The sequence below is a fragment of the Nuphar pumila genome, chromosome 1 (genome assembly GCF_984573655.1).
Source record: "Nuphar pumila chromosome 1, dmNupPumi1.hap1.1, whole genome shotgun sequence".
NCBI lineage: Eukaryota > Viridiplantae > Streptophyta > Magnoliopsida > Nymphaeales > Nymphaeaceae > Nuphar > Nuphar pumila.
Window position 1 is genome coordinate 937,142 of NC_143249.1, and position 72,089 is coordinate 1,009,230.

The 72,089-nt window shown below is 38.3% G+C and overlaps 3 protein-coding genes, 1 non-coding gene and 1 pseudogene across 8 annotated transcripts in view; 3 read left to right on the forward strand and 2 right to left on the reverse strand.

Annotated features, from left to right (window-relative positions):
* The window catches only part of LOC149847627 (protein ESSENTIAL FOR POTEXVIRUS ACCUMULATION 1-like), a 19,356-nt gene extending 13,677 nt beyond the window's left edge, over positions 1 to 5,679 (reverse strand). Inside the window, exons 1-8 of one of the 2 annotated variants that reach the window (XM_090008903.1) lie at positions 5,556 to 5,679; positions 3,700 to 3,788; positions 2,599 to 3,492; positions 2,417 to 2,534; positions 2,138 to 2,329; positions 1,172 to 1,987; positions 405 to 1,054; positions 1 to 308 (exon numbers count right to left, since the gene is read on the reverse strand). The exon at positions 1 to 308 is cut by the window's left edge and continues 1,740 nt beyond it. In XM_090008903.1, coding sequence (XP_089865029.1) covers positions 1 to 308; positions 405 to 1,054; positions 1,172 to 1,987; positions 2,138 to 2,329; positions 2,417 to 2,534; positions 2,599 to 3,492; positions 3,700 to 3,788; positions 5,556 to 5,631 — 3,143 coding nt within the window. In that variant the 5' untranslated portion in view covers positions 5,632 to 5,679. Of the gene's footprint in view, positions 1,055 to 1,171; positions 1,988 to 2,137; positions 2,330 to 2,416; positions 2,535 to 2,598; positions 3,493 to 3,699; positions 3,789 to 5,555 lie in introns of both variants that reach the window. The other variant, XM_090008894.1, reaches the window with a different exon arrangement.
* Positions 5,680 to 16,146: 10,467 nt separating this feature from the next.
* On the forward strand, positions 16,147 to 32,204 carry LOC149847628 (uncharacterized). Of its 4 annotated transcripts, XR_016432388.1 has the most exons (10): positions 16,147 to 16,329; positions 16,483 to 16,807; positions 16,908 to 16,989; positions 17,081 to 17,133; positions 17,224 to 17,278; positions 17,952 to 18,040; positions 18,204 to 18,240; positions 18,327 to 18,374; positions 18,588 to 18,671; positions 31,305 to 32,204. XR_016432388.1 is itself a non-coding variant. In XM_090008924.1 (9 exons), the coding sequence occupies exons 2-7, from the start codon at positions 16,560 to 16,562 to the stop codon at positions 18,238 to 18,240; spliced, it is 564 nt and encodes a 187-aa protein (XP_089865050.1). In that variant the 5' UTR covers positions 16,147 to 16,329; positions 16,483 to 16,559; the 3' UTR covers positions 18,327 to 18,374; positions 31,305 to 32,204. The 4 variants fall into 4 exon arrangements, 1 of the variants encoding a protein (XP_089865050.1); XM_090008924.1 differs by lacking the exon at positions 18,588 to 18,671; XR_016432386.1 differs by lacking the exon at positions 31,305 to 32,204 and having other exon boundaries at positions 17,224 to 18,240; positions 18,327 to 21,029.
* Positions 27,447 to 30,883, reverse strand: LOC149847629 (protein IQ-DOMAIN 3-like; annotated as a pseudogene).
* Positions 32,205 to 46,283: 14,079 nt separating the features above from the next.
* On the forward strand, positions 46,284 to 47,351 carry LOC149847630 (transcription repressor OFP7-like). The gene has a single exon (XM_090008941.1). The coding sequence runs from the start codon at positions 46,284 to 46,286 to the stop codon at positions 47,280 to 47,282; it is 999 nt and encodes a 332-aa protein (XP_089865067.1). The 3' UTR covers positions 47,283 to 47,351.
* A 24,000-nt stretch (positions 47,352 to 71,351) lies between these two features.
* Positions 71,352 to 71,425, forward strand: TRNAE-UUC (transfer RNA glutamic acid (anticodon UUC)). The gene has a single exon. It is a non-coding gene; the product is annotated as a tRNA-Glu (tRNA).
* The last annotated feature ends 664 nt before the right edge of the window (positions 71,426 to 72,089 follow it).

Below are 72,089 nucleotides of genomic sequence, written 5' to 3' on the forward strand. Positions count from 1 at the left end.
GGTGAAACATCGGAATTAACAACAGAGTTAACCTGCGAAGATATTTGTGATGGAAAACCTGAAAACCTGGCAATACATTCATCAAATGAAGTACTGAAGTTCTCAGTGACACGAGTTTCTTCTGAAGTGGGTATGCTCTGAACAATAGTTTGTTGAATCTGAACAGGAAATGGCTCCTGAAGTTGCTGAAGCATCCGATTATCTATAGAGGCATGTCCTGGTGAAACAGCCACAAAATGTTGGCCATATGACAATTCACCAATCTGCGGATGACCTTGATGCTCTGACAGGACCTGAAGAAGTTGCTGCTGCTGCAGCAAAAACTTTTGATGCTGATCTTGCTTCTGTTGTTGAGAAAGTAATATAAGCTTATCCAAAAGCGATAAATGGTTAGGTAACGCTACCTGATGATTTATCTGAAGTTGGGAGAGCAAATATTGTGGATGCAATGTACTTAACATCTGTGGATCCTGAGAAATCCCAGAAGAAAGAAGCTTTTCCTGTGAGGCCATACTGGAAGGATGATCTACAAGTTGGGTGGCCACATGTGAAAAAGATGGCAAATGCTGAGGAGGCACCTTCTGCTGCTGAAAAACATAACTGGGTTGTGAACTGAAATTCTGCATATGATGCACGTCCACCTTGTCTTGAACAACATCCAGTCCACTTGGAAGATTATTAGCACCTGATCTAGTATCAGGGTAATTTAACCATGAGGCAGCCCCACTATTGACAGCAGAAGCTGAGGTTTTTTCAGCAGTCCCTTGTAGGACAGACAATATGTCCACAAACTGAGAGTTATTAGGCATCTGAACAGATCCGTCTGATACCCGAGGAAGCAGGTTTGAGTGTGACGTAGAAGAATTTGCTAAAATCTCTGTCTTCAGCATCACAGGAATTGTATCTCTTACAGACCAGTAAGGGGATCTACCTGGAAGAGGCCCATGACCATCTGATGCCATTCTCTGAGCCAATAGATAGTTCACATCAATTCCACCTTCAGCTCCAATGGCCTGCAGAACTCCAGTGTTACTTCCAAGGTACCCTTGAGAGCCTACAAGAAAAAAGAAAGCACAGCATTAAAACATTTTCATTCCATGAATATCGTAAGACACTCTTGTACAAAAACCTCTGTGGCTTTAATAGATATATGTTATCCACAGGAACAAACCTTCTGGTGGGGTGAATGTTTCTCTTGAATTTTTCATGTTTCCAGACATTAACGACTCCAAAAATCTATTCTCCGATTCAGTTATCAACTCATATTTGCCACTTTGCTCATTTTTCTTCCTGATTGTGGCATCAACAATCTCACTTTGTTTCTGTACACCAAATCCCGGAGGTGGCCCTGCCTTTGTTCGTAGGTGTGGCATGATGTCTCCAAGTGATGAGAATGGGGCATCGGCTGGAGAATTGGCCAAACGAACTTCTAGATCCAAATCAAAGTATCCTGCTTCAAACCATCCTATCAAATCACTCCCTGAAAATGGACCTTGAATCTCACCTTGAGGATCTTTATAATAAAGGGACAGATCCTCTGGAGGAATCTGCAGATATGGTTTTTGAACAGATGTCCTCTCTCTGAAAAGAAAAGCTTCTTCCCTACCAAGCATCATACCTGTTTCCCTTCTATCAAAAAGGTCAGATGATTGCCTTCTAAGATTGACATTTCGGCTAATATCTGGTTGAGGACCCTCCTTGGATTGAGTGTTCCACTCATGATTGTAATATGATAACGGGACAGATGGATCATTTCCCCATTCAGAATCTTGATCCTTCCTTCGCTGCAGCCAATCCATCTCGGATGTTTTTGGCCGACCCTCAGCCGTCCAATCTCTCCATTCATTAAAAGGTCCACGTGAGTGATCTCCAGTTGAATGAGTCATCCATGGCATGCCTGTATTCACAAAAATATTTTCCTGCATGCTAGTATCTCTGTGGCTTACTTCATCTGGCTTCTTATGAGCAGCAGCTTCAGACCTGGTAACTGCAAGACTAAAGAAGCTTTATATGAAAAAGGAAAAGGAAACGTAAAAAATATGTACTTTTACTTGAAAGCACATAAAAAACAGTTTAAAATTTTGAAAAAAGCAATTATCTAGAACAACATCCAAAATGCATTCCATAACTACAACACCTTCCACACTAAATTTATTGTCCTGAAAAGAATGACGGTTCTGAGTTGAATCAGCTTTGCGGTCACCCCCATATGAGTGCATGTTCTTTTCCATAATGTGGCTCTCAGAGTAATTCATACGGTTTCCCTTCAAGTTGCCAGTAGTTTCCTCTCTATAATCTTCAAGGGCTGCAGGAAGATCCTCCCTGCTTCCTGCCAAAACACAAATTATAAACAACTTCAACAATCAACTAAATGGCACCTCTGACATGTTCAAAGTATCATAAAAAAGTGAAGTACCAATTCTGGTTCTCCTAGACTGTGCATCTATAGGGTGCCTCCCAACAGAACCATCCTTCGAGACTGGAGGTACGCCACTACTTGTTATGCCTCCTTTGTCTATTCCATTCAAAATTGACTGCCAAATGAAGGGATTAAATAAACACCAGCTAGAATATGATAAACTTTGTGAAATAAACTACCTCTTCTTCAGGAGTAGGAACAGAAAAAGCAAGAGGCTCCAGAGGTTCAGCATGTGTGAGACCAGAAACTTCAGACCCATCTGGTTTTTTATATGTTTTCACATCCATAATCCTGTATATATCAAGCAATCTAGTTCTTGTGTACTTCAGAGTCGAAGCATCCCCATGGACAGCCTCATACTTCTCTGCAACAATGCCAGGTAAAGAGGTATTACTTGCACCCTGGTAAACCCTTCCTCGACCAGCACCAAAACTAAAAGGAACATTGTCTCCCCGGTCCCTACCAGATCCAAGCATTGGAACCTGCTTGGTTGGAGTGAGTGTAGGATGATGAGAAGGTTCGCCCCTCCCTCGGTTTTGTGAAGCACGCCATGAACATGAATACTGATCCAAATCCTTTTCAGCTTCCTTTCCATTACCACTTATGATGGGCATTCCTTTATCGCGAGAACCCTCAACATCTCTGCCATTATCTGACCACTTGTCACGCCAACTGTCTGATTCCTTATCATCTGGCCCCCAACGTGTGTTCCATTTGCTCTCACGATGTTGCTCGTACATAGTGTCCCTGCTACCTGAATCACCCCAACGCTCTGATGGAAGCCTTCTCATTTCTCCAATGTTTCTATTGGCTGAATTCTCAGCCCATCTTTCAAGCTTGCGAGGGTCACCATGCTCTTTTTCACCATTTTTCCTACGATCCTTGCGAATAGTGGAGTTATCTCTTTGTTCATCTCGCCAGCGATCACGGCGTCCAGATTCCATGTCGTTCAGAGGTGTCCGCCAGACACCCCTTTTCTTTTCAACATCACGAGGCTCTTCACCATTCCCTGGTGTTCTTTTTGGAACATCCATGCGGCCGGTGCAGTTAGGATAAATGCTCGTATTAGAGTCCTATTAAACGCCAATGCATCAATACAAAAGGAAGTGCAGAGAATCAAGAAAATGAACCAGTATCTAGGTCAGGATAGTTGGTCAGACCCCTGGTTGAGTATTAAGCATGTCACCACTAGGAGACTGACGATCTTTTAACTATGATAAGCATATGATAAAGTACCATCACCACATGATAACTGCAGATTAAACCAAATTTTCACTCACCCCTGATGCTATGCCCAACTTGTTCTCCCCAGGCTTGGAAAGAAGCCATTGTGGTGAAAGAGGAACCGAATTCTCAGACCCTGGACTATCTGCAAAGTTACCATATAAAACCTGAATAAGTTCATGTATACTAGAATAGCTTTGCACACATACCTTAAAATTAAGCCAGTAGTAGACAGGATGAGAAACTTGATGTCTTGCAATGTTTTCACAAACAAACCAAATTAGCAAAAGTTTAGCTTTTTAGTTTTCACAGGCAAGTAACTTAGAACTAGATCATCCAATATTTTGTGTGTGTGTGCGTGTGTGTGTGCGTGTGTGTGTGTGTGTGAGAGAGAGAGAGAGAGCACGTCTGTATGCGTTGTTGCAACATGTCCCCTCTAGTCCTTTCAGTATAAATTTTTAATACTTACCTGAGAAAACCCTTTCTTGTATGTCAAATAAAACCTAGAAAACAAGATTCCGTCGTGTGTTCATTGTCAAAACATTTATAACTTTTCAATTGCCAAGAAGAAATTGGAAGTGTCCAAAATGAATCAGAATCGAAGAGCACAATTTAAACATTATAAGCAAAGAGGTAAACATGACTAAAAGGACAGTCAACATCCATGATGATTGGTCAGAATAACCAAAAACGCCATCTAAAAGTGATATAAAGTATATAAGCACAAGGAACTTTCTCTCCAAAACACACACACACACACACAAGGAAATCAAGAGTTTAACGTCAATGCAATCTTTCTTTTAATACTGCCTAGTTGCAAAATTTTCCATCCTTAGGGTGGAGGAAAAAAAAGCCAAATCAAGGAAATTTTGAAAAAAAGAAAAAGAAAAATCCAAATGCACAGTTAACACAATTATGTCATGCATACATTAGCTGCTTACAACTAAGTAAACATTATCATAATTTTCACAGTTTCACACATGTAATTCACACTCAACAACTTGGGTGAGAAGATGCTGGGTTTTGACGATCCCAGGTTGCTGAGTGCAGATAAATGGGCCTTAGCCTAGCTCTATCAACGGGAATGCTATTATAGTGCATGAAAAAACTCAATGAAGCAGTAGGTCACATCAGGTCTAGCAAGCCTTGAATACAATTACGTATGCACCCACTTCGTTCCTTCATAAAAAACACACGATTCAAGGTAGAAAGGGCAATGGAAATGAACAGCACATCAACAACATTCAGTACAAAAAACTACAGATAAAATAAATCGTCATCCCAAAAGGAAGATCCCGCAAACAAACAAAGATCAAGACAATGGTTGGATTTTGACCAGGGATCGAAGCTGTGTATTGGTTGTGATGTGAACAAAGAGGTGCTTTGGGCTTCAAATAAGCCCGAAAAAGAAAACACACACACACACAAAAATCTTGAATATGTCGAGGAGAGGGAAGGAGTGTTTGGAGGAACCTACCGGAGCATCCCTCCCTCGTCCAAAAAACTCAAATACTTAACAATTTCCTTTTTTGATTTCGGAAACTGGTAAATCCATCGAAGAAAAAATAAGAAAAAAAGTAAAGAAGGAAGAAAAAATAACGAATCCAAACAGCAGTAAAGATGGAAAATTTGTCCCGAGAAGAAGAGGAGAGGATGTAGAAGAAGAAGTACCCAAAATGTTGCAAATAACGGCGAGAACCACTCAACATGCTTCCGAGCGAGAAAGAGCCCTCTACTCCTGTTCAAGCATCAGGAGAACTAGGGAATCCGCTCCAAAGAAGCCGAGGGAATAAAATAAAAAGAAGAAGGAAAAAAATTGGGAGCGATAGAAGTAGGAGAAGGGAATAGGCAGCGCGAAACGTAACCCACACCGATGAGATGAGAGAAGGAAGATCGAGAGAGAAGAGGCCACCTTTGGGCATAGGTTGCGGAGGCTGGAGGGAGAGTGGCTGGAGACTTTCGGCGGCATTGCTACTGTCGGCGGCCATGCTTGATAGAGAGGGAGAGGGGGAAGAAAACACAAGGGGGCTCTCTCTCTCTCAGTCACAGGGGGGGGTTGCTTGCTGCGGCCAATGAGGGGAAGTGCAGCAGCAGTCGGGGGAAGTTACGCATCATAAACAGTTTCCCAACTTCAGTGGGTATTTACCAGTTCTGCCCTCCATTCACCCTTTTTAACCGTTTCGCTGAATGTCACCATGATACGGGTACGTCGCACGTTGTTTGGGTTGGGGGACTCGCACCCTCTCGCTGTTTCACCCCCCAACACACACCAACCGCTTTGAGGCATGTGCTTCTTTTTCTTTCCCCCTTTGTGTGTGTGTGTGTGTGTTTGAAGGCTTTCCACACAGGGGCATCACTAGCCTAGACTTGACTCTTTGAGAGCGGTCTTAGAGATACGAAAGCTGGGCTCGGACTTTAGTGCCTTTGATTGGATGACATCTGCTTTTCCAGAGTTTTGTCTGCCCAATCAAGTATTGTATTAGCCGTTGAATTCGTATAGGCAATCAATGTTAAATATTTAACTGCGATAAAGATAAATAAAACTTCTAAATCTAACCTGTGATAAACAATGTTAAATAGTTAATATGCATTATTAAACACTGTCAACGGTTTAGGCATTCAACCATCAGGGGTAGCCCAATCGAGTTCGAGTTCGAGTTCGGGTTGAACTTCAGATTATGTCGGGCCCTGAAGATGGAAGCCCAAACTCTACCAGTACAATTTTAAAAATGTATTTACGACCATATATTCTCACATAAAAGGAGTACTCGTGTCAGCTAGGTCCAGTCAGATATCCAGGCAACATGAGTGCATATCAGATCGTGCTCCGACTGTAATCTGCCATGTTCATCCATGCCATTAGCGGCTTCCCAAATACGATACAACAACAACAACTACGCCTTCATCCCAAAGCAATTGGGGTCGATGATATGAACCAACAAAGAAAATCATTCTGAGTCTTTCACATGAATCCTTCTCCTCCAATCATTTCTATCCAATGCCATGTCCTCGGTGAGGTTCAAAGTATTCATATCCTTTCCTATCATCTTCATCCAAGTCTTCCTAGGCCTACCCCGACCTCTTTAAACTAATATATTTTCTCATTTCTCCATCCTTCTAACTGGAGCATCAATAGGCCTTCATCGAATATGCCCAAACCATCGTAAACGATTCTCTCTCATCTTATTTTCAATGGGTGCACCGCCTACCTTCTTACGTATCTCCTTGTTCTGAATCTTATCTTTTATTGTATTTCCACACATCCATCTAAGCATACGCATCTCAGCTACACTCATTTTTTGAATATGATGCCTCTTAGCAACCCAACATTCCGTACCATATAGTAAAGCGGGCCTAATAGTCGTCCTATAAAACTTTTCCTTCAAACGCAATGGAATTCTACGATCGCACAACACTCCAGTTGCACTTTTTCATTTCATCCACCCAACCTTTATCCTATGATTTACATCTTCATCAATTTCTCCATACTTTTGAATGATAGATCCCAAATATTTGAAACAATCATCCACTGGTATTTCTTGCTCACCAATCTTCACTACACTCCCATCACTACTTCGTTGCTTACTAAACCGACATTCCATATATTTTGTCTTACTCTTACTCAACTTAAAACATCTTGCTTCCAATGTTTGTCTCCATAATTCTAACTTAGCATTAACCCCAGCTCTAGACTCATCAATCAAAACAATATCATCAGCAAATAACATACACCACAGCACATTTTCTTGAATTGATCTCGTAAGCTCATCCATCACTATAACAAATAGGAAAGGGCTTAAAGCAGATCCTTGATGTAACCCAACCGTTATAGGAAAATTGATTGTCACCCCTCTACAAGTGCGGACATTGGTTACTCCTTCATACATATCCTTAATTATACTAATGTACTTGAGCGAAACACTTTTCTTCATTATTGTCCATCAGAGAACGTCCCTAGGTACTCTATCGTATGTCTTCTCCAAATCAATAAAAACTATATGCAAATCTTTGTTCTTCTCTTTATTTCTCTCAACAAGTTGTCTAAGAAGATGTATAGCTTCCATAGTTGATCTTCCAGGCATAAAACCAAATTGATTCTCCGATATCATAATAACCTTCCTCAACCTATACTCAATCACCCTCTCCCAAAGTTTCATAGTATGACTCATGAGTTTTATACCATGATAGTTTGTGCAATCTTGTATATCACCATTATTCTTATATAGAGGCATCAAAGTATTCTTCCTCCACTCATTAGGCATCTTATTTGTCCATCAAATCTTGTTAAAAAGATTTGTCAACCATTATAAACCTTTCTCTCCCAAGCATTTCCAAGCCTCGATAGGTATACCATCTGGGCTTCCCAAATATGATATATATATATATATAAAAACTATTTGCCAGTCGTTCATCTAGGGCATCAATTTCTCTGAAAGAAAAACATGGGACCCATCCACAAGGTGCAGAGTCCATCCATGGTATTTGGTGATGAATGGCATCAAAGCAAGTTATGACAGATTACCATAAGAGAACATGACACACACTCGAGCAAAATTACAACACAAACATAGATTGGGTTCAAATCCACCCAAATATATGTGGGTCAGCATTTTCATTTCACATCCAGATATTTGGGTTAACCCGAGTATCTCTGAGACATGCCTGACCAATTGACAACTAGCCCTATTTGATCCCCACCTTCTCTTATACTGCTTATGATTGATTTTTAAACAAGTCCAACCTTGCGCATGAACTTGTTTTTGTGGGTAGGGTTAATATTTGACGTTACCACCTTTTTTTCTTTTTTGTTAAATTGGTCAAAAGCTTTTTTTAATAAAATTTGTGTTCAACATGGTAATTAGTTTTTTCGAGGACTTAAAAATTCAACGACCCACAATGAGCTAAAATTTTACAATTTTAAAAAATTATACTTTTAAATCAAAAAACTCTCATTCTTAACAAACAAACCATGTTGAACACATCTATGCCGTAAGATTGAGTCAATAAAGCTTGAACCTATGATTTTCAGCTCAATAGCTTGATGCCTTCAATAGCACAAAAACTCATCAATTGAAGGAGGAAGAAAACACCTTTGTGATCCCTTAAATTAAACAAAAAATGACCTACAAAAATTATGCATTTTCTAAAAAAACTTATAATTTACCAAAATTTGTCAATGTTCAAAATCGCAAATGTTGGAGTTAAAATGATCATTTTAACTTTCGCATGTGTGAAACGCCTGAGGATATATAGACATCCTTTGTGATAGAGGTTTTTCTCATAAAATATATGCAGACTTTCTCATCATCATTTATATTTCATGTAAAACTTACTGAGGTATTCCTCACAATATATATATATATATATGCAAATTTTGTCATCCTCATAAAATATATGTTAACGTCTTCATTCTCGCCTATATTTTATGGAAAATTCTTTATCCTCACAAGTATTGATTATTTTTGCTTATATTTTATATGAACTTTCTCATCCTCCAATTTTTTCGTCAAAGCTCAATAGTAAAGTTTGTCAGAGAGGAAGTCTACATATCCTCAAGAGATTTGCACATAGGAAGGTTAAAATGCCTAACATTTATGATTATGGATATCAGATTTTGATAAATAGTAGGGTTGTTTGGAATACACTTCAAATTCTATAAATTAAAGCCCATGTGACATTTATCATGACATAGACTGTATAGATCAACTTTGGCCCATCCGTTGTCTAGTTGGACCCCTCTCCTTTCATATAACCAGCTCAATTTCATGAAATGTTGAAACACCTTGGTAGATTCTCGTGGCATGAAATACTTGATTCCCTAGTCAACTAAGTTTTTGTTTCAAACTTCTCCCCCACATATCTTGTGCACGATAATTTGGAGGTTCACTCTAATTGTTACCCTATGACCTACTTGGTACAACTGTGTCTAGAGTATATTTTGCTTCGGTTGAGTCTTGATGTAAGTGTCGAGTCACTTGTAACTTTATCCAGGCCACCTTTCCAATTTGGGTCAAGTCGATCAATACCCTCAAGGGTTAGCCCATAGATCTGAACTGTAATGAGCCTGCAGGCAAAATATTAAATGGATGCAAATGCGTTGGGCTTTCTTTGTCCACCCTCATTGTGATTACTTTCAAGTGATTGCAATTTCTCTCCTTCTCTTCTCTTTCACTCTCTTGCACTCTCTATACTTAAAGCTTTTGCAACATCAAGCGAGCGACCAAAAAGGCTTGTGATTGTAAGGAAGGATCGTCACACCGCACTGGCCTATTGAAGAAATAGGCCCACGACAAGTGGTACTATAGCCCATTATCGAGTTGAGGAAGAGACTCTAAAGTCGATGTTGAGAGACGCACCAATAGGCCGTGATTTGTGAGTAAGACATCGTGATGCCCAATACAACTTGCGTAGTACTAAAGGTAAGGCAGTCGCTGAGACCGAGGAGATGGGTTCACCTCGGGGCCAAGAGCAAATGGCTGAGACTATCAATAAACTGGTGGTTGATATGACTTTGCACGAGGAAGCAATTTCATGCACATTTAAGTCACCCGGAGAATTGGATGACAAGGTGGCGAGCTTGCGAGAGCAGGTGAACTTGCTAATGGGTCAGGTTACTTCACTGACTATGACAGTGACTTTCCTCTAGACTGAAGTAGGGGAGCTTTAGTTGAAGAACTGCACATTGCAGCGGACAGTGACCCTGAATGACGAAAATGGCGATGGGTCATCAAAGATAGATGTGTCGAGGCCAACGAAGTTCAATGGTTCCAAGGATAGCAAGGTCATAGAAAACTTTTTGTTCTAAATGAAAGACTACCTGGATATTCAGAACGTATTGGCTGAGGACCTCAGCGTGAAGACTGTAGCAACTTTGATCGACAAAGATGTTATACCCTGGTGGAGAAGGAAACGTAGCGACATGGAAAGAAGGCATTGTGTAATAGATACTTTTAAAGCCTTCAAACTAAGCTACAAAACTACTTTATGCTGAAAAATGTATAATGCCAAGCATATCGGATGGTATCAGAATTGAAGCACACTGGAGCCTTGATAGATTATATCAAGACGTTCTAGAAGCTCATGTTGGACGTACCCAATATGCTAGATGAAGACAGACTCAATTGATTTATTGTGGGATTACAGTTGTGGGCGCAGTCTGAAGTGAAAATGAGCAACTCTAAGACTTTGAAAGATGTGTATGTGATGATCGAGCGCCTAGTCTCTAGTTGATACTCAATGTAAAACCTTCACTCCACCCACAAATGCCAGAAAAAAAGACGTACCATAGAGGGAAGAAAAAGGATCGGTGCGACAAAAGGGTGAGGCGTCGACCCAACACCATTTCGATAAGAATCAGAACTATAAGAAATACATCAATAATGACAACAAAGGCTAGGTTATGACTTGTTGGTTTTATGACGATAGGCATATCATAAGGTAATGTCCTAAGCACCTCGTGAAGGACGATGGGCAGGCCAACGCAGCACATACAGAGAATAGCGACACCGAGGTCATGCAACCAAGGATGGGAGTTATGCGGTCGATTAACACAGTACGAAGTCGCGCAATTCAAAACATAATAGTTAGCAAAGACCTCATGTATCTAGAAGTCATTGTAAATGCAAAGTCTACTACAACAATGATAGACTTCGGGATCACGCATAACTTTGTCTCGTAGAAAGAGGCAAAGTGGTTGGGTTTGAAGCTTGGGCCAATGCAGAGGACCATCAAGACGGTGAACTCTGAGGCCATGCCCATCCTTGGTGAAGCAAGGGATGTGGCTATCCAAATTGGGAGTTGGGCCGACAAAGCCAACTTTTTAGTGGTGAACCTGGACGATTTTTGAATGATTTTGGGCATGAAGTTCCTTAACAGCCAGAATGTGATGATGTTGTCGAAGTTTAACTCATTGACGATCATGGGGCAAAACTCTTTACACGCGATGTAGTGTCTTATTGTTGAAGGCAAGTCTTCAATGCAATTTGCCATGTAATTGAAGAAGAGTGTCAAGTGATGAGAGCAGACATTCCTAGTTGTTGTACGCACCAAAAAAGGAAAGGTAGAAGCAGCAGTGTCGTCGACCCTTGCTCTATTATTGACAGAGTTTTGAGGAGTGATGGCCTCGAAACTGCCGAAGCGTCTGCCATCGAGATGCGAGGTCAACCACAAGATGGAGTTGACCTTGGGAGCAAAGCCCCCTGCCATGGTCCCTTATCACATGGGGCTATCTGAATTGAAAAAACTGTGCAGGCAGCTGGATGAGATGTTAGAAGCAGGCATCGTTCATCATTCGAAAGCACCCTTTGGTATCTACGTGCTCTTTCAGGTGAAACATGTTACGGTGAAAAACAAGTATCAGTTGCCACTAATAGCGAACTTGTTCGATCAACTAGGCAATGCCCATGTCTTTTCGAAGTGAAATTTATGATCGAGTTACTGGCAAGTGAGGATTGCTGACGGTGATAAGCCAAAGATAACTTGTGTCACTCGCTATGGTGCCTACGAATTCTTGATGATGCCATTCGGTTTGACTAATGCTCCAGCCACATTCATGACATTGATGAATAAGATCTTCTACCCCTACTTAGACAAGTTCATGATAGTTTATCTTGATGACATCGTGATTTACAACAACAACATGGAAAAACATATCAGGCACTTGCAAACAGTGTTTCAGGGGTTGAAGGAAAATGACCTATGTGTCAAGCGAGAGAAGTGTCTATTCGGCCAGGAGAAGATAAACTTTTTTGGCCACATTGTGGGGTGTGGTTTGCTGCGCATGGATAGACAGAAGATAAGAGCCATCCAAGAATGGAGTCCGCCAACCAAAGTCTCAAAGTTGCGGTCATTCATTGACTTGGCAAACTACTATCGACAATTCATCAAAGGCTACTCTCTCATTGCTGCGCTTCTCATAAATTTGCCTAAGAAGAATCGGGTATGACTCTGGACATGAGCCTGTCAAGATGCCTTTGATGACTTGAAAAAGGCTTTGGTGAAGGAATCAGTGTTGCGATTGTCGGACCACACAAGACCCTTTGAAGTCTATACAAATGCTTCAGACTTCGCCATCAGCGGAGTTATCATGCATGAGGGACATCTGATTCCTTACGAGAGTCAAAAGTTAAAGGATGCGGAGATGCGCTACACTATATACGAGAGTGAGATGATGGCCATCGTGCATTGCCACAGAATATGGCAACACTACCTTATGGGTGCCCAGTTCGTCGTCAAGACAGACAATATCGCCATGAGATATTTTCAGACGCATAAGAAGTTGACACCCAAGTAAGCTCGATGGCAAGTGTTCCTAGATGAGTTCGACTTCGCTTTAGAGTATAAGGTGGGGAAGACCAATGTTGTTGTTGACGCCCCAAGTCACAAGGCAGAATTGGCGGCTGTATGGGCAGAGCCTTCCAAAGTTTACTTGGAGGGTGTGTTGCTAGACCATATTCGCGAATGAATACAGCAGGACACAACGATGCAACACCTTGTTGCTCTGGCGCAAGCGGGAATGACTCGATAGTTCTGGCTACGGGATGATCTCCTCATGACAAAAATAAAACACATCTTCATTTCACGGTAGAAAAACCTTTGCCACAAATTGCTTAACGAGTGCCATAATACATTATAGGTCGATCATTCAGGTCAAGAGAGGACCTTAGCACTCCTTGAGCGCGGCTACTATTGGCCGCATATGAGAGATGATATGAAGGGGTATGTGCGAACGTGGCTCGTCTGCCAACAAGACAAGGGGACCAACTAGAAGACTGTCAGCCTCCTTGAGCATCTATCTATTTCAGAATGTCCTTGAAAAAATATTTATATAGACTTCATTGTTAGTCTGCCAAAGGTAGATAGTTTCAGCTCCATCCTGGTGGTGGTGGATCATTTCTCTAAGTATGCTACCTTCATCACAACTTTCAAGGAGTGCCCTGCAAAGCTATTCGTCAAGCATGTTGTGAAGCACTGTGGTGTACCAAGAAACATTATGAGTGATCGCGATGCTTGCTTCATGGGAAAATTCTGGAGTAAAGTGTTTTGACTACTTGGCTTCGATCTCCTATTTTCAAAAAGTTTCCACCCATAGACGGATGGGTAGATGGAGCACATCAGTAGACTATTGAAGCAGTACCTCAGACACTTTGTTAGTGCTAATCAGAAAGACTAGGTAAAGCTCTTGGACGTGGCTCAATTCGGCTATAATATTTAAAAGAGTGAGTCTTCAGGCCACAACCTGCTCGAGATAGCTACCGGACAACAACCGCTGACCCCACATACTCTAGCTGCACAGGAGAAGGGAAGGCCATCATTCACCTATCAGTTTATTTGAGACTGGCACAAACAGACTTAGCTGACGAAGACGTTTCTACATAAGGCGGCTAAGATAATGAAGAAGTGGGCAAACACGCATTGTCAGCCTGTTGAGTTTCGTGTGGGGGACCAGGTGTTGGTAAAACTTTACCCATATCACACATGCATCTTCTGTGGGCGACACCGCGAACTGATGAGAAAGTATGAGAGACCATTCACCATCACCAATAAAGTGGGCAAACTAGTGTACAAGCTGGACCTATCATCGAACTTCAAGGTGCACCTGGTGTTTCACATGTGCAACTTGAAACCATTCTATACAAACGAGAGAGATCCAAAACGTAGCATGCCACAATGCGCTTCTATCCTACAGAGGGCCCTGACAACACAACAGGCTGACAAGCGTATCTGCAAGATCCTTCGCCACAAGGTCAACTACTTGGGCAAAGCGAAGAAATGTTTTTTTTAGTGGGAGGAGACAACGAAATCAGCGTAGGAGCCATCATTCCGGATGAAGAGACACTATCCAGATGAAGTCAGGGTCTACCATGAAATAAATGACGCCAAGTGCAGCACATGATTTGAACGAGAGAGCTTATTCTTATGTGACCTACTTTGTGCATCTGTATCTAGAGTCTGTTTTGCTTTGGTTGAGTCTTGATGCAAGTGTCGAGTCACTTATAACTTTCTCCGGGCCACCATTGCACTTTGGTTTAGGTTAATCAATACCCTCAAGGGTTAACCCATAGATCTAAACTGTAATGAGTTTGCAGGCAAAATAGTAAATGAATGCAAATGCGTTGAGCTTTCTTTGTTCACCCTCGTTGTGATTACTTTCAAATGATTGCAATTTCTCTCCCTCTCTTCTCTTTTCGCTCTCTTGCACTCTTTATACTCAAAGCTTCTGCAATGTCAAGCGAGCAACCCAAAAGGCTTACGGCTTTAAGAAAGGACCGCCTATTGAAGAAATAGGCCCGTGACATTGACTGTGCTTGGTTTATATGCATTTATCTTTGAATGGGTGTTCGGCGCCGTCCATGAAGCTTTGTGTCCAACTACAACCTAGGAATCTTCAGTTTAGCCAAACAGGTGAGTATTTTTCCTCCAAACATTGACCATTATGCCACAACCAATGAACAAGTGTTGAGTCATTTCTTCCGCAACTCCAATCAATCCTCTTGATGAATATTATGGTTTTGGTTCATGACCAACTCTTGCACCTTTGCTTATACTTTCATATCAACATCACATCTGAAAATCAAGGGCCACTACAAGAAAATAGGTTACTATCGACCAAGAAATATAGCGGTGATAAATTATTATTGTCACTAATAATTTAATCCCAATAACATAAAATGTCATAGTGAAAATATCTAATATCATCGATGTGGAAGATGGTCGAAAAGAGATATTATTAACGATTTGAAATTATGACGATAATTAATCATTGCCCAAAATCTTTTATAATTACAACAATAATTAATCCTCACCAATTTCTAGATGATGATAATTATTATCAATTTTAATCAATAACCCTATAATTATCGTCGACATAAAATTGTCTAGCTGACAATATTTATTATCGATTTTAAACTAACATAGCCGATGATACTTTATTGTTGGTATTAGAAATATAGTCGATGATTGTTATAAGTGATTATGTTCATTTTGTTTTAATTTTGAAACTAATATAGCTGATGATAAATTAGCATCGCTAAAAGAAAAAATAGCCGATTATTTTTATCGTCTATTATATCTCTTTTTTATTTTGAAACTAACATAGCTGACAATAAATTATTAAGTATAAGAAAAAAGCCAACAATTTTTATCGTTAGCTATGTTAGTTTCAAAATAAAAAAAAATTGGATATAGCTGACGATAAAAATCGTTGGCTAAATTACTTATACCGACCATAATTAATCGCCTATATAGTTTCAAAATTTTAAAAATTAGATATAGCCGATTCCTGTAACGACGATAATTTATCATCGGCTATATTAGTTTTAAAATTAAAAAATAAATAAAAACTTACCCCTCATTGTCTAATTTTTGTTTTTTTATTTTGAAATTGTCGGTTATATCCATTTTTTTATTTTCAAACAACGTATCGTCGACTGTTTAGTTTCAACGGGGCGGAGAAATTTTTTTCCTCCCTCTTTTTTCCTTTTCATTCCCCGTCTCCGTCTCTTTTTCCTTTTTTTTTCCCTCTCTTGCCTTGAACCCTTTCCTTTACACCATCGCCCGACCCCTTCGTCTGTGTTGTCTTTCATTGGAGTGTCCGAGGTGCGGGAGTCATCTTTTTCCCGTGAAGACAGCCCGTGGCGAGAAGATCGAGCACCACCTCCATCCATCTTCTTCCATTGGAGTCTCAGGTACAGATACAACACCTAGCTTTGATTTCTCTGTGATCTCTCTCGTTCTCTCTTTCTGTATGCTTCGGATTAGTGTTTTGTTCAATAGGCTCTCTGCTCCTATGGCTTTTCTTAGAACATTTGCCTAATCTATCAAATTTTGAGAGATTTAAGGATTTGATGATGGAGAGATTAGGTTTTAGCTGTTCTTGAGGTCAACCTCAGCAATAGCTCTTGTTCGGGAGATTTTTATGGTGGTAGGGGGTTGTGTGAAGGACGGATATGAACGCCGATGCACCACCACCCTCTCTTCTCGTCTCTGCCTGCTAAGAAGGAGAGCACTCTCTCGCTCCTACCATTCTCGGCAAGTTGATTCAGCTCCATCTCCCATACCCACTTCACCAGCTGCCCATCCACAGGCCGAGTCTGGCCTCTACGGCTTCGAAGAACTGAAAATGCCCAAAGGATTTTGTGATTTCGTGAAGAATGCGATCCGAAGGTGTGAAAAACAGACTACCCATTTCGATTTTTTGGTTCCTTTTCGTTTTAATCGCGTCAAAGATCAGCTGAATGACAAAAAACAAACGGTTCTTTTACAGATCAAAAGAGCTTATTTCGTATATTTCTGGGCTTCCTCCTTCCGAGGAGGTCATCAAATCCATGGATGAGATCTATGATACGGTATTTTCTTAGAAAAACGACGATGGTGTTCGTTTATTTGTGCTGTTGATTCATAAAAATGAAGGTGGTGCTTTTGTTTTGTGCTCCCTAGGTTTGCTCTGTCGTGGACTCTGCAGAGCTGTGCATAAATACACACCCTGACGGGTGAATTCCGATGTGTATTGATTTCATTCCCCATGTTGGTCTTTTTTTTTTATGTATGGATGGATTGATATTTTCTGTGTGGTGTTGCAGGGAATTTGTTGAGGAGGCAAACAAAGCATCCATCGAGGTGCATGCATTTTTACATGTAAGGCATGTTTTTCCCCTGCCAGTTTTGCTTTCTCCATTAGTTCTTATCCGTGCAATTTTTTGCTTGGAGTCTAGTAGTTGTTGTTCACATGAGGTTTCTTATTCCATTGTTTTCTTTGTTTCTTCATTGTGGGAATATCTGCAAGTTATTTTTTGAACCAAACTCCTGATTTCATGTTTGTAATGCCAGTGATTGTAGCAGCTGGTTCTAGTGTTATGAGCAAAAATAAAAATAAAAATAAAAATAGAGAAGCTTACTTGGCAGCACAGCTGGGACTATGTTTAGATACTTAGAAAATGAATAGCTTATCACAGATACTCTAGTCTGGAGATAGCGTCAGTTGCTTCTATGTACAGCTACTGTGGCTTGTGCTCTGTTTCAATAGTGTTCATTGCTTCCTACATAGAACTATTGTGGCTTATGCTATGCGTTTTGATTCCTATCAGAGTTTCAAGTATCTTTTTTTGGTTAAACAATTTACTCAAGTGGTCCAGCTGAAATGACCAGCATAATTGTGCTTAAGCATTCATTCATTTGACAGAAATATGGCATTTTGAATGGTTTGGGTAGAGAATTTGCAGGTTGAAGTGCTACCTTCTGCTGTTGGATATTTATTCCCATCCTTTCAACTGTCTAATCAAATCCCATTTTGGATATTACCTTGGGGCAGATTTCTCGCAGGTGGACTCATCATATAACTACATTGTTGTTCATTGGGTTTGGGCTTTGGTCTTTATGGGAAGGATTCACTGAGGAAGGGTATACTTTCTCTTTCATCATGCTTCATCCCTAGAAATTATTACTGATGTCAAAACAAAATTCATTGGCTTATATCTTGTGTCTTTTTTTTACTTTTTCCAATCTCACTAGCTGTTTTATCTTATTTGACTAACAATTTAGTCTTATTTTTCTTATCCTACAGAGAGTCTGAAGAGCTAGCCGAGGTGGAGGCAAAATAGGTGAGTAAATCTCCCATTTCTTATGCAAGATAATGAAAACTATCTATCTTTTGTCTTTTCTAATTTTCATGGCTACTGTTTTACAGGATGCAGATGTAAAGGCCAACAAAGGCAAGGGCAAGTCTGGTTCTAAGGTTAGTTTGTCTTCAATCTGGTAATCTGTATGTCAGCTTTGAATCATCTTTTAACTTCAGAAAATGATTGTATTGCCTCTTTTGACTGGGGGACATATCTTCCTTGTTATAGGGAGGAATAATTGTCCTTTATTTATTTACGTCCTTTTTAGGATTGAGTATTTATATGTTTTTGTGGTAATTTAACCTAGTCTTTTTTTTTTTACTATCTAGATTCAAGTTTTTGACAGACACGATGATTTAAAGAAGCAAGAGAGACCGCTTCTTGTTCGTCTATTTTCACCCATTTTCTTGAAGGTAATCTACTAAGGTTATTCCATGGGATCTAAGTAATTATGAGTGCACACAATTCATAGTTATTAGGTCTAACTTAATTTACTTTTTCACGGGCATTCTCTGTTACATTCTTTGGTGAGTGGGGTGACAAGAGTCAGGTAAGCAGATGAGACTGGACTCATATTTTTTTTATGACTTAGGTAAGCAGATGGAGATTAAAACCAAAAGTGATGGAACACTAGAAAGGTACAAATATAAGCTAGTAACATAGTCAAGAATATGAAATAGATTATGAGAAAACGTTTACCCCAGTATCTAAGATGACCGCAATTTGAATTCTCATCGTCATAACATCTATTAGAAAATAACATATCTTTTAAATGAATGTTAAAAATATCTTTTTAAATGGAACCCTTAACGAAGAAGTCTATATGGAACCTCCAACCGGGTTAGGTTTGGCACATAAAAAAGTTCTTCATTTATGAAAGACTTTGTATGGTCTAAAATAAGCTTCTAAGGCTTGATATGATTGTTTTACTAATGTGATGGTTCAACTAGGATTTAGATATTATTATACTGATACTGCCTTGTTTGTTAAGTCCTCTAATACATGTATAGTTGTCTTACTCTATGTGGACGATATGATTATTATAAAAGGTGATAAACATGGAGTAAGTCATATCGAGGATGTTCTCAAAAGGAACTTTGATATGATAAATCTTGATTTTCTTCGATATTTTCTTGAGATAGATGTTTATTCACCTCAAGGGAATTTTTTGTCTCAGACTAAGTATGCAACCGAGATAGTTGAAAGGTCAGGTCTACTGATGAAAAGAGAGTTAACACGTCAGAGGTTGCAAAAGTGAAGAAAGATGATGGAGAACCTCTGAAAGATCCAATTCTATATCTCCAAATGATTGTTGCCCTATAACTTCTGAATTAGTGTAATTGCGACAATCACTAGAATACTTGGGAGTTTACATAACTAAACCTTTAAGATTATGTTGTGACAATAAGAGTATCGTCTATATTTCAAGCAATCATACATTTCATGAGCGACCTAAGCATATTGAAATGGATTGTCATTATGTTAATGAAGAATTCATGAAGAATACAATCACTCTACTATATGTACCATCTAAGTATCAACTGGCGGATTTTTTCACTAAGACACTGTTTTTCCCCATATTCCACTTTCTCCTTGGCAAACTCTCGGTTGTGATTTTGTGAGTTTGAGGGGAAGTGTTTCATATATATATATATATGTTTTACCTTTTAGGGGTATTTTGGTATTTTGATCCATGTAATAGGGACATCCCATTAGGGGTTATACTATCTTTATTTTATTTTATTTTTCTTTTATCTTTTGTTGTTTGGCTTTTGTTATATTGTCAAGGGCATTAATGTTCTTGACAATATAGCTGTTGGGAGCTCCAAGAGATATATTTTAGGAGCTATGTCACAGGGATTCGGCCAGACAGGTGCCGCACCCGCGTCGACGCCACGTGATGCAAGTGCGGTCAACCCGACCCTGGGTGCGTTGATCGCACCCAGGGTCATTTTGGTCCAATTTTTTGTTTTTTTGTTTTTTTTTTTTAATTTTTGCCCAGTGAAATGGGCTACGGAATTAAAAAAAAAATTCTACTGACAGCTGACCGCGCAGCGGGACCCGCCCCTTGCTGGATTTTGATTTTGATTTTGATTTTGGCCTTGATAGCTTCGGTCTCTTTAGAGTTGCTTATTCCCTGACGAGGACTTCCAGATTCTTCACCTCTCCCCACCCCTTGCTGGATCCCTGCAGGTAGTGATGAGAGAATGAAAGGACGGAACAACCGATGCCTGCTTGCTGCTGCTCTTGTTTTATAAAGTTGGCACTTGTGTCCACAACATCTGACGAGCTTTGTTGGCATCCCATGCTATTCTTGCCCCAAACAATGAATTCGCAGCGTTGGTTAACTTGGAAATGATGATCCATCTTCCTCAAAAATTAAAACCAAAATTCAAGAGCCTTTTGAAGTCTTTATCCTTCAACCATCCAGATCTTTCTTTGTCAAGGATTTTCTCTCTCCATAATAAATGATAATGGTGGTGGTAGCCTTGGTGGCTATTAGTATTCACTTTTCTCCTGACGAGATGGGTGCTCTAGCCGTAGCCTGGTGTAGACCTCTCTTTTCCACATGTCAAATCCAATAAATTTCTTTTAGCTGTCATCCAGAGTCCAGACTGGAGATTTGTGTGCAACTGTATATAAAATGAAATTTGAAGAACCCTAGGCAGTGGCGTGGCAGTGGCGGTGGAGCCGTAGGCCTCGTGAAGACTCTCTCTCCAACAAACCACATCAAACCTTTCACTTATATTTTTTTTCGTGAAGACCAGGGAGTTTCAGACATGATTGAATCATGACAGTCAGCAGAATACAGCAGGCTGGATCGATCAGATTGCCAATCCTTTCGGTCCATCAATTTTGTCCCGTTGCGCCAAAGTACACAACAAACAGAACGTGGGTAACAAGTCTTCAAACAAACACACTAGCAAAAAAATGGTTATAAGTCCTATATATATATATATTTGCCGCACCCCCGCACCCGGGTTTTTTGGAAGTGCTGCATCCCTGCACCGCACCCATGTGACATAGTTTAGGAGCCTTTCACTCCTTTTGTGTATAAATACGAGCCTTGAGCCCCTTGACATGTATGCATTTTTTGTACATTTTATGTATAATAAAGATTATATTTTTTATGTGTTGTGTGTTCCTCTAAGCTCCTAAGTGTCTATTGTGCTTGTACCATTTTTGTGGGTTTTGTATTTGCCTCTTATTTGAGGTGTGTGGAGACTTCTTGATCTCATTACAGGGGTGACTACAAATTTGCAATCAAGCATACTTGATTTTATCAAGAGATCTGCAATATACTTTCTTTGTGTCAAAATGAACTTTGATGAATCTTGAATGACTTCAATACCCAACATATAGTGCAAAGGACCTGTCTTTGATTGAGAATTCTTGACCAAAGACATGAATGATATTTATGTCTTCGTGATGAGAATTCTCTAATATAGTGATATCATCAACATATATCAAGATATAAATTTTTATCTCATTTTTATGAGGAATAAAAAGGGATGAGTCAGTTTATGTAATATCGTGTATTTTAATACTTGGTCAAATTTGAGATTTCTGAAACTTTGTCTAAGTGTTGGGGGCAAATCGATAAACCTTCGATATTAGGAATATGTTAATTGAGTCTGGGCGTAGCCCACGTCTCATTGATAAGACTAAAATGAGCCAATTAAAAGGTGATAACAAGTTTTATTATCAACATTTAAATTCGAGCAAAATTTAGGTTAAATTCGAGCGAATTTCAGAGGTGAAATTCAAGTTATATTTTGTTAGATGCCTCTCAAAACTCTGAGTATAATGATATTTTACTTTTTTGAATTCGGGCTACGGTTGGCCCTAAAATTGCATTTTTTTCAAAAAAGGACCGCCTCGATTGGCCGAGTTCAGATTTCGATCGGAATAGATTCAATGTATATGATCCAAATTAATATGGACCTGGTCTCTGCTCAAGACCTATATTAATTAGGAATTGATCCAGCCCAGGATCCAAATAGAATTTGGATATGAATTTGGACCTTGGATCCAAATCCAGATCCAAAATTCATACCCAACGAAAATACATATTTAAATTCAATATTTAGGTTTGAATTGAAGTTATTTAAAGTTAAAAAGACTCCGAGAGGGATAAGGTACCCTCTGAAAGTTTCTGGATATTTAATTATTAAGAATTAATTAATTAATTATTAAATTATAATTAATTCTGAATTTCAACATTTGTTAACTAATTTGGGACTCCCTAGAAGAGTCCTTACTAGTTGAGAAAGGTAGAGAAATCGGAAGCAGATCAGGTCATGCTGAACATTAGCATTTTTGCTCATGCTGACATTGTGGCCATCCGATTTGCATTTTAAAAAGCTCAAAAGTCAACAAAACCACGTGGCATTGATCCAAAATGCAAACAGGCGACCACGATATCGGCATGAGCAAAACTGCTCATGTTCAGCCTGATCTGCTTCCAGAGAAATCTAGAAAGGAGAAAAGACTAACATGAATTGGGAAAGGAGGTGGAAAAGTCAACATATATAGAATTTTAAAAATTTTGGAAAGTGGGTGAGAGAGACTCCCATATGGGGAAGGCCTCTCAATAGCCCACATTAAAAGGGGCCGGAAGGATAAGGGCCTATTTCTCTATATAAAGGTAAACAAAAAAAAAAAGACAGAAAGAGAGAAAGAAAGAGAAAGAGAGGAAAAGAGAGAGAAAGATAGAAGGGAAGAAGGCAAAGAAGGGGAAAGAAGAAGAGGAGATCCTCTTCCTCTCCAACCATCCGACGTTTCATCCATCTCCCTTTTCGAACGTCAACAAGGTACAAGTGTTCTCTTTTGTTTAGGATGAGAAAAACTGAAAAAGAGCCTAAATAGGCTTTAGACAATATTTGTGTAGGGAGCCATGGATTCTATCTTGATTTTCTACTATTTAATCCATGAAAATTGATGTAGGTAGGTCTAGAGCATGTGAGTTTTGATTTTCCTATGCTATTTCTACACGTTTTAGTGTTTTCCCATTATATATATATATAAATATACATGAAGAATATATATATATATATATATATATATATATATATATGTGTCTCCATGGACACTTTGGACAGATCTGGATAGATCTGTCCCATGTGTTTAGTGGACAGATCTGGACATCATGATGATGGTGAGATCTGAGTCCCTGTCCATTCTGGACAGGTGTGTATATCCGAACAGATGGACACCGGACTGTGGTTCTTGAAAACGAATCTAATCCATGAAAAAAAAAATAATATATGTGCATATTCAGTTAAAAAGAAAAGGAAAAAATTGGATTTTGTTTGTGCTTTTTGGTTCATGACAGTACAACTGTTCAGTCCCAGCCTGGACAGTCGGCCTGTCCAGTCCCAGACAACTGTCCAGTGTTGGACTGGACCGCTGTTTATGGGAAAAATAAATTTATAAGATAGTTATTTATATATTTAGCGTGATTTCCAGTCGACTCAGTCGGCTGGACAAAACTGGGTCGGTTCAGTCCCAACCGACTGAGCTCAAAAGGAAGGTATATGACAAAAAAATATATGATATAAAAGTTTTTTTTTCACATGGGGCCCCATTCGACCCACTGTCGACTGGGCAGTTGGCTATATCAGCCCCAGCTGGCAATCGGTTGGGTGAGCTCAGTAAGGCACAAACCTAGCCGACTGGGTCGGCTAGGCCAGGAACTGCAAAAAAAAAAGGAATATGTGTCCTCATATCCTAATCTTTCAAAAGGTTTGTATTGTATCTATTTTGAATGAGTCCATGTCCTTATTCATGTGACATGGGTTGAACAAAATCTTGCATTCCTATTGGTTATGATGGTCAAAGGAAGATCCTTAATTTGTGTAACTATATGTTCAACAAGATAATTATAAATTTTTAGTTGTGTAAATCTATGCTTGAGGTGAGTAAAAAATCGATCAGTCTTCAAGGGAGTAATTTTCCTGTGATTTGTCTAGTTTTGACTCTCATAAAGGTTTTCTAAATTTTGTGGGCATTTATATTGGCATGTTGTATCTTCTTCATGTCTGACATGTTCCTCTCAAAGTTTATAGTTACTGAAGATCAATTTCTGCCATTTGAAAGATGTTTCTACTGGAAACACCTAACTTGTCTTATATTTGAGTTCATATTTGCAAAATGAAATATGGCTGAAGATTGTAAGCCTTTGAATAACAAGAGAAAGTGTCAAGTGAGAGGTCTCTTAAGGGATTTTATGATCTGGAGTTGGATGAACTGAATTATTATTTTTCAATCACATTTCGCCAAACACTAAGCTTCTATGAAGTAAAAGATAAGCATTTGACCCTTGTCTTGACACAAATGTATCACCTATGCCAATACACTAGCATTTAGGATGTGCCATACTATGCATGATATCAAGTATTCAAAATAAATTAGGACTGGTGGAGGCTTGGAGGAGTTGGTTGATTGGGAATTGGAGCTTGTTAATAGAAATAGTACTACTGGGCATCATTTGGCCGTAACAAAAGAAGTCTCTTTAAGGGCTCTGGTACATGTGAAAGGGTACTATTATTAGGGATAAGAGTTATAAATCCACATGCATTCATCTATAGAGGCATATGCATACTTGTGAAACTTTCCTAAGTCCAAAATTGTGAGCATATGCATGTAAACTAGAGAGTACAAACAAGAGATAATGTTGCTATTCGGAAACTGCCACTATTTGAAGAGTTATACTGTTGCTATTGCAACCAAAGGGGTCTCAGTTTGTTTGGTAGGAGTCTACTTTGCATGCTCATCATGTTAATGTAATTTCACATTCTTTTACAAGTTCATCATTGGAGGGTCTAACTTGCAATATGACTTTGTTGATATGGTCTGGGCATATTTACATTGGTAAGCCCAGCCGAATGTCATCGGCTGGGCAGTTTAAAAAAAAAAGAGGGACTATTTATGCATATATATCTATATATATGTATCAATACATGATAAAACCCAGATTTACACATGTCAAGTGTTCGAATTTATACGTCACCTATGTTGATTTTAACATGTTAAATATCCAGATTTTTACTTGTTACATGTTTAGAATTTTGACACGACAAATACACAGATTTATGCACGTTGAATGTGCAGCTTTATGCATGTTGAAAATTCCAATATATGTGTTACCCATGTCCAGATTATATATGCATGTGTGATTGGATTGTCATGTATATTTTCATGTGACTAATATGCTTGTCTTCATGTAAACTGTTAGGCATGCATCTATGTAACAATGTCAAAGAAAATATTATGTATGCTGCTATGATTGGACTGAACATGTATGCGTTTTTATTGCTATCACATGAGATAAGTATGTTTTTTATCATGACTATTCGTGGGCGGTTTTGAGTGGTACATCGCTGCATCTTTTTGTACAACATTATCTGCTGCCCAACACTAGTTGGCCGTTTGTTTATACATGAGAAACATGCTGTCAATAGTGTCTTGGTGATGGCCCGTGTGCGGGCAGCATGACTTTGGGTTCAGTGGGTATGTGTTATATCTCGAGCTTGCTTGAAATGGAAAAAAGAGTTGTTATTTTCACATTGCTCATGAAAATTAATATTTTGTTTACATAAATATGCATATGGTGAACACGTGACTTATGAAATTTCATTGTTGTTGCACTAAGATGATTACATGTACGGTTGTATATTTTGCATGAGATGAATCATGAGAATAAAGATGTATATTGCAAGCATATGATTATATGCATATGTAAATTGTTTGTTCATGTACATTTGTATTGTGTGTGACTAAATGTGCATTTGTGGACATGCTTGGATAATGGTGTGATCACATGTTCACTGTGGTTTTTGCATTAGATGCATCGGTAGTCAAAAGTGGATTGCTGTGGGCCGTGTGGGTCTTGAGCAGGAGGTTGCTCCATGACTGTGGTCCCGTGATGAGTTTCGCATGTTGATTTGCGAAACGTATGATGTTGGTTTTCATGCTGAATTGCAAACTAAAGAAATTGAAATAATAAAAAGATAAAAAGAAGAGAACGATGTAATTCATGTTTTCCTGGATGTCCCTTCTTTAGTATGGAAATCCTGGATTGTAGTTTTGAGAAATTGTGAGGATATTAAAACTCCATGTGCGTTGTTGTGCTCCTGAAACCAACAAAGTGGTTCACCTTCGGGTCACGATTTTAGGGAGATTCCGCTATTTTGCCTAGGGGTGGTGTGTAGACACAACTGTTGTTATTGGTATATAAAGAAAGTGATATTAGTGGATGCTAATTTATTTAATGTCCCAACATTAAATGTTGATTTCTAATGTTTCGATGGATGATATTGATTCCTGATATCGGTCGAGGGCTAAGTGTGAAACTTAGTAATAAAATACAAATTGTGTGTTAAGCTACAATTGAGAACCTAACTTGATTTCGAGAATTATTTACCCGTTTTGAGTATCCGTGAGCAATGATAACAAAAAGAACTAAAGTTTGTGTGGATTACATAAAGACATGCATATAAAAAAAACTCTGATAAAAGATAATAATTTATTCATGCATGTGCATTGATATAATGCATATTCTTGTTATGCATTATATCATGCATATTTATTTGTTCTTTTACTTGTGCTAAATTAATGATTGCATGATATTTGCTCTCTAATGCATGATAAATGTTCCCTATTTATTAATAGTAATTTCTATTGTTTAATAATTATTTTCTCTTGCTTAATAATTGTTCTCTATTGCATGAATGATTAATTGAATTATGAATTTGTTATATTTGTCAAGGTTGTTAAATGCGATGAGGTGAAGCGAGGCGTTGAGCCTGTTATGAAGCGAGGCCTTGAAGCGTAAGTTTCATGATCAAAATAATAAAATATATAATATTAATAAAATAATGAAAATTTTAAATAATAACTACTAATAAATGACAGAATAAAATAAATACTACTTTTCTATAATTAACTCGTATTATTCATTTTCTTATATGCATGCTCATGTAAACCACAATTAAGTTAGACTCACAGGGCAAGATAAAACAAGTTATATCTACAATCATGAAATCATATTGAATTGGGGCCATCTCCAAATCGACCTGTTCTAGAAATATATAGCTAGAATACATGTGGGGACTTGTTAACTTTGTCTTTCCAGTTACAGATGAAGGCTTTGATGGTGGTGTGGACGGAGACACTCTGATGACAGGTCAGACTGTTTTCACAGCCACAGGTGATGGCCTCTCACCATAGATCTCACGTCGAGCATAAGATTTGGTGATCTCTCCAGCACTTCGAGTAGCAGTTCCCACAGATGATGCTGTATCAGAATGCTCTTTCTCTGTGACACTACGGTTCTCCATGGCCTTGCAGCCATCCAACGCTCCAACCAATTCCATCCCCAGTGTGGATTATTCGGGTCCACAAACATCGGGTTTGCTGATCTAGTTGAATTCCTCCATTGTTGCTGCAAGTATGCATTGCTATCAACAAGGTCTAATGACTGAAGCACGTGAAAGAATAAGCACTATCATTACCTGATGAGAAAAAGCATATGCCAATGCCCACTCCCTTCTAATAGCAACTTCTTGTTTGTTAATTAAGTTGCTCTCTATTTGCTCCTTTGACTGTAAACTGTCATCCCAATCTTCTCCCATCTATCATTTGTATTGCATCAGTAAGAAAACCAAAAATAATTTATGCTACTCTCATTGGAACATCTTAGCAGAAGAATCATGACACATGTAACATGATGATAGGAGACATCCTGAATTTAATTTATTTCAGCTATGGGAAAAGGCCAAGACTAGTAAAGGATCTTGCAATAACAAAATGATATAGCAATGCTTGACCAAGTACCATAAACCTTCCTCCAAAATGAGGAACCTATTCAAATCATTTTCCTAAAATGCAATTTCTAGCTCAAACTGAACAACTTAATTGCTACTCAAGTTCATTGTGCTAGACAGAAAGAAAATCAAAATGTAAAAGCCCATAATGTTCTTTTTACAGTAAGATTCAGGAGAGCCAACTCTTGGGTTCACATGATATTTCCTAAGCTAATAAAGCACATACCAATACATTAAATGCACACATTTAATTATATTGAATCACCTATTGCATTTGCTTCATAAAAGAAGTGAAAAAAAAAATCACTAGAGTGCAAAAATCTAGGAGAAATCCAAAAACAAGCAACTTACAGATGCTCTCATATTCTCGAGCTCCTTTTCTCATTTTAGTAGCAATTGGCGATGGAGAGATTGGTTCTCTTCTGACATTTTGATCCTTCTGGAATGGATCTGGGATTGAACTCTTGCCAATGTCTGCATGCATCGGAGTGTGGCTGTTGCTTGACGCTTAAGAGAGTTTCCCTCGATCAAGGCTTTCAACCTTAGAAGTCCTCTCAAAGCTCGCAGAGCTCTCCTTGCCTGAATTTTGCTTCCCAGCAATGTTACAATCCCTAGATATTATGTATAATGCCGATAATCATAGTGCAAGATAACAAGAGGTAGCCATGAGATTATCATCTAAAAATGATTACTAATCCTTAAATTTTTTAGGAATCCTTCGTCAGTGGTTGTGAATGACTTACTTTCTCAATTTTTTGAACCTTGGTTCCATAGGAGCAAGTCAGAAAGATTGAGAAATAGAACCATCTGATTTGATTCGTTCTCAATAGCCATGAGACAATATCAGCTCACTCTGTGGGTAAACATTTACGCATGAGCACATTCAAAATAGACGGAGAACAAGTGCTACACACTTTTACAAACATGAAACTTTAAAATATAACTAAAATGTTAAACTTCTCCAAACACTGAACAAGATGCTGCAGGCATCAATTGATTTATTTGACTTCTAAAAAACATATCTGCTTGAGAACTTGAAACTAGCAGCAACTTGCCACAATTGTCAACAGAAAGTCATGACACCAAATAATTTCACAAACCCCACAACAAGAATGAAGCAACTCTAGAACAACAGGCAAAAATACAAATCTAAATCTCAGATATTTTCCAAATACAGTGAATTGATTATTCCAAAAAGAGGCATTCCATAATCTTTGGGCAAAGGAAAGCTCACAAACCAGGTACCCACAGAAAGCCGTTTGAATCTTGATTGCTGCCACCTCTTCCTTGGATTTACCAGAGCGTCGAGGAAGGGTTGTTGTTGTTAGCCTAACAACCCCTGCAGCAACAACAACAACCTCAGTCGCAACTGCAGTCACATTGGCAACAAAATAAGCACGTTTGCTTTGTTCATCCTCTACTTCAGCAAACTTTGCTTCTTCAATTGGCACTGTGCCGGTTTCAGCGAACTTCGCCTCTTTGATCGTTACCGTGATGGTTTCAGAAAACTTTGCTTCTTCAGTTGGTACTCTGACTGTTTCAGAAGACTTTGCATCTTCGGTGAGTACTGTGACAGTTTCAGCATGCTTTGCATCTTCGGTCAGTACTGTGACGGTTTCTTTCAGCGGAGAAGAGTTGGAATGTTTTGATTTCCGAAAGATCCATTTGTGCTTTGATTTGCCAACTTTCTGATATAACAGAAGATCGACTTAAGAATTCGATTCTCCATTATAAGAGAGAGAGGAAGAGAGAGAGAGAGACCCCTTGTTTCTTCTCTTTTGATTCAGGGATAAATGCCTTCTTAACAACAACAAACCAGTTACCCCTTCTTCCCCATCTTCTATATCATGCCTTGGTTATATCTTCATAAACAGAACAAACAACAAACAAATCAGAAATTCCTGTTTCACAAGACAATAACTTGGTCCAAATCACGAAGACTCGTTCTCATAAACAACATGAACTTTGGCATAAAATGGTAAAAGAGTAACATGACGCGTACGCCTGAGAAGTGAAGCACGCCTCGACGCGAGGCGTGCTCTTCACCCTTGTGAAGCGTGAGCTTTAAGACTCAAATGCCTCACTACGTCGCCTCAGTACCTTGAGCGTGCGCTTCAGGTACTGAGGCGTACGCTTCAGGTACTGAGGCGTACGCTTCAGGTACTGAGGCGTACGCCTCTCACAACACTGATATTTGTATCATTTTAAAATATTGCGTGAATCTTATTTATATTCTTTTTACTTATTTGATTCGTTAGAGATAATCGTATACAGGATCTATGATTCTGATACACTTTTATGTTTTTTACAGCTTCTAAGACTCAGTGAGGAGACCTGCTACTCCGAGGAGTTATGATGGCTGAACGACTGCTTGACAACTTTACTTAGGGACAACATGACTCTACTTTTTAATTCATTTATATTTCTTTATATCATGTTCTCAGACTTTATGTTTTTAATTAATAAAGTTGGTTTGGTTTGGATGATGGTAGCGTAAGATCCCTTGTGGTTGCTGATTGGTTATGACTGTAAGGCCCTAGGTCTCTAAGAATATTTTTGCAAATGTTTAAAAAAAAAATTATCACTTTTTAACGGGTATATGGGCGTGATTAAATTTACATACATAGTTTGGACAACTATAGTTTAGCATTGAGGCACTTGAAACAGCCTTGGGCTGACTGGAGTTAGTTAGAAAAGTTGTTCATTTTGCATTTAAATATTGTATTTTTTTTTTATTCTGATGAGTACTTTAAAGAGTTACAAAAATAACTTATATCCTCAATTACCGTCTCCCTCATGTTTGATCGCTTTCATTACCAATTAGTTCAAATGTTTGTTTTCAATAAAATGTGTAGCAAGCGTTCTAATGTTGTCTTGGGCTTGTTGAAACCACGATCAACACAATTTTTTTTGCATGCGCACTTAAAAATTGTAGGCTCCAGCCAACCCTCAGCTAATAGATTTTAATATCTTTTTCGCCCCTATCATTTTCTATTTTGTAAGTGCTTGAAGACAAAAATCTTAGTGTCTTGCAGTAACTTTTGAGTCCTTAGTTTTCTAGTTATTAATAAACCACTGCTTCATCCGTGATGACTTATCTATTTAATTTTATATACAGCACAAATGCCAAACTTAAGTTTTCTATCATACCTAAATGGAGATCTTCCTTTTTTTCTCATTCCTTTTCCATGATATACTAAATTTCTTGCTACTTTTTAGCTGCCAAGCTGGAAAAGCTGTTGCCTTCATCAATCGTTGGAACATCAGTTACAGCTGTAAGTTTCAGACCAATGTCTGACTCTGCAAAAGTTTTAGGTAAAGGAGGGAATGGTAATCGTATGACAGGAAGCACATTTATGCTTCAACATCAGATGCATATGATTAATCCTCGATAGACTGATTGGAGTGGCTGTATTGATTCATAAGGTAAACTTAAGTAAGCATTAAACTTATTATTTCCTTGTTTATGTTTTGTTTTACTTTGAACGGATGTATATTTTGAAAACAAAGTAAAACTTTCATATTTGTATTTCTAGAGTCAGCGTAGACTATGTCAGAGTTAATAAACACAGTTCTGTTGATATTTGTAGCAGGTATACTTCCACATTTGTAGTTCATATTTTTTTTTCTATTAGTCACTTTTACGAGAGCTATTTTAGCACCAGAAAAAGACTCCTTTCTTGTGCTAAAAAAGCGCACCGGTAAAGGCTTTACCGGTGGCACCATATACTAGCGATAATGAGATCTTTACTGACGCTATTTTAACGCCAGTAAGGGTTAGATTTCTTGTAGTGGATCAGGAACTACTAAAGCATTTTTCAAGAACAACTAAAACATTTTTCAAGGATATTGGCAATGGATTTAACTAAACTCTAGCTTCTCCCATATAACTTTTGCCCACCATTCACTACACCAAATAACGTCAATAGTGATGGCTGTAGGCTGTCACCAATGATTGTTATGGCTGTCACTAATAGTAACCGTGACAGTCCAATATCTCTAGGAAGAAAAACAAAAACGAGAAACTAGATTTTCTAAGGGTATGTTTCCAAGCGAGAAAAATTCTTATAGGAAAATAAAGTTTTACCTGTGAGAAATTTTGATATGATGAGTTTTTCAAAAAAAAAAAAAATTCTCTTGTTTTGTTTTTGTAGCATGAGAAAAATGGGCTGAAAACAAAAGAGATTTTTTTGCTTGTTTGTTTGTGCATGAAAAAAATTTCCTCCTAGCTAACAAATGGTAGTCCTAGGCTTCATGATCCAAGAAACCAAAAAACAAAACAAAAACAGTAATGCAGATCAACACATTCACATCATCCCTTCCATGAATTTGCACTCCAATGTAAAGACCAAAACAGATAGGCGATCTGATTTTCATTCTCTTCCATAATAAACGCAAAAATTAATACACAACTGCATCTTTTTGAGGCAGAAATGTTGTCACCAAAAGTATTTGTGATGACATGGGGCAGTCACTAAAGGTGACGAGAACGTCACCAAAAGTCCAAATACGTGCCCCATGTTGACTTTTTCATTGGGTACCGGTGGTGGTTTGAGCCGTCACTAGCACTCATTCAGGGCTAAAAAACAAAAATGTTGTAGAAAACCACTATATATAAAGAAAGGTCACCGACGCATTCCTCGATTGTCATAACAATACTCTTGTTCATTAATGGCAAGAAACTTTCATACTTACATGAAGAAAAATACTAGTTTTTTTCTGAAAAAACAACTCAAAATATATATATCTAACAACAAACGCCATGAAACATATTAGAAGATTGACAATAATTGTAGTACCTAATAAATAATGCTCCAAGACTCAATTTCACAACTAACAATTGATGTCACAAACTCGCAACTATAAACCAACATTATCGCTTGCTCATAAATTCATTGTTACCATTTGTTCATTTAAATTTGTTACCCATATCCAAAGCTCAAGAAGAACAGAGAGATGATATGAAGTACCTTTACTCCAATACGAAAGGGCTCTGTAAGATCATAAAATTGTCCATGGATATCACCACAAATTATCACAGGGCTTTTGACAGGTTGCATACAGGAGAAAAAGAACCTCCATTTAAAAAAGCATTGGAAGTTATGCATTATAATATGGGTAATAAGAGTAGCATTCTCATTAAAACAGCCGTTCTTGATAGACAACCAAAAAATGTTTGCTAGTTATATAAGAAAATGATGCATTCAAAAAAATTTAAAGAGAAACATATAAATATCTGATCTAAGCTACTTACCAATCATTATATGAAAATTCAGCTACATCTTGATATAAGCTCCAAGACTTTATAAAGCTTTGGCAACAAAGACATTGAAAAGAAATATTTTACAAGGAACATGAGTACATTCACACTTGGACATTGCTTTCTTCCATCAAAATCTCCTTTGGCTTTCTCACATGATGTTCTTACCTGCATTTTAAAAATAATGCTTACGCTATCAGGCCCCACCGGTGAACAGCTTGCTCTTTGTGGGTGCAGTTTCGGCTTTTGCTTGATTGCCTGAGCGTATCTAATTAACAAGGCATGTGACAGGATCCTGTCATACACCAATTGAAATATGACACGTTTTCCCTTCAATGATCCCATCACTATCAAATCTGCAGCACGATCTGAGTTCTCTAAATACAGATGGCACCTTTTTTGGGCATATGACAGAATCCTATTATATGAAGGCATGATATGATAGGATCCTCTTCCCTTGCAGTGCACTAGCCCAAGATAACCTAACATGCACACGCCCAAGAAAATTGCACCCACTCTTCATTAAGCAAAAACAAAAAAACAAAAAATGATGAAGTGAGAATAAAACGCATAAAGAGGGCAGATCCCGTCCAGGGTGCCTTAGACCATAAAGCTATTCAAGGTACGCTTGCACCATTCATCCCTGAGATGAACGATGAGGTTTTACATATACTAGTTGAACTTTTCTTTCATGATATATCTTTATTATAAAGATATTCATAAAACTAGGTTGATTTTTCATCATGATTCTTTTATACATTTATTTCACATGTCAAAACTTTTAATCATAATCTTTAATATGTAAAACCATGTGCAAAATATATTTTTTGTTTTCACATCTATTGGATCCGGTCTATAGCTTGTAAATAAACCATGGTAAATTATTTTGCACATCCAACATAATGATGGTCTTATTTTTTTTGTTAATCATGGGGTTATTATGACTCTTTCATGACCATGCCATATGACATCATCATGTCCTAATAACCTTAAACAAAATTTGCATGCACTCTAGTTGAATATTATAGATTCTTATCATTTCATGAATTCATAAAAATTTGATTTGTCAAATATGACCAATGCTCTCGCTTTTCAAGATTTCATCATAAAAAATATTCTCATTATTCATGTGTATTATCATCATATGCAACATGCTTAGATACTTATCAGGTTAACTACCACCTGATCAATTTGGATCAATATATCTAAATTAAAATAGTCATAAATATGATTACAAAAATGAAGATAATCATGCTGCATACCATGCTTCTAAAGTATAAAAAATATACATTCATGCATTCATACAAGCAACCATGATAAATATCTACATACAAGTGCAAGTTATAATTTAGCTCTTACGTTTCTACGCAGTGCAATGTCTTATTTTTCTTGCATTTTATGCAATAAAAAACAAATCTCGTTACATGATAAATAGATATGGTTAGCCTCCACTAAACCACATGAGCTCTAGGTAAGGCCATCATGGCTACCAATCCTCTCTCTCTCTATTTTTTAAAAGGAATGCATGGTGCTTTTATGATCAGCCATGACCTGACTATCTAGCATATAGTTCATTTTCAAACTGTTCATATTGTTCACCAGCAATAGGTTGTTTATCATATTGCTAATTGATTCAATTTCAAGAATCGATTCATTGTTAAATTGTTCATCAACCCATTAATGAAAGTTATTCATGTTGACATCTATATTGATAGTAATTTTTAAACATATTTTTGTTAATTAAAATCAACACTAGTGGACCTTTATTTGAATTAAAATTAAAATTCTAGTCATATTTCATGCAATTTATATATGTGAGCTTTAAATATATCAAATCAATTAGTTAATTTATTCAATTCTTAAAATATAACAAATGCTCTCACTTTTCATGTGCATTATGAAAAGTATAAGCATATTCTTTATTAAATATGCAATCAGAGCTATATACTCTTATTTTTTCAAAATGAATCATTACTTGAATATATCAACTTTGGATTCATGTATCCATATTCAATCATTAACAAAAGTCATGCATTAAGCATTTAAAACATGTTAAAATTGTTTAATCATGTTCTCATCCAAATTATTCATTCTAAACACTAACAATCATAATTTTACTTTCACTTTTCATGCATATAATGAGAAATTTGAATATATATATTTTTCAAACATGCACATGTAAAGTCATATTCTAATTTCACAGAGTGATTCACTATATTAGCATATGAACTTTTGATTTATATATTCAAATTCAATTTTTGTCCAAAAAATACGAGTGCATGTTATTCAATATTCAAAATATGTTACGAATAAGGAAGATGATTGCGATGAGGCATGATGGATAGAGCGATACATAGTTTCTTCGTGAACTTTGCTGAATTTTGTTGCATATGGATTCCTAAAAGCGCAATCACATATCCAAAAACTTAGCCAATACAGGGTTCCTTGATTCAGATGACCAGGTGTGGAAGGATAAACCATCATACTGGTTTCACGCAGCTAATTTCATTTGAGTGTATTGCTTATGATGTAATCTGGTAGAGGTCTTGCCTAATGACAGCTTGCTTATAGGAAGAAGAAAAAGAAAAGAGATGGTTATGAAATCATGGTGGATAAAAGCTAAGGAACCCACATGTAAATTTTGGTGCGCCTTTCCCATAACTCGCTTCGATTTTTACTTTATTCACTCAATACCCTTATGAATATACACACGTTTCAGAAAGTTAATTTATTGTCTGGACGTTTTAGGGTAGGCATCAAACATAATCAAGAGGGGTCATGTCCACAAAGTTTTGTATGGAATTTTAACAATTTTAAGAGTTAAGAGTTGAATGCTATTCAAAATCAAAGAAATTCCAGGATAGTTATTACCATGTACGTCATCTCCTCTGCTATTGCTTGCTACTTGGCCTCGGCTTAAACACATGGGATACGCGGTGGAGGAGTAGTGTCTCGTTTTTGCTGCACAAAGGCACCCGATGAGGCAAAAAAGAAAAAGACAGGAAGAAAAGGGCACACTGAAAAAAATGATCAATAGGTCAATGTGAAAAAGCCGTGTTCAGGCAGCTTGGAATCTCCGGATTGTCAGGTAGCATGTGGCCCCTCCGCCAACGTGGATCGATGACGTGACAGGTCCCCACTTGGACAGTACGATGGAGACAAATCAGGCGGCTTCAATTCAGTCCTTCTGTTCCACTGCCTGAAGGCCCCTGACACCCTTCATTCACTGAGAGAGAGAGAGAGAGAAAAGTTATGTACACCAACCCAATTACCCTGTTCCCTATTGCATAATTATTGTGTTGGTGGCACTGGCAACAAAACAAATCTAACAAAATTCTTTTTTCTTCTTAAGAATCATAACCTTGAGAGCGTTTATTGCGAAACCAAGTCCAGGCTGTGTCTGTGTGCATTGATCCGCGTACCGATAGACATACACACATACCGTACATTGCTACTTTGTATCTTCCTCCCTGTAACCCGTCAGCAAACGGGCGGTACAGGTCTCGTTGTTTCGAACAACATCTCTGCCCCAAGGAAAAGTCTCCTTCCTCCTTAGCCCTGGCTGCCTGCACCCCCGCCATCCACCCACCTGTCTCCGCCACTGCCACAACCAATTTCAAATTACAAATCACTCTCTCTCTCTCTCTCATTGGAAGGCGCAGGGCAGGCTTAGTATTAGGGATGGCAGTGCCCGTCTCAAAAATTTAACCTTCATCCCCGGTCTATCCCCCGTGGTGGGAGAGACTTTGGACCTCCACCCCAGCCCCGTCTCAATATATGAATCCCCACCCCCGCCTCACCACCGCCACATCCCCGCCCCATCCAAAAACTCAGGGTAATTAGCACAATCTATAAAGCATCTCTTATATAACTTTACGACAAGCACACATGAACAAAAAAAATGAATAAAAACGTACCAGTTTAATAGCCACTTCTTCTCCTGTTTGAGTATTAAGGCCGGTAACAAATTCAAGCGCACAAATCCCAAAAATATCAGGCTTTTAAATGATCAACAATCTAAAATCTTTGCAAAAAATCATAATCTAAGAAAGCATTTTCATCCCAAAGAAAAATTTGTGCTTTTAAACAAATAGAAAAAATCAAAAATTGAAACAGAATTAGAAAGAAAATCGAAATTAACAACTCCAATAACATTAAACGAAATACAAAAGAAGCGTAATTAAAGAATAGGGATGGAAGCCATACCCAGATAAAGCTCACCAAAAGATTCACTTCCAATCTTTGGGTCGAGCTTAAACCTGCCACCGATCACATGCTCCATATCTCAATTGGAAACAAAACCCTAATTCAAATAGCTTAAAACACCTAAACCCTCTTTTCCACCACGCGTTCTCCCTTCGAGTTTCAACCAGAAAACCATAAATTTTCACCACCAACAACAAGGAACCCTAATTCCACAAGACTCATCAAATTCTGCCCATCAATGATCACCGACGATACCAAACGCCCAAAAAGAAACCCGAATCACGATTCTTCAAGACACAAAAAACCTTAAAGCAACCATCACCGACATGCCTAGAACCTTAACTTTCCTTTCCACCGAACGACTGAAACCCTAATTCCACAAACGACGAAGAATCTGAACCACGAAATACCATAAGAATTGGAGCCCTAGAATCACGATCGGACGCCAAAACCACGAACGATCATCGAGACACAAAGGTTTAAGGGATATCAGGGGAGAAATCTAGCAACGGAAGGCAATCAAAAGTTAACCCCCATAACAAAGCATGCGATCTTACATTTTGATTTTTTGTGATGATAGAATTAAAGAAATATAGGGTTAGGGTTAATAAGAAAATGGTACTAATGAATGTGGTTATTTATTAATTTTATTTTTTTATTTTAAGGTATTTTAGTAATATCATTAACGGGGCGGGGATATGGCGGGGATGGGGCGGGGGAAAGTGTCAGTCCATCCCCGTACGGGGATGAATTTTAACCTTCATCCCCGTTTCATGCCCTCCATCCCCGGTCCAAACGGGGCGAGGCGGGGCCCCGCTTTCCCCCGGTCCATTGCCATCCCTACTTAGTATGCGAATGTAAGGGACGATGCTGGTGTTCATACTACAAATAGTAGACTGCATGTGACTCTCCCTAGCCTTCTGGTCAGGTTAGTTCATGCCTTGGGTTGGAACATACGCTAAAAATTAGCAATGAAATAAAGTTAGTGGTTTCACTCGCTTGAGTGTATATTTTTATCAAATTAGTGCATCATATGTATTGTCGCATAAATATTGATAATGTTAAGAAACACAAACACATGCACGAAGAAAGATACCATTTCAACATGGTTCGACAATGTGTGCCTACATCCACGAGTGAAAGGGAGCATAAAGCCTGAATCTTATTCACTGCTCGTACGGTTATAGAATTCCCCCCTATATATATATATATATATATATATATATATATATATATATATATATATATATATATAGGAAAACAAACAACGTTGAAGAAGAAGGAATCCATAAAAAATAAACGATAAGGAAAGACTCAAGATAAGAATAAACTCGAGTTGTAACTGTAGATGCCGATAAAAGTTGTTTTCCTTGATTATGTCATAAGTCCGATAAAGACTCTACCATCACCCACATACGACAATATTTTTCTCAAGTTGAGGTGCAGATGCCAACTTGTAGCTCAATTTGTGATGCTTCTCACGACTTAGAAATTTGGTGAAGATATCACCTAACTGCTCATGACTTCCAATATAAAAAGTGCAAACTTCTTTAATTTGAATCTTTTCTCTCACGAAATGACAATCGACTTTAATATGTTTGGTTCTTTAATGAAAAATGGGATTGGCTTCGATGTATATAGCTGCCATGTTGTCACACTTGAGTTTCATCGGTTGGGTAATGTTTATGCCCATGTCAAGGATGAGTGTTTTGATCCAAATGAGTTCACACGTACACACATCCATGGCACGATACTCAGCTTCTACACAGGATCTAGCAACAACTAACTGTTTCTTGCTTTTCTAAGTAACGAGATTACTACCAACAAATGAACAAAAGCCTGTAGTTGATCTTCTATCATTAGGGTCACATGCCCAGTCGGCATCAGTAAATCCAACAATTACAAGGTTTTCATTTTTCTTCATAAGGATCCCCTTACCCGGACTTTCCTTAAGATATCAGAGAAATCTGTAAGCAGCTTCGACATGAGTGGATCAAGGTTGATGCATGAACTGACTGATTATGCTGACAACATACGTGATATCAGGGCGTATAATAGTCAGATAAATTAAATTTTCCACGAGCCTTTGAAAGCTCTCGACGTTAGTAAGAACCTCTCCATCACCTTTCTTTAATTTGCAGTTAGTTTCAAGAGGAGTTTCTGCAGCTTTTGCTCCAATTATTTCAGTATCTTTGAGGAGATCTAACATGTATTTTCATTGACACAAAAAAATTCCTTTGTTAGAGTGTGCCACTTCGATGCCAAGAGAGTACTTTAGTTTGTCGAGATCTTTGATCTCAAATTTGTTGTGCATGACTTCTTTGGTTTTCAACATCATAGCCGGGTTGTTTCTTGTAACAATTATATCATCAACATAGACCAACAAAATCACACTGCCTTGCGATGAGATATGCACAAACATAGTGTAATTCGCAGTACTTTGTCTTAATCAATTTTAATAAGAACTTCACTAAGTTTGTCAAACCAGGCACGAGGAGATTGTTTGAGGCCAAAAATAGATTTTGAAAGTTTGCAAACTTTTCTGACCTCACACTTGAATCCAGGTGGAGGGTCCATATACACTTCTCCTAAATCACAATGGAGAAAGACATTTTTTACATCCAATTGAAAAACACCCCACTGTTTAGTGGCAGCAATTGACAAAAAAATATGAATAGAACTCATCTTTGCAACAAGTGCAAAGGTTTCAGAAAAATCAACACATTCTTTCTTCGTGTACCCCTTTGCAACAAGCCTTGCTTTGTATCTTTCAACAGAGCCATTACTATTGTACTTGATCTTATATATTCATCGACATCCTACAAATTTTTTTCCTTGAGGTAATTTGATTAATGTCCAAGTATTGTTCTTTAGCTAGGCTCCCAACTCGTCATCCATAGCCTTCTTCCATTGAAAATCTTCAAACACTTCTTTATAACTAGATGGTTCATGATGAACATAAATCTTAGATAGGTAAGCTCGATATCACTTGGATAGTTTTAAAAGTTCAAATTGAAGCTCTATAGAATGTGATTTAGAGGTTTCAGTGGCACAGTAAGAGTAATAATCTCTGAGTCTTACAGGAGGTCATGTGAGACAAGAAGATCTTCTGACATTACTAACCTCTTGAGTAGAGTTGAGTATAGCCTGACTTGGGTTGGTCTCAAACTCAGGATTAAAATTGGACTCCAAAATAGCAGGACTATCAATTTCTTGAATTAAAGAGTCATCTAGGCCATTAGGACTAGGTTCAATAAATGACTCAAGGGTAGGAAAAAACAGTCTAGGTATGGGACTTATTATATCCGACTGATTCTCCCCCTGGTTAGGACACGGGTAGTAAGCTTCGTTTTCAAAGAATTTCACATCTCTTGAAATATACAACTTTCTTATGATGAGATCAAAACACTTAAAACCCTTTTTTGAGGAAGAATAACCAACGAAGACGCATTTAACGGCTCTTTTTTAAAGTTTGTTCCAGAATTTTTCTTGAAGATGAGCAACGCACTTGCACAAAAAAACTTTCAAATGTTTGATGAAAATTTTATGATTTCTCAAACTTTTTATGAGAACTTTGTTTCCCAAACTAGAACTTGGGACACGGTTTATAATGTAACATGTTATAACAATAGCGTCCACTCAATATTGTTGTGGCATGTTCATCTGAAACAGAGTTGCCTTGGCAAACTCGCAAGCATCACATGATAAATTACCATGACAAAGTTCGGGAAGTAAAAACTTCAAGACTCTAGCAGAAGCATGTCCAAGATGGTAGTGCCAAAGACTATATAGATTACTAAATTTCTCACAACTTAAGAAAGCTTTTACTGGTTGTCTGAAGACATATAGTTCATCACGTTCTATGCTCCTACCAATCACCTTCTTCGTTTTCTTGTCCTGAAACACCACATCCTTTGAGGAGAAAACAACCAAACAATCATGAGTTTTTTGTAATCTTACTCACAAATATAAGATTAGCAACAAGTTTAAGGACAATAAGAACTTTAGACTCATGGTTTTGATTGATAAGTCTAATATTTTTCCCCCCAGTAACCATCATGATGGATCCATTGGCAGTGTAAACCGACTTTTTTGTACTTGACAAACCGTCATAATGATTTTGTCATGTGGTTTGAGGCCCCGGAATCAATAACCCATTCATTGTTTGACATGCATGAATCTTACGTTGCTGATCAGCAAAGACATCATTAACCGACGACATGGTGACTATGTTAGTCTTAGCCATTTGCTCAAAGAACCGGGTAAGATCTTCTTTGGTGACAAAATTGGCAGAATCCTTTCTTGTACCTGTTTTCTTGTCTCGGTTAGGTAGACCAACGAGGTCCCAACACCGATCTTTAGAGTCACCCATTTTTTTATAGTACGTGCATTCAATTTTAGGCTTCATCTTTGATCGGTCTTGAGCGGTATTGATAGACGTCTCAACTGACGATTGGTATTTTTTGAAGCCTACCTGGCATGCCATCTGCTCTTATATTGCTCTTCCTTAATTTTAGGACCAGGATTCATAACTTTTCTTCGAGTTTCTTTTCGTTGAATCATGGCACACACAGTGTTGTATGATGGCAGTCGTATAAACATTAAGATATATGGCTACGCAATTTCTCATAATCAGGGCCGAGACCAGCAAACACTTTAAAAACCTTATCTTCCTTGAGACGCTTCTTATTTTCAAGAATGTCTTCGATTGGAGGACAATATTGGAGTAATTCACCACATCCCCCTAAGAATGTCGATATAAACACTAAAAGGCTTGTCTTCATGTGTGTATTTAGCGATTTCCAAGTGCAGTTCATATACTCTCGCAAGATTGAGCTGATCTTCATAGATTTTTTTAACCGCATCCCAGATTTTTTTTGCGGTATTCATAAACAAAAAACTTTTAGCAATAGCCGGTTCCGTAGAGTTCAATATCCAACTCATGACCATATCATTCTCATATTCCCATTTTTCATAGGTGGGATCTGAGAGATCTGGTTTCACGTTTTTTCCAGTGATGTATCTAACTTTGGATTTACTACTTAAGAACAACTTCACGGATTTTGCCCAACTCAGGTAATCGGTTCATGAGAATAGAGTACTAGTAATTTTAAGTAAGTGATTTTGATCATGGTAACCAACCTTATCAACCGCCGAACTTTCCATGGTGTTACTGGCAACAACCCTTCCGTCTTCTACCATGAACGCCAACAAACGACAAACTCCTACCAGGACACAAAAACTTGCTCCGATACCATGTTAAGAAACACAAACACACGCATGGAGAGAAAGACCGTTTTAACATGGTTCGGCAATGTGTGCCTACTTCCACGGGTGAAAGGGGGCTTAAGGCCTGGATCTTATTCACTTCTCGTACAGTTACAGAATACCCCTATATATAGGGAAACAAACAACGTTGAAGAAGAAGGAATCCACCAAAAACAAACTATAAGGAAAGACTCGAGATAAGGATAAACTCGAGTTGTAATTGCAGATGTCGATAAAAGCTGTTTTCCTTGATTATGCCATAAGTCCGATATGGACTCTACCAGCATGTCTCACCATATATTCACGTGAGGGTCTTGCAATTGCAATGGACGAGGTCGTGTCTACTGGATCTTGAATCACAGAGGGGCTTGCAATAGATCCGGCGGTTCAGGTCTTTGTCCAGGAGCAGATGAGCTTAACTAGGGACCCGAGAAACCAGCAAACACATTAGCATAGGTTTGCTGTATGCACAGGGATATTGCATTTTTTTTTTTGGGAAGGTAAGCTGGGGTTAGGCCGCCCCATTGGGGGAGGGATTCTGTTCAGGGCCTTCAGCTTGACACAGGACCCCGCATTTGCTAAAGAGTAAAGAGCATTCTCGGGGGGTTTTCCCCAAAAATTTCAAAGATATTATACATTATGTATTTTAATGTGCACTGACTTTTATTTTTTTCAACTAAAAGAAACTTCTGTAAAAGGTGAGTTGTTCTTCTGAAAAACTAGCTGACGTCAGAGATTTGGTGGCATCAACAATCAACCGGCCGGTGGCCACTGCATTTTTTAAAATTTGACGGGTAAAAAAAAGTTTTGGTATCTCACAAGAGGGAGAAAGAAAGAGGGGGCAGGGGGTTCAAACTATCAAACAACCTTAGAAATATAGACCCAGACCAGACCTACATATTAGTTTTATATGTTTTAGTTTCAGTGAAACCGCAACCAAGGCAAAACCTTAAAGTTGAGGTCTCCCTCTCTGTCATGCAGCCAGTTGCGGCAGCTTGTAGTATTCACAGAGTTGCTAAAAAGATAGCAGTTTAAGAGCATTCTCCGCACACTTCAACAAGGAGGCTGTCAGGGCTTATTTCTCAAGTCACCTGGAAGTAAACAAATTCCACAGCACAAATAAATGCAAAAATTTTTGAACTTCTCAAACCGAATTTTGACCTCTCGAGGTAGAAGAAAAAGAAGGGTGATACATATTGGCACAGGGATACGAGATGTACAGACTTTTTCTTTTATCATCTTTATCTCTTTTTGAACAATTTTACAAAAAAAAAAAAGCCGCCTGACATTTCAACTATTACAACTAGCCTCCTATCGGTTAAAAAAGTTTGAATTCAAATCACTTCCTTCCCTGGGGGCAAGGTGGGTGCGGTTGGCATATAAAATTACACTTTTGTCCTTGACAGCTAGGGGTGGCAATAGGGTCGTGTCGGCGGGTTCTAAACTTGAATTGGGGTTAAGGCAATGTCTAAGATGACTAGCTGAGGTTGAGCTGAGTAGGTTGGGGTATGCTATAGTGTTGGTTATACTGGGGAAGGCTAGGTTTTCATACATTGGGTTAGAGAGGTTCAAGATTGATGTTGTGTTGGAGTTGCTCGTGTCGGTTCAGGATGAGCGTTAGTTGTAGCCTTGGTACACTTGAAAGAATAGACCCACTAAAAATCAGTTTGGCCAAAGATATAAAAGACTAACCCTTAGAGAAAGACAAGTCTAAAAGATAGGGATCGACTTGCAAGAGAGAGAGAAAGAATCAAGCCAAGAGAGAGAAAGACAAACTATTTTGAGAAAGGTTTCAAATTCATTCAACCTACTAAGCTAAAAAAACAAGAGCCTATAGATAAGCTTAGGAAGAGCTCTTAAAGTTTACACAACCTTGAGAGGTCTCATTTTTTCTTAAGTCTACTAGGACCAATCCTAAAATAAGGTCTTTTACTCTAAAATTAGACTTTCTTTTTTACTTACAATTGCCTTCTTTAGAGAGCCACTTAAGGCCCTTTACACTTTCTTCCTTGAGTTCTAAATGCAGCTGGGTGCTAAGGAGGTCGGTCCCACTGAGCTTTCCTTGGATATTTATGAAGGGGGGCATCGCACAGGTATGGGTGCCACTTGAGCTTTCATGCCTTCTTTAAGAAGGGGCATCCCAAGCATGTGCCTCACTTGTTCATCAAACGACGCACTGAGGTGTCACCACTTGCTTGGGATCCACAAGTTCAAAGACTTGGGCCAATGGTTTGGATTTGGGTTTTCAAATATTGGATTCATATCAAATACTCCGGGCAATGGATCTGGGTCATCGTCAATTGGGTTTGCATCATTCATAATTTAGCATAGGACAAATATCCCAAACGGTTAGGAGAATTCTCCGTTCTTAGCTTGCTCCATAAACGAGAGAGGATGTTTGCCTTAGTGGGTCCCACGAGCCACAAGCTCTTATCGAATGAAATTCGAATCTAAACCAACCTGATCAGTTTCTTCAAAAATTAAATCTGCATCACTGTCCGTCATAAAACACACCATCATGATGATGTAGCGTGATAAATCAAATTTAGGGACAACCCAAGCTCATCATCATCATCCCTTTCATTGGGCATCATCCTTACAACCTGAGTATCAATAATCAATGAAAGAAACTAAAATCAGAAGGCTCATAAAATAGAATATGGATAAGGGGGTGATAGTATATACAAACGCATGAGGATGATGATGAATGGGTAGTCTACAAGAACAAGGTGATTACAAAATAATATGGTACCTGCATTTGCACGTATGATGGTAACAACATCCAATGGCTATGATGGGGGTGATGGTCATGATATTGGTGATGATTGATAGAAAAGGCAAGAATGCAGATAAATGAAATGGGGAGCGGAACTTGTTTCATAGATGGGAAATAGGAGCTTCTCAAAGATGCACATCCTCATTCTGCCTCTTTGCCATTGAGAGAGATCGCCGGCACCAAAGGCCACAAGTCCCATTGTCGCAAGTTTGGTCGTGATAAGATTTGAAGAAACGCCATTGCCTTTGGGGTTCTGTTTGCGCAGTACTTTCGAATTCTAGGAGGTTCTTTGTAATTTTCAGAATGTTAGGACCCCTTTTGTAAATAGCTCAATAGTTAAGCGCCTTTTTGTAAATTGTTTTTTTTTTCTTTTTGCCAAAAAAATGCAGTTGCAGGCTTTATCGTCCTAAGAAAAGTGTCATCTCCGTCAACTTTTCAAATATTTTTTTTTCAATTGAAATAAACCAAAAAGCTCAGATTTATAACCACAAAGTAATCAATCAAACAATAATAATTATAATAATACGTCTTCCTTTTGTAGTTTGTCTGTATATAACGAAAGCAACGCTAACACAGCTTTAAAACCTTTTCCCTCCATCTTCATATCATAAGCGCTTGTCACGATCCTTTCTTCTCTCTCTCTCCATTCCCCACCCCACCCCACCCCACCCCACAGAGAGAGAGAGAGATGGCGAGAGGGTTCAAGCTTCGAATCTCTCGGGTCATCCCATCCTTCCACTCGTGCCGTTCAAAGGAGGCCTCTTCGTTGCCGGAAAACCCCGTCCCGTTGCTGCCCACCTCCAAATTCTGCCTTTCTCCGGTCAACCCCAAGGCGTTGGACATTGACTTCACCAAGACCCCTTCTTCCTACCTCAAGCGCCGCAATACCTCCACGGCCGTCGGTTGCGGCCTCAGACCAGCCGGTGTTCCCGCCAGGAGAAGGTCCGGCGTCCAATTCGTCGACGATCTCGACCTGCTCGTCGAGGAAGGCTCCGGCTTCCGGTGGATGATGGAGGAGAACTGGCATGTCATCTTGCGGGTCGACGATCAGACGGTTCGCCGGAAGATCTCCATCTCTCCCGATTCCGACGACGGCGACGCCTGCCCTCCAGCGTCCCCGGCAAGCTCCTGCTTCATGATCCCGGAGAGGAGGCGGAGGAGCCATCTCATAGGCAGGCGGAAGGCTTCCTCGAGAGGCCAGAGGCCGAGCAACTCGTCAGCCGACTCCGGCTGGTTCAGTAGCGAGGAGGATGAGACCGAGACGCTCATCTCCTCCAGAAGCTTCTCGTCAGATTCGTCGGACTTCTTCCAGAACCACCTCAGGACGATCCAGGAGTCGACGGACCGGAGGGGGAAGCCCGCAAAGGCCTGGCGGAGGGTCCGTCAGGCCGACTCACCGGCAAGGACGTCGAGATTCCGGCGTCTCCTGCCGTGTACGGTCGACGGGAAGGTGGGAGAGAGCTTCCCGGTGGTGAAGCGGTCGAGTGACCCGTACCGAGACTTCAGGATGTCGATGATGGAGATGATCACGGAGAAGCAGATGTTCGACGCCACGGATCTGGAGCAGCTCCTGCATTGCTTCCTCTCCCTCAACGCCCCCCAACACCACGACGTCATCGTTCGGGTCTTCTCTGACATATGGAACGCTCTCTTCTCTAGCTCCGCTGTCGGTACTCTAAGCCGCTAGCGGTTTCTTCGCTCCCTTTGGATTACCATATATTCGAATAATTCAATTTCCATATATACATATCCACAATTTTAGTTTTCTTTCTTTGGTGCTTAAAGGGCTGTTTAGTCCCTCTTTTCATCTGTTTTTTTTAATCCCTTGTACGTGACTAGTTGGCAGTGTGGGGTTTTATATGTATGTGCATTCAACTGTACCATACTTTCCGGCAGAAATTTATAGATATTTACAATTTTACTGTTTCTTGGTGCCTAATGGTGGGAGCTTAGTTCCTCCTACTCGATAGTGCGGGCTTATATTTATGTATGTCGTGCAATAATGTAGAGTAGAAACTCATCGTTTCAAGCTTTGTGCGTCTGATCCCAGAAATGTGTTGTGCATGGTATATACACGATTTTTGCTTAATGCGAACTTGTAAATATTTGTAAATGCTTATTTATTAGCCTTTCGTTAACTGATTTGCACGATTACGACATTCTGTTGAATAAACCTGTCACATCGGCACGCTGAAATCGCATCGTGTCACGTATTCCGACATGTTTTACCGAACGACACTATTGAAAACGTATCAGACTCTGAGTTACGTTAGTTCAAATGTAATGTCCTTGTGGGGGGACGGTGAGAGAGAGAAACAGTAAGTAGATGTGTCAGTCGACGTGTCATTTTTTTTTCTTATTTTTTTATCAGCCACGGCATGAGAGAGGGAACATTCACCATTCAACATTACCAAAATACATCCTAACAGAATATTGGATAGGAGAGAAACATAAGAGCAAAACAGCCACAATCTAGATGGCGATTGTGCATAGTTCAGAGAAAGAGCATTCACCATTACCAAAATACATCAACAGAATATTGGATGAGAGAGGAACATAAGAGTAAGACGGCCACAATCTAGATGGTGACCGTGCACAGTTCATAGTAGAACAGTTAGCTGGTAATGGTGACCGTGCACAGCTCATAGTAGAACAGTTAGCTGGTAGCAGGGATCCAAAGATTGAGGTGTCATGTTTAAAAAATTCATGCAGAGAGAGAGAGCATTCAACATTACCATCCAACAATGAGAGAACATAGTAGTAAGACAGAGAGAGAGACTCATCTGTATGAGTATCACTAAAATGCCCTTATACGTGGGCTATATAAAATAATTTTATATTTATAAATACTTAATAAAAGCATTTAAAAAAACAATATAAAATATTTTATATTAATAACAAACATTATATATATAAATATAGATTGGTATATTTATATCAGTGCCTTCGAATTTTGAAACAGTGCCATCTTGTTAATGCGAAAGTACCACCGGAGGTTCCATAGACATCCGGACGAATTTAATGCATAATCCTCTCAGGCGATCCATTCTATGGAGTACTACAGGGCTATGGCTACCTGCTCAGAGGGATGATGCCAAATGAAAAATGGAATAGGAAACGCGATTGAAGGTGATTTTCAATACCCACCAGTGCCGGATGCCAAATCTTCCATTAAAAAGAAATGTGGGAGATTTGGTGTCCGGTGCAAATCATTTGATCCAGAACCGACAGGACCATCATGTTGAATAGACATGACCTACTGATTATGATGGTGCTGATGATATCCTATACGCCATAGGTTGTGTTCGTGGACCCACCTTCGGAATAGGATCCTTTTTTTTTTTTATAGGCTAGCTGGGGTTAGGCAGACCCCCACCAGTTTACACAATATACCATTGGGTTTTGAACTTGCAACGTCCCAACACTAACAGCTCCTACCAAACAAGCGGAGCTCCGATTGGTTCGGAATAGGATCCTTGATTTGCTCTAAACTTGGATTATGGGCATGGACCCACTCAACCATGATGAGAAGCATATTGTTGACCCAAAAGCTAGCAACATGTTGACTGTCACACCTTAACAGAAACATGGGGATTTTGAATAAGATTTTTGAAGGTTGCTTGTGTTACACATCACCTCAAATCCTTGATTACCCTTCATCTCAAAGATGGGCTAGTCTAACTAAAGAGGAGACATGTCGGCATTGTCCGCTTAAGAGAGAGAGAGAGAGCGGCCACATTACCCTTCATCTCAAAGACCTTGACCGTGTTAAGAAAATGTATAAAATAAATAAATAATGACATTTGATTTTACCATTAAAAGCCGGTCGGGGTTCCTTGGCCCATTCTTTGTTTGATGGGCAGGAATTCCTGTGGGTGGGGTGGTTGGTTTTGGTGGTGCGACCTGCGCTCTGTTTAATATTGCAATCAAAGGGGTTCTCAATCCCTAATTTCCGGGCGGTGTTTCGATATGAGAAGACATTGGTATCGAGGGGACTACGTTTGTCGTTTTTTCTGATTTTCAGAGCTTTTCGTTTCAATGACTACACTTCAATTTAATATTTTTTTCACAGCGTTTCGCTTGTAAGCTCCAAATTCTGTAATTATAAGTAGAGAAACTTGCGAAAACATTTTTATAAATTTATCCATCATCACCCTATGTACAAAGCTAACAAAATTTTCTGTTATTGCATTCAACCACCTGGTTTTTAGGTATTCCATTTTTTTTTTCGTTTCTTTTTGGGATGAGGCAGAACCCAGTACAACCACTGTCGATTACATATAGATAGATAAGAGTAGAAAACGGTTGGGATGTTTGATAAAAAAAATTAACTGTGTTCTATGAAATTGACATTCTATTTATAGCTAAGAACTACAAAAGTGGCAATCAATAGTTTAAAGAAGGAAATTGTTAAACGTGTCATTTTAGAAGGTTAATCAAAGCTGGGTGATACAAATAGTAACTCAAATAGTAATTTGAGTAATTTCTAAAAATGTAGACGTTTGTTTTAATTATTTAAAAACTGAAGCAGCACTTGCCATAGTTAGGTTCTTATAATCAAATTATATGTTGAGATTTTTTTTTATCAATAAATTCATTACTATAACAAAAAGTTAATGTCAAAAGGGCTTTCAGTCGTTAAAAGAATGCAAGGGCATTGAAATCATTTTCAACACCCTTTTTTTTGGATAATCTAAGGAAACCCAACCCCATCCCAGCAATCAGCGAATGCATAACATATCTGGTTGGTAAAACACTTGAGGTTCCCCCCTTCCCATCGAGGAGTTTAGACCTTTCACAAGGGATGCCAGCTGTGTGGGTTTTGAACTTGTGATTTCCGGTCAACCCTGGAGTCGCCCCTACCAAATGAGTTGAGCCCATGTGGGCCATTTCCAACAGCTTTAACGCTGAAGGCACGCTCAAGTTTTGAGATTTCTTCCTATTTTTTCTTTTTTCTGATACACAAACTAGGGGATTGAGGCCCCACTCCATTGATTTACACTTACTGAGTACTTGTTTGTGGCCCCCAGCTTCGGGGTTTATCTTTCCACAAGATGCAATCCTCACCCTGGTCGGTACAAAAAGATGGATCAGCTATCAATAGGTCAGGTAGTGATCTCAAATCAAATTTCTTAACTCAAGGTGATTAGTTGTAATATTTGAAATGTTGGGGCTTGTTTGTAAAATACTCCAAAAGCTAGGCAGATTTTTGTAAATTGTTCATAAAAAAAAAAAAAAGAGTTGGTGGGGGACATTGCAGGTTCAAACCCCAGTGGTACGATAGAATAATAACTGGTGGGGGGTGTGCCTAACCCCAGCTTGCTTTAAAAAAAAGAAAAGAAAGAGTTGGTGAGCGTTGCTTGCCGTAAGGTTGAAGCTAACCAGTAACTGTCTTCGTTGGGCTGGGGAAATACTTATGGTAATTAGTTTTATACTGCAGACACGTAGATTATGGTCAACCTGTCACCTCTCGACCTGTAAGGGGAGGTCTAAATCAGTTTCTTCTCATTATTAAATAATCAATAATAATAATAATCCTGTATCACTTCAATCAAAAGTAGTTCCTCAAACCGGATGGGGATTGGGAGACTGATCGATGCTCCACTACAGCTACAGAATGCGCCGTGCAGGTGCAGGTCGTAGAGGTTTGGGGTTTAGCTAAAGTCGCTTTTTCCGTGTTTAGATTTTCTTCGTGTTCTTTCTTAAAAAAAGTGGAGAGAGATGTTTTTAGCATGCAGGGGTTCTCCCTTTTATAAAAAGAAGATGGGATTCGATTGACGTGATGCCGGCTAGCTCTCCTTTCATGAATTTGAATAGCTGATAAAGAGGAAGCGGTGAGCATATGTCTTCTGCTTCCTGTTAGAATTTCCCTGTGGGGAAGTGTCCTACTCCTACATAGCTAGGTTATATAAAGAAACGAGGGAAGTAGCTCCTACAGTCGACAAATGCAATGGTCGATTGCATGCATGGTGCCAAGGAATGCGTCATGATCATTAATTTGCTTTTTTCCGTAATACTGTATATGAGTCCTCATAGGATGACCCTATGAATGATCTGCGGCCCCACACTTGCAAGAATTCGGCACCGATACCGGATCCAGTTAATTAAACCAGAAGATCGGATTGATATAGGAAAGGTACTGCATATTTGCTTGATTCAGGGTTTGACTAAAGAGATAGCATTTGTTACCTTCCTGTATAAGGAATCCCTAGTTAAAACTTGTAGGTGAAGGTTGTTTTATCCTGACTTCTTGAATGTGTACAACATGGTCAAAATAGTATGAATCGACCTTTGGATTATAGTTTTTTGACATAAAAATATATCTGAGGTTTGAAAACTTAATGCATTGTAGGCTGTTGATTTTTCAACCCTCATAAAATTTGACATATAAAATAATATATACTTATAATATTATATTCTTTCACTAAGGTTCCTTACCCACGAAGGTAGCCAACACTAGCCATTGACTAAATGGTAAAAATGCCTATGTGACCGACAATCCTACGTGTTGCAGGGAACGGTGAAAAATAGTTTGATGGATAAAAAGAAAAAGTTCCTTACAGCACGGGATGTCCTTTTTATTTTGAAAGGCAAGCTGGGGTTAGGCAGACCCCTACCAGAACTTGCCTTCAGCTTTACACAGGACCCCGCTTGCCACATGGGATACCACCTCAGTGGGAACTCTTAAGCTTGTATATAATTCTATTTTACCCTAAACAAAGAGTCCTAATGTAAGTAGTGATAGGCTCTATGATACCAGAAGAAAGGAATGCTGGCTTTCACAATTTAAAAAAATGAGGAACCAACGAAAGAAAGAGGCGAAAAAACAAAAAAGAAATATAAAAACACATACCGATCCTGGTTGAATAAGACAATAATCAGAAAATCAGGTAAGAGAAAAGCAGCTGAGACCAAATAAAGTAGTATCATAAAAGGATGTGTACAGTTTTTTTTTTATACCCATGTTAACCCCTCTCTCTCTGATGACATTGATTGCTAAGGTGCCGGAGGAAGTGGGGGACGATGGTGGTGAGGGTGGAGATGGAGTTTCAAGCAATGGGGGAGGGGTTTTTTGGTGATAAAGTATTCCACTGAATCAGGGTGTAAGGGGTTGATAGACAGTCGGTCAGAGGGATTGAGGTACTGGGGTGGTGCAGAGGTTGGTGACTAGGAACCAGGACAAATTGCTCTTCCAAACTTAGAGAAGGATTGATTGCTTGTTTGAGCAAACTGTGGCCATTGATGTCCAAAGTGTCATTTTAGATGGTACCCAAAGATTTATTTTTTAATCTGTTATAAACATGAACTAGAACTAGAGTGTATCAAATCTATTTTTTGAAGAGTAAATGGTTAAAATTTTTGTATGGGACTACGTAGGTAATTGATCACATATTATAAACTTTATAAGAAAATGCTCATATAAAGTGATCTTATATGATTGGACCACGTGACATCTTATATAGTATGATTATAATAATGTGTAGATACCTCATGTGTTCTCATATGTTAATTTTTTATTTTATGATGAGCTGAATTGAAAATAAAACTATAGGGTGGTTATAGTTAGGTTATGGTCCTCAAAACCATATACAGTGAATGTTATCTTTTGCCTTTCCGTCAAGAAAGAAAATTATCCCTCTCTCGTTAGGTTTAGAGAGAAAGAAAATGCCATATATAAAGGTTTTTGGAATAGCTAACCCATCAAGATCTATCAGTGTAATAATGGATTCGAATATGCTTTCACATTATATTATATTTATTTATTTCAGATCTTTTCAATGATTTAGCATGAACAAATTTAACGATCAAGAATTATGATTTTCCTAATAAGGAAACCAACAATTGGTATCAGAGCCAATTATTTTTGTTAAATCGTTGAAATATTTTATTTTGCCATTGTTCATTTGTTGGGTCATCAAAATTTCATCGAATTCAGTTTTTCTCTTTTGACCTCTGACGTTAAAAGTCGTTAATAAAAAAAAATTAATTTCGCCGCAGCCGACAGTGTAAGATGGGGTTTTGCTGGGACCGACGATCAGTCGGGGGTGGCATGCCCTTCTAGTGGCAGAGGCCACCAGACACCGTCCTCGCTTTTGGTACAAGCACCGTTGAGTGCCTGCATGGATATCAAGGAGGATCAGACGGTCCTCCCCAGTCTCTCGTCGATTTCGGTGAGGGGTCGGATCCCCCCCTCTTCTTTTCTCGTTCGGCGTCAGGGCATAGGCGGAGGAGGTTCGAATGGCCCTCCACGCGCTGTTTGGTTGCGCTCGAACGAAGGGAGGTCCGATCCGGCTCTCCCACTAATGTTTCAGACGGAGGAGGCGCCGATCAGCCCTTCCATTATTTTTAGACGACCAAGGGTGCCAGAAGCCCCCCCCCCTCGCCGGTTGGTCACCCTCGTCGGACATCGTCTGACGCTCGATGATGGTTGTTGGGGCTTTTGGTTCACCCCAGCCACCGCCAAGTGACCGGGGTGCGGCGTACGGTCGGTCGAGCTCGATCCCCATCTGGTTTGCGGGGATCGACCCAGGTCGACTGTGGTCTGACCCACAGGTCGAGTTTGGCCCAGACCGACCCGATTTGCCAAACCTAGATGCATGACTATGGACATAAAAAAAAAGGCGGACAATTTTTTTTTTTAAATTTTTGGGTCCTCTTTAGAGAGTTGATTTGGGATAGATTTTTGACTCTATTTGGATTACGACTTTGTTTTCTTTTTGTTCATATGCATGTAATCACATATTAAATTTGAACTATGGTATTCTTTTTGGAATAAGGGTCTGATATTCTAAAATGAGTTGATTGAAACAACATGTTACCAAAGTAACCTCTCTTGTGAAGATTGACTTGTTTGGAATATTAAGATGTTTGTATATTTGAAGTTCATGCAGATAGTGATCGGCCTAAAGAAAGATTACTGTTTGGCTAAGCTCAAATATACTTTCAGTAATAAATATAGGATGATTATCAAGTTTTTTATGTGAACAATGAGTCAGTCCAAAGAAAAGCTTGTTGTTTGGCAAAATTACAAGTTGACATTTCTGTCAAAAGACTAGATGTCAACATGGACAATTAATCCTGCACAAGATTGACTTGTTTGGATTTACTCGTGCATTTATTTCTAATATCTCTTTCTGCACAATATAATCAATTTAAGGCCAATTATAACTGCCAAAATGATAAATGGACTCTAACTGTGCTCATTTCACATTGTGTGCAAGAAGAAGAAATGATGAAACAAAAAAAGACATAAAGTGCTCACTTGGCAGTTACTTCTAAAGACAAATTTAAGAAAAGAAAAAAGGATAAGGAAGCTGCAGTGGACAAAGTTCAGATGTTTCTTTTGTAAGAGTGAGGGTCACATGAAAAAGGATTGTACCAAATATCATGCTTGGCGTGAAAAAAAAGATACCCTCCTTTGATTTGTTCTGAAGTTAATTTAACTTTTGTACCAAAGCACACTTGATGGATGAATTTTGGTGCTACCACTCACATAAGTGTGTCTATACAAGGTTGCCTAAGTTGTTGAACATCAATTGATGTTGAAAGATTCATCTATGTGGGCGATGACAAATAATTTCAAGTTAAGGCAATAGAGACTTTTAGGTTATTATTAAAGACTGAATGTTATTTAGATTTGAAAGAAACATACATTGTACCATCATTTAGACAAAATTTGGTTTCTATTTCTGCATTAGACAAATTTGGTTATTCTTGTTTATTTGAAAATAGTCAATTTAAGTTGTTTCTTAATTCAAATCTTATTTGAACTGGTTCTTTATCTATGGTTGATAACCTATATTTACTTAATGTTGTTGTCTCATATCATGAAACCTTGTATTTAAGTTCACGTGGTACAAAACAAAAATTAGTCAATGAGAATTCTGTTTTATTATGGAACAAGTGCTTAGGTCATATTTCTAAACAAAGAATTAAAAGGCTTCTGACAAGTGAAATTCTTGTTTCCCTTGATTCCAATGACTTTCAGGTTTGTGTTGAGTGCATAAATGAGAAATGAACAAACATAAAGAAAATAAGTGTCGACAGAAAAACAAACATCTTAAAACTTATTCATACCGATATTTGTGGGTCATTTTCCTACGGCTTCTTAGAATGGTCAACAATAAACTAATAAAGCACATATAATTCTGCTCTTGCAAACCAATTGCGGTCCATGTCATCTTATGAAATGTCTGACCGTTATCTCAATTATGCACATATAATTCTTACACATGTCAAAGTCTCAATAAGAAAAGAAAACAAGCTTTTAATTAATAAAGAAATTAGAGAAGTCACATCTGCAGTGTCGGAGCCGTAACAAGTTGCTAGAAAATCATGGTAGGGGTTTGAGGTTTATTAGATAGTATGGAATCATCATTGGTACCGGATGTAACCTTTTTATGAGTAGGAATAGTAATAACATTTTCCATTTTATTTAGGGGACTCAACCAGACTGCGATCAAGATCCAGCATGTTCAGATTGGAGCCTACCTATTGGGTGTGCACTTCAACGACCAGTCAATTTGGTCATGCCCGCTCCACCTAGCTACAATTACTTAGGGTTATGCCCACTAGATCATATATATATATATAAGATCCAGCCTCATGCAAGAAGGGATGATGACATGTCCAAGTGGGTAAGGCTCATTATATTATTGCCGCGCCCCCTGACCCCAGGGGAACAAAGGCCCCGCTGGGCGGACTGGATCGGCTCCTAAAGGGCTCTTTTGTCGAACCAAGATCAAAAGTCTAATAGACGTAATTGCGTGGTAGGTCCTGCCTTAGCCGACCCCATTATTACTATCACTATTTTACTTTTCCTTAAAACTCGAGGCCCTGTTTTAAACTTTAATCAAGATTTTTGGCCCCAAATGCAATTCATACTAAGGTCCTACGTGGGCTGGTCTGCAACCGACTAATTTCTGACTTAGTTGTTTAGATAAATAGGTTGAAGCATCACTAGCTAGTCTGGTTTGACATACATCATAATGACCAACTTGACATTGGCATCACAATTGATTAGCTTAATTGGATAACGGATAACCACAGGGGCGACAAATGCGTGCATGGTTGGGAATATATCCTTTCTGTTCCTGCGGTCGTTGTTACACAGCCTTATTGCGTCGAGGACCAATTAAGGGGACACGTTTTTTTTAGATTATTCAACTTTCAGAAGTTATAGATAATGGCTCTCACCCAAGCATCAAGCTGGTAGATGTAAGGGTGCAACTTCCCCCAGCAACCATGAAGGGAGGTAGAGAGGCAAGTATGGCAGCTCGAGAAGGAAGATGATATACAATGGAATTTGGAGGGTGAATTCTCGATGAGAAGTGGATGGGAGGCTATTAGGGCAGCCACATCATCTCTTTAGAAAGGTATGGAATAACACACACACACACACAAGAGCCGGTATCACGTTAAGAGTGGCAATGGATGGCAAGTTGCTAATTAACCCAAACATGATTATAAAACTTGGGGTTTCAAATGCCAAGCATGTGTAGCTTTTGTAAAAAGGAGGAAGAAAGCGATAATCACCTATTTTTAAGATGTTGGGTAACTCGCATAGAGAAATCCATCTCCAACATATTTGGCAAACACTGGAACCCAAGTATTTATATGAAAGGGGATTTGGTCAGATGGACAAGTAGTTTTAAAAAAACAAAAAAGATTCAAATCAGCTGGGATATCACCTTCCATGTAATCATATGGATGATATGGTGGAAAAGAAATAAAGCAATATTTGAAACATCATCCAAATTCATACCGCAAATAACAAAAGAAGTGACTTATGCAATGAGGGAGTAAGTGATGCTCATCTTAAGGCATTCAGAGCACCCAGTGGCGATACCTGCGGTCATGGGATCCCAAAAGGGGGTGGACAAACTTTACATACAGAGTATATTCCATCAGGGATGACATATAGGATACTCGGTGATCGATCCCAGTGGTTACATTGTAGAAGCTGGCTGCTGCTCCTAAGATGGGAAGATGGAATGCATGGCATAATATCCTAAATGACACGGGTGTTGCAGGAAAAGCAATCATTAAAACAAGCAGGGTGGAGCTCGCTCAGACTTTGGAAAACTTTGGAAGGGAATCCGAGGTGAACTAGTTGATACTTTCTACATATCAAAGAATCAAAATTAGTTATAGCTGCTGCAAATCACATTTTTTTGTGAGATATTTAGCGAAGTTAGGTAGAAGGGGAATGGCAAAAACATGGAAAGACCACCCCCACCCCCACCCCCTAATTTGGCACCCATTGTTAGATGGGTGAAATTTTGTAAGCTGCACATTTTATCTGCTGATTAATGAACTGGTGGGGGTTTGCCTAACCTCAGCTTGGTTATCAAAAAAAAAAAACTTGAGAGAGTACACCCAAAACTTGAGAGAGTACACCCATCTTTAACCTTGTGGGTTTCCAACTTGTGACATGAGTCAACTTGGTGGCATTCACAAGTCCCCCTATCAGATGAGCGGAGCCCTTGTGGGAAAGGAGACAAATAATTAAGAATATTAGGAGGAAGAAAAAGACTCAACTTCCATAGCAGCATTTTGTTACAAAAAGGGCAAAATCAAATTTTCTCTTTCTCGTTTATTTCAAGAAAAGAAATATTTCTCCATCTTATATACCAATTCATTAGATATTTTTCTTCTGAGTGGAAAGGTAAAATATTTCGCCTCATGGTTATACTGTTGAGCAATATCTTGAGCTATTCTTGTGGCATCCAATGAAGCTCCCACTGTTAGAGGGCCTACATACGTAGTTAATCACTCATTATAAACTATCTAAGGTAGATGCCCATTTAAAGTGATCTTATACCATTGGTTAATATAACATTTTATAAAGTATAGTTATAATAATGTGTAGATACTTTATGTGCCCTTATATGTCAATTTTTGATTTTATGATGGGCTGAATTGAAAAGAAGACAATGGAGTGGTTACAGTTAGGTTATGTTCTCCAAAACCATATATAATAGATGTTTTCTTTTTTCTCCTCATCAAGAAAAAAATTGTTCCTCTCTGATTAGGTTTAGAGAAGAATGAAAGGCCACCAATACAAGTTTTGAAAGATCAAACCCCATCAAGATCTATCGGTGCAACGATGGATTCGGGTATGCTTCCGCATTATGCTTTATTTATTTTTTATTTTTTCAATGATTTAGCATTAACAAATCTAGGAAAAAAGAAGGATGATTTTCCTAAATCAATCAAACAATTCGTATCAGAGCCTCTTGCTCTTGTTGAATCGTTGCAATATTTGATTTTTGCCTTGATATTTCCTTTTGGGTCGCCAGAATCCCATCGGATTTGGTTTACCCTCTTTAACCGCCAGCATTAGGGGTTGTCAATAAAAAAAAAATTTATGCCACCCCGACAGTGTCTTTGGAGGGCTGATGGGACCGACGACCAACCAGAAAGGGATGGCACACCCCTTTGGTTGCCACAGACCACCGGACGACATCGGGCAAACTGTCGGATGACATCCTGCTATGCACAGGCACCGTCGGGTGCTTGCACAAGGAAGGAAAAGATAGGGAGGACCGGATGGTCTTCCTCGACCTCTCTCGGGATTCAGAAGGGTGGCTGAATGGCTCCCTCCTACGTACGACGGTTGTGCGTAGGCGGAGGAGGGTCGAATGACCCTCCCCACGCCGTCTGGCAACACTCAGGTGGAGGAGGGCCAATCGACCATTCCCCTTTGCAACCTGACAGCAAGGAGGGTTGGATGGCCCCCGCCGCATCGCCCTTGTCGGACGTCGTGCCAGCATCTGGCGACGGTGGACTGGGGCCGTCCGTTTGTGCCAACCACCATCGGGCGACTTGGACCCAACGGTGGGCAAGGGGGCGAGGTTCAGCCTCCCTATCCTTTTGTGTGGGGCCAGATCTGAGCTAGGTCAGGTTTGACCCAACCCACTGGTCGAGTTTGATCTGACCTAATCTGCCAGCCTAAGACCCTTAAGCATGCATTTTGGACCATAAAAAGGATTTTTTTTTTTGGAATCCAAACCATTTGGTATGCCATTTGGGTCATTTTAGTGGATTAACTTCGGATATTTTTGACCTAATTTGAATTATGGATTTAGTTTTTTATATATATGCATACTATTACATATAATATTCAAACTTTGGTATTCTTCTTTGGAATAAAATTCCAATATTCTAAAATGAGTTGATTGAAACAACATGTTACCAAAGTAACCTCTCTTGTGAATATTGACTTGTTTGGACTATTAAGATGTTTGTATATTTGAAATTCATGTGAATAGTGATCGGTCTAAAGGAAGATTACTTTTTGGCTAAGCTCAAATATACTTTCAATAATAAATATGAGATGACTATCAAGTTTTACATGTGAACAATGAGTCGGTCCAAAAAAAGGCTTGTTCTTTGATACAATTAATTGTCCATGTTTGATTAGTATAATAAGAGTATCACTTATAAGTTGACATTTCTGTCCAAAGACTAAATGTCAATGTTATGTTGGGTATCTTGTGATGGTGTTCACCACAGTTTAAATATGTTAATTAATGTTAATGCATGTAAATATGTATATTGATTATGAGCTTATTGTGGTTTATTTTGTTCTTGATTTAGTAATTTTTTTTACTTCTACAATATCTACAAATATCAATTCAATCCATATTTTGAATGACACAAACTTCAAAAACTAGAAAGAGAATGTTATGATTGTTCTCGAGTCTATGGATTTGAATCTTACACTTCGAGAGGATCAACTACCTGCTCTCACAAATAGGAGTTTCGCTGAGGATAAAAGGAACCATGAAAAGTGTGATTGATCAAATCGCATGAGTCTTATGATCATGAAACTTGCAATTCTAGAAACCTTCAGGGGTGCTATGTCTAAAGAAGTTAATGTCAAGAAGTTCCTTGAAGAAATTAAGAAATGTTTTGCTAAAAACGAAAAGGTTGATACAAGTTCTCTCTTTGCAAGTCTTGTTTCAATGAGGTATAAAGGTAAAGGGAACATAAGGGAGTACATCATAGAAATGTATCATCTTGCTTCAAAACTAAAGGCACTAAAGTTAGAGTTGTTCAAGGCTTACTTGTGCATTTAGTTTTGATATCTCTTCCTGTACAATACAGTCAATTTAAGGTCAGTTATAACTGCCAAAAGGATAAATGAACTCTAAATGTGCTCATTTTCTATTGTGTGCAAGAAGATGAAAGAATAAAGTAAAAAAAGACAGAAAGTATGCACTTGATAGTTACCTCTAAAGAAAAATATAAGAAAAGGAAAAAGGGTAAAGAAGTTGTAGTAGACCCTCCATTGCAGAAGAAACATCAGGATGCAAAGTTCAGTTGTTTCTTTTGCAAGAACGAGAGTCACATAAAGAATAATTGTACCAAATATGATGTTTAGCATGAAAAGAAAGATACTCTCCTTGCTTTGGTTTGTTCTGAGGTTAATTTAACTTCTGTACTCAAGCACACTTGATGGATGAATTTTGTTGCTACCACTCACATAAGTGTATCTATGAAGAGTTGCCTAAGTTACCAAACATCGATTGATGCTAAAAAATTCATCTATATGGGCGATGGTAAATCAGTTCAAGTTGAGGCAATATGAACTTTTAGGTTATTATTAAAGATTGGTTGTTATTTAGATTTGAAAGAAGCATACATTGTACCATCATTCAGATAGAATTTGGTTTTTATTTTTGTATTAGACAAATTTGGTTATTCTTATTTATCTAAAAATGGTCAATTTAAGTTGTTTCTCAATACACATCTTATTGGAACTGGTTCTTTATTTATGTTCGATAGCCTATATTTATATGATAATGTTGTCTCATATCATGAAACCTTGCATGCAAGTTCACGTGGTATAAAATAAAAATTAACCAATGCAAATTCTGCTATCGTATGGCAGACGCTCTTAGGTCACATTTTTAAACAAAGAATAGAAGAGCTTGTAATAAGTGAAATTCTTGATTCCCTTGATTTCACTGACTTTCAGGTTTATATTGAGTGCATAAAAGAAAAATGAATAAACATAAAGAAAATAGGTGTCGATAGAAGAACAAACGTCTTAGAACTTATTCATACAGATATTTGTGAGACATTTTTTACAACTTCATAGAATGGTCAACAATATTTTATTATGTTCATAGATAGTCATTCACGTTATGACTACCTATATTTGATTAATGAAAAATCTCAGTTACTGGATGTATTCAAATCATTTAAGGTTGAAGTTGAAACTCAACTTAGCAAAAGGATTAAAGCCGTCAGATCTGATCGTGGTGGTTAATACTATAGCAGATATGATGGATCATTTGAACAATATCCAGGGTCATTTGTTAAATTCTTAGAGGAATGCGGTATCGTTCCACATTACACCATGTCAAGCAGTTCTAACATTAATGATGTTGCTGAGAGATGAAACAAGACTTTAAAGGATATGATAATGAGTGTGATTTGTTATTCTACTTTACGAAAATCCTTATGGGCAGAGGCTCTAAAGACTGCAGCTTATATACTGAACAGAGTACCAACTAAATCAGTAACCAAAACCCTATATGAATTGTGGACAGGCAAAACACCTAGTATAAAGCATTTTCATATTTGGGGAAGTCCAGCTAAGGCAAGGTCATATAAGCCACATGAAAGAAAACTAGACTCAAGAATGATTAGTTGCTATTTTGTTGGATATTCTGAAAGATCTAGGGGTTATAAATTTTATGACCCTGTGAATAAGTTCCTTTTTTAGACGAAAAATGCTTGTTTGTTTGAAGATCTTGAGTTTGGGAGAGGTGATAAGGTAAAATACATTGCTTTTAAAGAAGATATTGTTTTTCTTCCTACAATTGTTGTTAACAATGATCAGATTTCAATTTATGACATTATTAAAACAAATCCAGAACAAGGCAATGCTCAAGATCTCTCTATCCAAAGTCGAGAGTTTACTCCTGAAGTACAAACTCAACAACCTCAAGATATACCTCAAGAAACTTAAGAACAAGTGTCATTGAGGAAATCCATTAGAGAAAGAAGAAGGGCAATTCCAGATGATTATATTGTTTTTCTTCAAGAACATGAAAGTGACACTCACTTAACGAAAGATGGTCCAATCAACCTTCATCAAGCTATACAAAGTTCTAACTTTCAAAAGTGGATCGATGTCATGCATGAAGAGTTTAAATCCATGAAAGACAATGACGTATGGGATCTTGTGCAATATCATGTATTTTCACACTTGGTCAAATTAGAGATTTTCAAAAAATTTGCCAATCATAGAAGAAAAATCGATAAAGGCTCAATATTAAGCATATGTTCTTTAAGTCTGAGCTTGGCCCATGTCTCATCGATAAGGTCTAAACAAGCCAACCAAAAGGTGGGAAAAAGTTTTATTTTTGACCTTTAAATTCAAGCAAAATTTATGTTAAATTCGGGGAAATTTTAGAGGCAAAATTCAAGTTATATATCATTAGATGCATCTCAAAAATTTTAGTATAATGATATTTTATTTTTTCAAATTCGAAATATGGTTGGCCCAAAAATCATATTTTTTCAAAAAAAGACCGCCTCGACGGGCCGAGTCCAGCTTTGGATCGAATTAGATCCAATACATATGATCCAAATTAATATGGATCTAGACTCAGTCCAAGACCCATATTAATTAGGAATTGATCCAACCCAGAATCCAAATGGATTTTGGATATGGATTTAGATCTTTAATTCAGATCCATATCCAAAATTCATAACCAACAAAAATACAACTTTAAATTCAATATTTAAGTTTGAATCGAAGTTATTTAAAGTTAAAAAGACTCCCAGAGGGATAAGGTACCTTATGAAAGTTTTTAGATATTTAATTAGTGATAAATAAATAATAATTAATTAATTTTAAAATTATAATTAATTATGAATTTTAAAATGTGCTAACTAATTAGACTCTCTAGAAGAGTCCTTACTAGTTTGAGAGAGGCTTAGGGTAGAGAAGTCTAAAAAGAAGAAAGACTACATGAATTAGGAAAGAAGGTGAAAAAGTCAACAAATTTAGAATTTTAAAAAATTAGAAAGAGGGTGGAGAAGGACTCCCATCTATATAAGCTCAAAAAAAAAAAAAGAGAGAAAGAGAGAAAGGAAAAAGGGAAACAAAGAGGAGAAGGAAGAAGAGGAAATCCTCTTCCTCTCCAATCATCCGTCGATTCTTCTGGGTTTTTTTCAAACTTCAGACAAGGTACGGGAGTTCTCTTTTGATCTGGATGAGAAAAAGAGCCTCAATAAGCTTTAGGCAATATTTTTTTAGGAAAACCATAGATTTATTTCAGATTTACATGCTTTGATCCATGGAAATTGATGTATACATGCTTAGAATATGTATACTTAATTCATATGCTAGTTTACATGCATATATTTATGTATATTTATGTATATTTATATATATGTGGAACATATGTATATAAATATATATTTGGACAGATCTGTCCCATAAATTGAGCAGACAGATCTGACCAATGTGATGGTGGGCCGATCTGGACAGATCCACACCCTTGTCCATTCTGTTCATTCTTGACAAATTTGTCCACTGAACTAGTGGATGGATCCGGATAGGTTAGCAAGGGACAGCGATTCTTGGAATCGAAATCTAAACCATGACAAAATATATATATATGTCTATTTAAGGAAAAAAATCAGACTTGATGTGATTATTGTTTGGGATGGGACAGACGATTGTCCAGTCCCAGCAGACTGTTCAGGCTGGGATTGGGACCCAAATAAAAGAAAAAAAATTATATATATACAGCAAAAAGAATAAATAAAATAATTATTTTATTTTGCTGCTAGACAGCCCAGTCGAGCCCCTGATTTGGCTAGGCAGGTAGCTCAGTTTGACCCCCAGTCGTGCCAGTCGGCTGAGTGTGGTTTTGTAGTGCACAGACCCAGCCGACTGGGTCGAATGGGCCAGGTGTCTGCAATATATATATATATATATTTTAAAATGTTTTTTTATTGGGCCCAACCGACTCTTTGGATCGACTGGGCAATGGATCAGACTCGACCCATCCGACTAGATTGGCTGAGCAAGGTCTGAGCCCAAACCGACTGGGTTGGTTGGGTCTAGTTGGCCAAACTGCTATATATATATATATATATATATATATATATATATATATATATATATATATAACTGCATATGATCATGTGAACACATGCATATGAAAATTGTTGTTCATGAACATTCTTGTTTAGCATATGTGAATGTGCAATTTGAAGTACATTAAATGAATGCATAAGTAGCATGTTTATCATGGTTTTTGTATTAGATGCATTTGATGGTCAAAAGTGGATCACCGTAGGCCGTGTAGGCCTTGAGTAGGTATTGCTTCATGTTTAGTTTTTTTATCCATCACAAATCAACTTAATGATTATTGAATTAGTTGCACTATTTTATGTTACCACAGACTGTGGTCTCATGATGAGTTTTACATGTTGATTTGCGAAACATAAGTTGTGGTGTTTTGCATGTTGAATTGTAAAATAAATAAAAAATTAAAAGAAATTATTTTTTTCATAAAAAGATAAAAAAAGTAAAAATAATGTAATTAATATTTTTCCTGGATGTCCCTTCTTTAGTGTGAGAATCCTGTATTCAGTTTTGGGAAACCGCGATGATACTAAAACTTCATATGCATTTGTGTCCCTAAACCCAACTAGGTATTTCACCTACCAACCATGATTTTAGGAAGATTTTATCACTTTGCCTTGAAGTGGTATGTAGACACAATTGTTGTTATTGATATACCAAGAAAGTGACATCAATGGATGTCGATTTTCCTGGTGTCCTAGCATAAGATGTTGATTTCTAATGTTTTGATGGATGGTGTTGATTTCTGATATCGGTCGAGGGTTAAGTGTAGAACCCAATAATAAAATACAAATTGTGTGCTAAGCTACAACTGAGAACTTAACTTGACCTCAAAAATTATTGTACCCATTTTGAGTATCCACGGGTTATAGTAATAAAAAGATGAACTAAATTTGTATGCATTTAATAGGAGCATGCATATAAAAAAAACTTTGATAAAAGATAATAAGTTACTCATGCATGTGCATTGATATCATATATATTCTTGTTATGCATTAGATCATGCATGATTACCAGTTTTCTTATTTATGTTATATTAATGGTTCTCCTTAATGCATGATAATTGTCTCATAGTGCATAATAGTTGCTTCATATTATTTAATATATGTTTTTTTATTATTTAATAATTATTTAATTTTACTTAATAATTATTCTCTATTGCATGAATGATTATTTGAATAATGATTTTGTTGTAATTGTATCCATGTAAAATATTAAATAAATCTTATTTATATTATTTTTACTTATTTAATTCATTAGAGAGACTCGTATGCAGAATCTATGATTTCGACACCCCTATTTTTATGTTTTCACAACCTCTCAAACCCAATGAGGAAACTTGCTACTACGAGGGCTATACGACTGCTTGACAGTTTTACTTAGAGACAGAGTGACTCCACCTTTTTTGCCATATTATATTCATTTGCATATGTTCTTAGACTATGATTTAATTAATGAAGTTGGTTTGTTTTTGTTGATGGTAATGTAAGATCCATTGTGGTTGTGGATTGGTTATGACTGTAAAAGCTCCGAGTCTCTGAAAATGTTTAAAAAAAAAACATTTTTTTAACGGGTATGAGTTGGGTCGTTACATCTTGTCTCATTACCTAAAGGTGTGAAACCCATTAGTTGCAAATGGATATTTCAAACCAAGAGGGATTCAAAGGGTGATGTGGAAAGATATAAGGCATGTCTTGTTGCAAAAGGGTTTACTCAATTGGTAGGTATTGACTATACATAGACTTTCTCTCCAGTTTTTATGAAAGACTCTTTCAGAATAATGATGGCACTTGTGGCTCATTTTAATTTAGAACTACATCAGATGGATGTAAAGACTGCATTTCTTAATGGTGACATTGATGAGACAATATATATGGTGCAATCAAAATATTTTATCGCAGGCAATGAAAAGAAAATAGTTTGCAAATTAAAAAAATCATTTATAAACTCAAGCAAGCTTTCTGTCAATGGTATAATAAATTTCATCAAGTAGTCCTCTGATTTGGTTTTGAGATGAATATGGTTGATAAATGCATATACCATAAATTCAATGAGGGTAAATACATTTTCTTGGTTTTATATGTCGATGACATACTACTTGTCAGTAATGATATAGGCTTATTGTATGAAACCAAGAAATTTCTAACAAAGAAATTTGAAATGAAAGATCTTGGTGACACCTCTTTTGTATTAAGAATTCAAATAGATCAAGATCATTCTCAAGGTATTCTTGGATTATCACAAAAGTGTTATATCGAAAGGATTCTCGATAGATTTAACATAAAGAATTATAAACCAGGTGACACCCCTGTTGCTAAGTGAGACAAGTTTAGTCTCGCTATATGCTCAAAACTCCAGTTTAAAGTTAAGGATATGAAAAAGATTCTCTATGCATAAGTTGTAGGGAGTCTTATCTATGCTCAAGTGTGTACACGTCCGGATATAGCATACATTGTTGGGATGTTAGGTAGATATTTGAGTAACCCGGGAATGGATCATTGGAAAGAGCCAAATGGGTTATGCGGTACTTACAAAAAATAAAAGATTACATGCACACATACATGAAGTCAAATCAATTAAATATCATTAAGTATTCTAATTATGACTTTCTTAGGTGCCAAGATAGTCGTAGATCCACGTTGGATTATGTTTATCTGTTGGTTGGAGAAGCTATCTCTTGGAGGAGTGCTAAGCAGACACTCATTTAATCTTTCACTATGGCAGCAGAGTTCGTAGCTTGTTATGAGACATCCATTCATGGAATATGGTTGTGTAATTTTGTTACTGGGCTGCAGATTTTAGATAACATTGAAAGACCATTAAAGATTTTTTTTTTATAATAATTTGGCAATACTATATTCCAACAACAACAGGAGATCATCAAAGTCAAAACATATAGACATTAAGTTCCTTGTTGTTAAAGAAAGAATGCAGAATGGTCAAATATCTATTAAAAATATTGGCACAAACTCCGTGATTGTGGATCCACTTATCTAATGTTTACCACCCAAGGTCTTTCACGAGCATACCGCTAGAATGGTTATTGTATCATTTAATAATATGTTGGTTTAGTGGGAGTTTGTATTTGTATATTCTTAAATAAAATAAAATTTTATTTTGTTACTGCAGTACAAGGCTCAAGTTCCAGTTTCACTCTGCACTCGTTTATTGTGATCTCACTAAAGAATAAGGCAGAACCAGTTGAAAATAGGCATGTTCATATCACATTACATATAATTTCCATGATTGACATTCATACTTGATCTATATTGTTGGTTATATCAATATATCTTATCATTGATGGGTCTATTTACGATGATTGTAATGAAAATCGCTTTAATTCTATGTTGACATGATCAATGAATCTGATTGTTAGAGATGTCATCTGATAAGATAGTTAGGGATGGCAGTGGATCGGGGGAAAGCGGGGCCCTGCTCTGCCTCGCCCCGTTTGGACCAAGGATGGAGGGTATAAAACGGGGATGGAGGTGGGGACGAAGGTTAAAATCCATCCTCGTCCGGGGGTGGAGGCGGGGATGGACTGGCACGTTCCCCCGCTCTGCTCCGCCCCGGCACATCCCCACCCCGCCCCCGGCCCATCCTCGTCCCGGCCCATCCCCGTCCCGGCCCCGCCCCATCCCCGCCCCCAACCCTTTATATTTTTCTTACTGTTTACTAACCCTAACTCCCTTCCGTAATTTCCTAACCCTGGAGCCGCCGAGCCGGGCCGTCACCTCTTCCCCTTCCCCATCCGCATTATCATTGGAGTTGGGTCATCGTCGACCACCATTGGCCGTCGCCAACCACCGTTGGCCGACACCGACCATCGTTTGCCGACACCGACCACCGTTGGTCAACACGATCTCTCCCTCCTTCCATCTCTGCCGCTACCTTGTGCCACTGCCGTGAGCCTCCTCTGTGGTGCCATCTCCTCCCTCTTTTCTTTTTCCTTTCCCTGTCTGTGGCCTTGCATCGTCGGAGCAGCATCGTCGCCGACCCCTCTCCTCACCGTCTTCCTGTTTCTTTGCTTCGCTTCTCTTAGGCTTGTGATATCGTTTCGTTCTTTCTAAGTCGATCTGTGCCAGAACTCTTATAGCGAAATTAGGGTTTTTAAAATATCGTTTATCGGTTTTGTATCGTCTTGTTACGGGTCTGTGGTTGAGTTTTGTATATGTTGTGTACAGTAGATTTGTGTTGACTACGTGATTCGATTGCAACTCGATTCTCTATGCATTTTTTTTATTTCTGAAGAGTCGTTTGATGTGGATTTTCTGTTGGTATCAGTGTGATTCCTGTTGATGTTACGATATTCTGGTTAGATTTCCAATTAATGTTGAATAGTTGTGATAACAAAGCTTTGCTTGATGAATTGTTGGGGAAAGAAATCCTCATATGGATTTTTTGCAGGGTGCATTTGGATTTTGAGATGAGCATTCTTGTAAATGAGAATTCAATGGGTCACGGTTTAGGTGGAAGTCCAATCCAACACATGATACCCCTGTTGGATATCATATATTTTGAATCCACAATAAGGTCTTTTAGTTTAATTGGAATCCTATGAGATGCTTATGGTTAAGAAGGTTACCTTTCGTGATCCATTCAAAACCTGGGTAATGTCGCACTCAAAACCTTGGTAATGTCGCACTGTCACTCATGAAAAAAAGCATTATCATGACATAGTGTAATATTGCTTAGGACAGACTTTGTAGAATATCAAAGAGTGATGCAATCTGACAAACGGGGACAGGACAGGGACGGGGATGGGACAAGGATGGGACGGGGATGGGGACGGGGCGGGGACGGGGACGGGGATGGGGCGGGGGTGGGGATTAGAATGTTGAGACGGGGCGGGGGTGGAGCTCCAAAGTCTCCCCCGTCACGGGGGTGGACCGGGGATGAAGGTTACATTTTAGAGACGGGGCGGGGGTGCATGGAGACCTTGTCCCCCGCCCGCCCCGGTCCACTGCCATCCCTAAAGATAGTGGTATTGAGCTCATAAAGTTATTGTATAATGCGTGATTATATGACCACATATGTAGCCCAAGTGGGAGATTGTTAGATATTTTATGTAGGCCAACATATGTAGTTAATTACTCATTATAAACTATCTAAGGTAGAAGCTCATTTGAAATGATCTTATACGGTTAGGTCATATGACATCTTATAAGATATGGTTATAATAATGTGTAGATGTCTTATGTGGCCTCATATGTTAATTTTTTATTTTATGATGTGCTGATTTTGAAAGAAGACAATGGAGTGGTTACAATTAGGTTATGGTCCCCAAAACCATATATAGTGGTTGTTTTTTTTTTCACCCCATCAAAAAAGAAATTGTCCCTCTCTCGTTAGGTTTAGAGAAGGATTCGAGTATGCTTCAGCATTATACTTTATTTATTTTTTATCTTTTCAATAATTTAGCATGAGCAGATCTTGGAAAAAAGAAAGATGATTTTCCTAAATCAATCCAACACCTACAAGACCTCGCCTTGTGAAACCGGATGCTTAAAGACCATTCTGGCCCTTCCAACCATTGGGAAAGGGTGTTCTCAGGTAACGATCTTCTTTTGAGAATAGTTTTCCTCCCTAGCAATACAAAATTTCCAATAACGACCGCCCAAGTCACTCGAGTGGCAACGGGCTTAGGAAGAAGGTGTTGACCCTTCATCCGGGTGCCTTTAACTAGTGGGCTCCCTAAGAGCTTGGGTGGCTGTGACCCCACCCGAAGATTACCCACTTCGAACTTCATGGTAAAAAAATACAAAATTTCCAGTAAGAAGAAGACAAACTTGCAGAGATTTTTTCACAAGATCAACAAGGGGGTAGGAGCTTGGATTCAAACAAATAAGTGGACCATGCTTAGCTTCATGATTAAAAGATATATAATTATCATGAACATGCACTAGGCTGGCCATATATGCATGGATCATCCATGACAAGAAAAGCAAAATCGGGTGGGTCACTCTCATCGGAAACCACCAAACCCTATATAGGGTCCAGGGTAACAAATAATAAGACCCAATTAAGACCCGGGTCTGGACCCGAAAGTCTGATTAATACATGGATCCAGGTATACTTTGTGAAATGTTATACCAGACCTGGGCCCGACCCGAGTTCCGATTAAGACCCACAAATTTTCAATGTAAAAATGATAAAAATATTATTTTACTGGGTATGATCCAGCTCTGGTTCATGTAGTTCTTATCGGGTCCGGTTATAGTTTCTCTTCTAATGGATCCAATTAAAACTGGATCCGACCCGATATCATACCCAAAAATTGGTCCCAAGTCTGGTTCTACCTGGGCCCCAACCAAACCCAACCCGTTGACACCCCCTAATAGCAGCCTTGTTGATTAACCGAAGGTAGATATCCCAAGCAACTCTCTCGGTAAAACATGCACCTTTAACACCCAATAGGTGATAGTGGAGGGGGAAAGAAAATCCCAGAGAGTCAAAGCAAAGTCTATCAGACTCACCAAACACCGAACAGATTTTTCCGTAGAAAATCATAAGGACTGTCACGGGAATACTATATATTTAGTCACAAAGCACGACCATATGTGATGCGGAATAAAGGTGGTAGGATATCTTGATCATATGATTAAATAAAATTTGAATTCCTTCAAATGTAACAAATCCATTGTCGTCTAGTCCGGTTAGGATACCTGGCTTTCACCCAGGCGACCCGGGTTCAAATCCCGGCAATGGAATCTCATTTTAAGTAATTTTTTTTGCCATCATTAACAAAAGTTTCTTTCATTAAAATAAAAAATAACCAAAGTCAAGCCGGTGGCTTGGTTGACTGCCTCTTAGAGGGTTAGTTTTTAGGCCGAATCATACGTATAATGCTGTTACACCCACCTTGCTAAAAACCATGGGTATATGCTTCTTCTAATTCAGACCTCATAGATGCATTTAGCAAAGTATGTTTTGAAACATGTTTATTGGACATAAAAATAAGTTTGCCAATTTGTACTTCTAAAGACTACCTTTAGGAAGATGAAACATATGCTCAGCAATAATTGCTCTAACTTTGAAGAATATGGCAAAGTCTGAAGAGAACTAGACTAGTGAATCCATAACTGGTCAATTTAAATTTCACTTCAACAGTGTTGAAGTCAGAAAATGCCATATTTCATGATGGTTTGACAAGGCAACCCTTATTTTCCATGTTTGAACTGTGTTTACTGTGAAAACCAAGTCTGACAGGGAGTTGTCAAATTTTGTGTCTGTGATAACATTCTCCATTTGATCTTCCGAGCAGAGACTGTTACTTCATGATGCAACACCCCATCTATCTTTTGACTAACTTCACATACAACTTTCTAAATTCTTCAAATGGATTTCTTAAAAGCAATATTCCAACAGAACTTG

Bases quoted from the DNA above. Each gene is read 5' to 3' on its own strand.
- LOC149847630 (XM_090008941.1), top strand. From the start codon at position 46,284: ATGGCGAGAGGGTTCAAGCTTCGAATCTCTCGGGTCATCCCATCCTTC.
- LOC149847628 (XM_090008924.1), top strand. From the start codon at position 16,560: ATGGTGGTAGGGGGTTGTGTGAAGGACGGATATGAACGCCGATGCACC. The intron at 17,279-17,951 runs GTAAGGCATGTT...ACCTTGGGGCAG, and splicing joins AGGTGCATGCATTTTTACAT to ATTTCTCGCAGGTGGACTCA. The intron at 18,041-18,203 runs GTATACTTTCTC...CTTATCCTACAG, and splicing joins GAAGGATTCACTGAGGAAGG to AGAGTCTGAAGAGCTAGCCG.